The following is a 72,089-nucleotide window of genomic DNA, read 5'->3' as shown; positions in this document are numbered from 1 at the left end:
TTTATTGTCTTAAAAATTGAAACGGCAATTAATACAGAGACTAGACTGCCCGCTTGGAAGGAGGGAAAGAGAAAGAAGACGAAGAAGCAGCATTTCTGGCTAGCAATAATGGGCATTGGAATTTGGGTCGAGAATGGAGCAGGTGGCCAGCTATATATGTATTAAACATTTTGCGTAGACATCACTGTTGGAAAAGAATACCCTAGAAAACAGGTACAGATTTTGGTCAGAAATTATTTCAATTTTCTTTTAATTCCAAGGTTGAAAATTTGACATTGAAAACTCTCCATTAAATTCCAGCATGATCTTATGAATATCCATATCCATTGAGAATACTTCAAGCAGAACCTAGACCAGTTCGTGGTGGAGATCCTGTAAAGTAAATTGGATTTTAATCATAACTTGGTTATCCCTACCAAGAATTTAGTGTATTAAGCAAGCCGATGTACAAAGATGGTAGACACTAGTCTCATCTCTTAAGCATTGTTCTTATAGTTACTGAGACTCGAGCTCAGTATCTCTCTCTCATCAATCAAACCATGCATAGAGAGAGTGTGCTTATAGGCTAGAAAATATTAAACTCTTTTTTTTTTTAATCGAGGGTGATTTTTATAATTTGCCATCGTTTTACTTGTATATAAAAAGCTCGTCTTTTGCTGACTACAATCTTGGGCGTACTCCGACGCTTACAAAATGCCATACAGAGAATGACAAAGCTTACCCTATTTTACAACCAAACCTCTAAACCGACAACAATGCAACGTTGTTGTTGATCGAAAATGATAAACTTTCAACTATTTTATAACTCTTTTACTACTTCATATAAAATCAAGTCAAAAGATTATTATTGCAATTTGGGGTAAAGAATTCAAAGCTACTGATGAAACATAGCTGGCAGAAAAGATAGGTGGTCCAGGATGCAACTCATTTTTTTCTTTACATATCAGCAAAAAGTCCCATAAGGAGGGCTGAAATTCTTCAGATACAGAGAAGAGGCTGCATAATTCAACTTTGTCCAAGAAGTGACGACCAATCAGTGACTTTTAGACATCGAGAGCTCAAAAATATGTTTACATATACCCCTTCAAATAACATTAGTTTCTAAACTCAAGAGGTTTAACCAATGTGCAAACACCTCGTGAGGCCATTCTTCTGATGTGAACAAAATCAAAAGCCTCAGTCAGCTCCTCTGCTAGAGTGCACAAAAACAACCCCATTTCTAGATGATCATTACCTATTGTTATTAATGGGAAATAACAATTACCAATGTGTAACCTTAGATTTGGGTCAGCATTGCTGTGCTGTTGTGAGTAATGACAGAGACAGAGGATCAAAATTACCTATTGTTATTAATGGGAAATGACAATTACCAATGTGTAACCTTAGATTTGGGTCAGCATTGCTGTGCTGTTGTGAGTAATGACAGAGACAGAGGAACCAGCCACTTTGTAGTAACACCCTGAGCCAACCCCCTAGAGGGTTCTCTTCTCACAATTCTATAACACGGATTATTTACATTTCTCCATCCATTTTAGAAGTCAAGGTAGGCAATTGTAACGCAGATGGTTACAGAATAACGCATTTCCTATGCAGTGCCTTGCACAGGCTAATTATTATAAGCACAAGTGTCTAAAATGAATAGGAATGAAAACTGCAACCAATCATACAAGGCTGCAATTGATTGAATGTAAGAAGGCCTAACAATATAATTAAAGGGCTGCACAATCTAATTTCTTTCCTACATATTCTCATCAGATATAAATCATATCTTTATTCAATGAAAAAGGATTTGACAAAGAAACTAAGCTAGTAAACACCAGGAAACTCCCTAAAGATAAAGAATGCAAATGAGGTAGCACGATCAACCCTTCTGATCCATCCAATAATTCTATTCTTACCATTACCTCGGAGATTTAGTAGAGAGACACTTTCCACAGGATACAAGCTTCAGAAACGAATGCGGCTTTTGCGTCCTGATTTTCAAACGTGAAAGCTGCAGATGCCAACAAGAATAAGCATCATCCTCAAATCGATCACCAAAACATAGTCATTATTTAACTGCTATTCATACTGGAATTAGACATGAATAAGAGGGGAAAAAAAAACACTATTGGTCATGCTGTGTAATTTAACCAACTAAACCAATTTAATAGTTTAACTTGGGGAAATCTTGTAAAGACAACAATCAGAAGTTTTATTAAAATGACCTCAGTAATGACTGGCAGTAGGTCCAACCAATTACTGAAAAAGCTAAACATATAAGAACATTCTTTTGCATTAATGTGAGCTCTTGTCTAAGCTAATGCTTCTCTAAGAACAGTCAAATCCTAATATGGCGTCAAAGAAACATGAATCATAGCTCTAGAAAGAAAACAATACCTTCCGTTTAGAAAAAATTTGAATGAGGATGAAAAGAAGTGATAAGCATAGGCATATTTCTTTTTTATAGGTAATTAACATAGACATATTATTCATATAAGGATGTACTCTGTGTTGGTTGAAGTATTATCATAGGGCGATGGACTATGAACAAACCAATGAAGTGGGTTAAACAATAGTTTGCCCCCACTCAGGCTCATTTTATGAGTCTTGCCGTCTGAAATGATCCAAGGGGATGGCTTACAAAATATCAGCCTTTTGATAATTCACCTAGCCTGCCTGGTTGTAATTTATATGTACAGCAGAACACAAACTCTATGAGGTTCAGTATATCCATCATACAATAAATACCCAATTTGCCATTGATCAATCTACCTCTAGTGCTATTCTTCTTCAATCTATCCTGGTTTTTCCATTCTGTCGCTCTCAATCGAAACATTTAAAACCATTTATGCTCTATAAACAATCAAGCAAGATGAGCATTAGGTACTAGACAACAGGGTTAATAATGCAAGAGATAGTAAAGAACCCTTAGATGGGCCCCATCCATCCTGCATTAAGTAGCCCTTAACAATATAACTGAAAACAAGCACACCAAGGTTCTCCCTTTTACAACCCATGACAGACAGATCCATGGTGTGCCTCCCCATACCATTCAAGGAAAAGATTAGAGCATGCCTCTTCCAATACTGGAATTAACTTGTTGCAAGAAAACTGAACAAAGTTTATTGATAATATCTTCATGAATTCAATCAGGAATTACCTTCCGACGAGTAACTCTTGTTGCTTTCCAGCAAAGCAAGCTTCTTGATCTAGGTTCCAGTCTCCTGTAAGTTTAAGAATTTTTAGAACTAATTCAAACTCAGAAGGGAATATGCCTGTAAGCGTGCAAAATATTCTCAATACCAAGCTCCACACGAAATAGTTCTATTTTGGCTAAAGAAGAAAAAATGAATCCAGGTTATGGTTCTAGGAAACTTATACATTTTTTACACGGTATGTATAATAAAACTAAAATAAACACGAAAGGATCTTCTGTTATTACATTCCAGAAAATGAGGAATCTCAAGATATAGAAAACAGGATCCATTGTTTTTAAAATATTAAACTAGCAAGTAAATATCTTCACCAGTGCATTTTTCAAACAACTTTGAATTCAAGTAGACAACTCTTTTGTTCAAGCAATTTCTATCAATTCAAAGTAGACAACTCTTTTGTTCAAGCAATTTCTATCTCGACTTGCAAGCCAAAATTACTTTTCTTACTTCCTTGTACTCTATATTTTTAAATATCTTCTGAGACTTTAAAAACTTCCGGCCTTTTTTCAAAAAATATTAGATTTAACAATTGACCATTTCCTTTCTTTCAAACTACCCAATACAGTAATTTGCCAAGATTAGGCATTGGGCGAATAACATCTAGCCACAGGATGACGCAACTACTGAATTGAGGGGACATTATTGAGCTTTTACAATAATTTCACATAACCCACATTCATTTCTATTACACCAAGAGCTAAGGGTTTCATGTCTATAACAAGTCATGATCCATCTCATTATTATTGAGTGATGGATATAAGGTAGGTGGGGACAAAGGAGTTCACAGCCAATGTTCCTTCCAGACATGTAAAGGTATCAAAGTCTTGTAGTCTAATTTAGTAGTTCGATAAGTCATTTGGCCGCTCCTTAAGGTAAAATGAAATAATATCGATAAAGAATAATAGAATTGCATTACGTACAAATTCTCTTGTTCAAGCTTTTCAGCAATAGAAACCGCTTTGCGTTTGGACCATCCACTTCGCTGGCTACATCCTTCTGCCTGCTGAATTACATGGGCAAGAGATACCTTGCTTCTAACAAGGCTCTGGCTCTGACTTTGTTCCCCAAATTTCGTCCTTCCTGGGGCTGAAGCCATGGTTGCTTCTCCAACACATGAACCTCCCAAACCTCTATTATCAGATGCTACAAGATTATGTATGCGTTCATTACCCTTGGATCCCCGGGGAGAAGCAGCTACTTCTACAATTTCACTCCTTCCCATTTTAGAATTGTCAGATTGCAAGAGCTGAGCTTGAGTGCTGACCCTATTGATATCTCTAATTTGAGACGAGCTGACGTCAGAAGCTGGCAACATTAGAGGCACATGCACACCCGATGCTGAATCTTTCTTTGATTCACATCTTATTTCAATTGTCAATGGGGACCCAAGGACAGTCTCGAATGCTTCTAAGATATGCCCCCCAAGTTTCTCTGCCCTTGATTTTGTTTGGTAGGAACTGAACATCAACTGCACAGTAGGGGCTGAAAGAATTTTGTGATTTAGTTGGACAGATAGAAAATGTAGAAGAGCTACTGTATATCATTAGAGTTTCTAAAATAAGATGTATCCAATAGTGAAAATCTGCGATGCCCAATTTGAAAGAACGAACTTTAATATATACAGGAAAAATCAGATATTAAAGCAATTGAGATATAATGAACGTGGTCTGCCACCCACAGGATCCAAAAATGATAATTTTCTGAAAACTAGGAGCCAAAAGTTAATGATTAAACTCATGACCAATGCCAAATAAACACTATGTTTCGATAATTAGTTTGATTACAGATATAAATACAGCAGACAACATCTTATGATAAATTGACAATGAAAGGGTTCTTCACATGGTAATTTAAAACTCACAAAGGCATATAAACAAACTTGGAAAACATTAATAGCATGTAAAAGTAAACTAAAAAAAAAAGAGCTTCATGCAAGTACTAAATCTAGACTCCAGATCATGCAGATTTAAGATAAACGGGTCAAAGTGCTAAAGTCAGGATGACAAAGAGCAATTGGAATTGTACATTGGCGATAGAAGTGTATCAATTACTTTAATGGCTCTAAGATAAGCAAGGGACTGTTTGCAAAAGAAAAGAATACAGCTTAAACCTTCTGCTGGTACTAAAAGAATCTGTACAGTAGTTGAAAATATCTGAAGCTTTGATGCTATCAGTCTACCTTCCAAATCAAAATAAAGATAGTTAACTAGACTGGAAATGCATTTGGAATCAGCTCGACCTAATTCGAAAAATTTCCAAACTAATCCATGCTAACAAATCACGAGCACAAGTTTTAATATTTTTTGAGTGGCAATAAGAGGTAGGGTATCCCAACTGGAGAGTGGATATATTTTGCTAAGTACACATCAAAGCATTAAGATATTCAGTTGAGAGGCAAACAATGAGTCAAATCAAATGGTGTTTGTCAGCTACACAATGAGGATAGCCTTTCCCCAAGCAAATCGCTTCCTTCCCATGGATTGGACGAAAACCTCCTTTTATTTAAGAGGAAACACACTAGGCTACACCCACAAGCAAGAAGGAAATGTTGATCATCTTTCTTGTTTCATCAAATGGCAGCCAACACAATTTAGGGTGGTGTTCCTCTCCCAGATTCCTATCAAGAGTAATGCTGGGTACAAGCCCCAAATATACAAGCCTTTTGTAAAAATGTGGGCCCCATCAAGAAAAAGTGAGTTTTTCACACTTTTCCATGGTGGGGTCATCTTTTTTATAAAGGGCTTGTGCGAGGCTTATGCATTTGGGGCTTGTATTTATCATTTCGCATTTTGAATTATATGCAAAGTGGGGTTTACATCATCACTCCATCACATAGTATTCATGATTTTGATCTCAGAAACAAACTAAGCACTCGAAGATGAGATCATCAATGTACATATATGTACGATGACCAGAAGAAGCCTATCTCTCAAGCAATGCACTCCATCCCCTTCATTAGTAGGAAGCCAATCTCTCGCAGAAGCCAATCTATTGACAGAGAGATGCACTGGGCAAAGCCTATAGGAGCAATCCTACAATTGAAAGTTTAGGACATGATAGACACGAAGGTTAAGTCAAATGGGTGATTTACATGATTATAACATTTTAAAACACGAGTCAGAAAGAAAAAAATGGGATCAAATAAATTGAATGGTTCCCTATAAATCTTCTGTAATGTAAAGCCTCTTTTGCCCTTAAGTATTTCAAGGCAAGTCTGCTTTTCAAATCTTGAAAATGGATGTAAAGTTCTTGTGAATAAAATTGGGTGAAAGATCTGGCAACAGAAAGAAACCATGTGGAGTATATGCACACGTGAATGTAGAAAAGGTTAAGTTCCCACATAGGAAATATACTACATATGTGAGTGGTTAATATAGCATAATAGGCCTCAAACTCATAGGCATACTCTTTTGGCTTTCGTGGAGTTCCCAAATATTATATTATCTTTTAACTAGATAACTCCCCAAGGCGTTTATTTTCACAATAAACCAATTTTCTTGAATGCTATAAGAACTGAGAGAACTTCAACTAATTGGAGAGTTTGGCATATTTACAATCAGGGTTCACAAGCACCAAGAGTTTTCAGTTCTTTTTTTTTTTCAATTAATTAAATTTCATAAAAAAATGCAAAAGGCTCAACCCAAGTACACGACATATACAGTAGACACATATCTGGAATGAGAAAAAAAACACAAGAAAATCATGTAAAGAAGTGAAAACTATCTAGCAATGTGGATAAGTGTATAGAAGCTGTGATGGTGGTGCATCAATCATGGCACTTGTAAATGATTCTTAATGCATGTTGGAGTGTACCTGCACCAAAACTGACTGAGATCAGCTTCCCTTCTCGATACAAAAATTCCTTTAAGCCATTGATTTGAGTTTTCCCAAGCACCTCCAGCCAGATATCTTCAGTTCCTCTACGGCTTTTACCAGAAATCTGCCTGCCACTTACCCTAGACATGTCAGCAGCATATGCAGATGTCTGTTGATGAGCCACACCAGTGCCAACATGTCTTTTTCTCTCTAAACTAATACCCTTAGGCGTACCAGTTTCACAGATATCTGCAGAACTTCCAGCAAGGAGATTTTCTACTCTGACATCTGTTGACAAGCCTCTCCCCTTATTGGGCATCCTGGAATGTTCACCTATTCTCCTGGCTGAATCTCTTCCACCAGCATCATCTAGGGCCATGGGACTGTGATTAAAACTAGTGTCTGCAGAAGTAGGAAGCATGTACTGCTGATCAGGAGCAAGTTGAAGCAATGCTGCGGTTAGCCATGTTAACTTGCCATTTGACATCCTTAGTTGTTTTTCAGCCTCAGATAAAGTTTTCAAAGCTTGACGCAGTTTTTCCATATCTTCTTTGGATACTGCAACCAGTAAGAACAGATTGAGCATGAATCACAAGTGCCACAGATGAAAAGTTGGCATGCACAATTAATTACTAAAAAGGAAGGCTGAGGCTGATTACAAAACTGGGTTCAACAATCTTATAAATGAACAACACTTATTCGTTTGCTCACATTAACAGACCTGCAGAGGTCTAATACAAACCACATCACCATAACTTGTAGATAAATGGATGAATTAGTAAATTTTTAATAATGGTAAAATTTATACTCACGGGGTTGTCGTCGAAAGAACTTCCTTCTAAGCCTTTCTTTTTTGAAGTCATAACTACCAGCAAGAATATCAGTAATCACCGTAGCAAGCTGTGACATCAACGCTAATGGTTCCACACCAGTTTCCATTATTACTCTCAAATTCTTCACCGTGTTAATTGTGTCAGCAGATAGTGCTAAATCAAGAAGATCTACTAATTTCTCATCTGAGATAAGCCCAACCTGAAAAAGTGAAGGAAAAAAAAATAATTTTCTGTTGTAATGCAGGTAGAAATCCTGTATACCATGGATACAATAATTATAGAGAATATTCAATACTAATAAAATGTGAAGAAAGCAAGTGGGGTAAGAAAACAGATAGGACACAAAGTTGCCACAGTTGTGGGGATAACTGTCAGAATTATCCAAGCAAGGGTGAACTATACCAGCACAAGTACCAAAAAATGAGGACTTGAACTAAGCCTACAAACAGTGTTATTAGGAGTGCAGACAAAAGCGAGAGTAAATAGAGGATAGGACACTATGGTGGCAATATGTGACACAACCCGTGAACCCGACACTAAAATAAGCGGGTTTGGCGGGTAATTTTCTGTCCAGTTTTGTAGTGGGTAATGAGACAAGGAATAGTTTAAAGATTTCCCATTTGTTATTTGCTGATGATACCTTGCTTTTTAGTGAGCCTGATTCGGATAATATACGTGCTTTAAGAGCACTTCTGCTGTGTTTTGAAGCTGCTTCGGGGTTAAGAGTTAATTTATCGAAGTCTGAAATTGTTCCTGTGGGTGATGTTCAGAATTTATCAGATTTGGCAAACTTACTGGGGTGCAGAATCTCTTTATTGCCTTTGAGGTATCTTGGACTTCCTTTGGGGGCTTCTTTTAAAGCTGTAAACATATGGGTTGGGGTGATTGAAAAAATTGAAAGGAGGTTAGCTGGATGGAAGAGGATTTTCTTGTCTAAGGGGGGAAGACTGACTCTTATAAAAAGTACTTTGTCTAACTTGCCCACCTATTTCCTCTCTCTTTTTCCTCTTCCGGCAAGGGTTGAAAGGAGAATTGGGAGTTTATTTTGAAACTTCTTATGGGGAGGCATAGTGAGGAAAAGAAGTATCATTTGGTTAGTTGGAAGAAGGTTTGTCAACTGTTGGATCGCGGTGGTTTGGGGATTAAAGATTTAAGGGTTTTTAATAGAGCTTTACTTGGGAAATGGCTTTGGAGATATCAATTGGAGAGTAAAGCTCTACGGAAAAATGTGATAGATGTGAAATAGGGAAGTTTGTGGGGAGGTTGGTGTTCTAAAGCATCTAGTGGAGCTTACAGGGTTAGTTTGTGGAAATTTATTAGAAAAGGTTGGGATTCCTTCTCCAATAATTTCAGATTGAAGATGGGAGATGGAAAGAGGATACTCTTTTGGCATGATCTGTGGTGTGGGGATACTGCTCTTAAGCTGGAATTTCCTGCCCTTTTCAGAATTGCAAGGGATCAAAATGCAGCTGTTTGTGATTTGTATTGCAGTGGTAACAATAAGGTTGAATGGAATGTTATTTTTAAAAGGGATGTTAATGACTGGGAAGTGGATGAAGTTAAGGCTCTGCTGGTTAAAATTTACAGCTCAAAACGGGTGCAAGATAGAGAGGATTGCATGGTGTGGATTCCTGCTGGAAACGCTAAGTTACAGTTTCATCTTATTACAGAATTTTGTCAAGCCATAGTAGTTGTGTATTCCCTTGGAAAAGTATTTGGAAAGTGAAAGTTCCTTCTAAGGTTGCTTTTTTCTGTTGGGTGGCTACTTTGGGCAAAGTATTGACTACTGATAATCTTAGAATGAGAGGTTTGTTTATTGCTGATTGGTGTGTTTTGTGCAAAAGGGATGGAGAATCTGTAAATCACATTTTCCTTCACTGCGGAGTGACAAGATTCTTGTGTAACGAGATTTTGAGTTGGACAGGATTACATTGGGTAATGCCCAGGGAAGTGGTGGATTTATTGGTAGGGTGGAAGGGTGTGAAGGGCTGTAAGAAGGTGCGAGTGCTTGGAAAATGATTCCTCCTTGTCTTATGTGGTGCATTTGGCTCGAAAGAAATGGGAGATGCTTCGAAGATAGAGAACGTTCTTTGGGAGATCTTAGGGATTTTTTCTTGAGTACTATGAGTTCTTGGGCTAAAGCTTTTGTAATGGTGGGTAATTTTCTGCATCTGTTTTAGCTTTATGGTGTTAGTTTTCTTTTTGTTTCTGGAAGTTGTAGGTATTTTCTTTGTATACATCCTGTGTACTTGGGCTTATGCCTATTTCTTTGAATAAAATTATTACTTATCAAAAAAAAAAAAGGAAAAAAAAGGGGCAACAATAGCTTGTTTTATGTCGTGTTGGGTTTTGACACCCCTACGGACGCCATAGGGGGGTAAGAAAAGGAAGTCACACTTGCACATTTTAAAACAATAGCTGCAATCAAATGAAAGGTGTTTATCCATGCTAAAAGAAATTGGAAAACTGACCAGACCTTTGAAATCTAAGAAAAAAAATTATATGGGAGACCAACAAGCACGAGGTAAAGCAGATACACTAAACAACTAGAAGTAAAATATTTTATCCCCTAATGATATGTACAGCTAAAAGTAAATATAAATATAAGGCCTAATAAGTTAATTTTAGTTCTTGTACAATCCATCAAAGCTATACTCAATTATTTTGCCTACAACTTTTGTAGTGTGACAAACACCTATGACTATAAAACGATTTCATTCACACCATTGTACTACATCTATTAGGCCAAAAAAATGAATAGGGAAAATCACACATTACCCGCTTTGAACTTCCATTCTTTTTGCAATATGATCGTCAAACAACTAAAGTTTTCATTTAGCTTAATTTGAAACATAACTTGTAATTTACCCCCTTGTTAAGATCTAGCCATTGAGATGGACAAAAAGGTGGCTTGGCACAATTTTAACAGTTAGATCTAAGAAGGGGCCAAAGTGAAAAGGTACTGGTAGTTTGGAGCATCAAGTGATAATTTTGATAGCTTTGGTAGTCGCATTGCAAAAGAGCGTTAGTTTAAGGGCAATAAAGAGTAATTTTCAATAAATATGTATCAATGATCCCATAAATCAAAATTAAATTATAATGCCTATAAAAAATCTAAGCATTCTAGCCCCAAAACAACATTTTCTTATATTATATCCTCATGAGCATGTCATGATTTATAAAAAAACCAACATTCCATATATCTATGTCTCACCAATAGCTATTATCTGTTATCATTTTGCCTCACAATCCCTAGACATAAATCCAAAAACCCTTGATATAAATATATATATATATATATATATATCAGACAACAAATGTCTATCTTTTAGCCACAAAACCCTAGGGAACGGAAAAAAGCACCAAACACTTCCTCCAAAAGCTTGCATTAAAATATTGGAAAAGTCATCATATTTCTCTCTTTTGATAAGTTAAGTTTTATTGAAATAAAAAAGGATGTTATCCAGCTAACTAGAGTACAATATACCCACCTAAATAGAAAAAAATTAAACAGTAAAAAAATCCTAAAAAAAAAAAAAAGAACAGGTAGTGATCCAAGAGAAAGGGTTCTAGAGAAAACATCCTTCACTTTTGCCATTGCCACCATCTTCTCCTATTCCTCAAAATTCCTGTCATTCTTTTCCTTCCATATGCACCACATAACACAAGATCGAATCAGCTTCCAGAAAGTAACCGTCTTAGAGCTACAAAACCTGCCTCTTTAGAATTTTGGGGCTCAATTGGATTATGCCAAATAGACGGTCTGTCATCTCCCCACTCCTCATCCATGTACAACACAAATCCACCACAATCATGTGTGTCTTTCTAAGCTTGTAGCACGTGAGGATCTCTAGAGTTGCTGTCCAACAAAGAAAGTTACTCTCATCGGAAACTTATTCCTCCAAATTTGCTTCCATGGGAAAGAGAGGCTACCCAAAGGAAGTTACCTTGGGTAATGGTTTGACTGGGTTTATGGGGTTGACGAGTCCAAGAACTCTCCTGCCAACTTCCTTCTCAGATTTTGCAATCTGAAGTTCATTTGTTCAGATTTATTAATGGTTCTAATTCATCTGGTACCAAAGAGGGGGCTATTATTGCGTATAAGTCTGGAGTTCAGGGGTTGGCAGATTTTTAAAAGTTGATAGTGGCAAGTTTTGAAACTGGTATTGTTCAGGAGCTGTTGAAGGGTGCTACGATGTCATCATCTAACTTAAAGAAACCTGACAGCCACACTTTAATAATTAACTTTCTTAAGGGAAATCGGCACAGACGAGCACTACCAGATTTAGTGTTTCATGTTCTGCCACCATGGATATCTACAAGCATAGTTTTCAAGCTTATTTATATCTTTTGGTCCAAGATGAAGACATCATGTTAAGACATTGTGATTGAGGAAGTGAGCATGATAAAGAAGCCACCAGCTATAGGAACAAAGAGATCAAGATCCTCTGCTCTAGGATATATACTTTTTTTTAAAAGTGCTCTAGGATATAAAATTGCTCATTTGATATCAATAACATCCAACTTTCTTAGCAAGAAATGTTAGGTTGCAATTTTTTCGTATGTGATAAACATTAACAAGCATAAAGAGTATATATGAACAGCATAGCATTCAAATTCTGATGGTGAAATCAAAAGTGAAAAAGAACTTACCAGTTCCTGAACCAGATGAACAGAAATTCTCTGACCAAGCAAACTCAGTTGCTCAAGAGTCATCTCAGCATCCCTCAATGATCCATCTGATCTTGATGCAATGAGTTTTAGTGCATCCTTATCAATATCCAGATCTTCTTTGGTTGCAATCCACTGCAAAGCATATATAATATCTGCATCCTTCAGCTTTGGAAAAAAGAACTTCTGGCACCTGGATATGATTATATGAGGCAAAACATCAATACTTGAACTGACGAGGACAACAACCACGCGTCTGAGAGCTCGATCAATGACCTTTGATATGGCACTCCAGCAATCAGGGGACAAAGTATCACAGTCATCAAAGATAAACACCCTATACTGTGATGGCAGCTGGGAGACAATCGTATTGTCGAGTAACTCTGTAATGTTCTCGAAGTCAAAATTACTAACTGGGCCAACTTCCCTTATGTTCCTACTCTTACCCATGTCATGTGCAATGCATGAATTGCAAAAGCCACAAGGTTTAGGATGTTCCGAAGATTGGCAATTCAATGCTCTGGCAAATATGCGGGCACAAGAGCTTTTACCAGTGCCATGAGGTCCATAAAACACATATAGCAATCCAACCTTCCTTTTCATCACAGCATTTAAAAGAGCCTGTGCGACCAAATTCTGTCCCACAAGATCCCTGAAGGTTCTTGGCATGTACTTTTGTGTCAAACTTTGGTGTCTACTGTTGCGATAGCCATTCAACTTGCGTTGATCCCCAGATCTGGCTTCAGAGGCAAGGTCAGAATCAACATCGTGTGTGTACAAATTATCAGAGAAGATACCAAGCTCACCGGAATATTCATGGATCCAACCAGCATTTTCAGTGCTTCCCTGAGATCCAGATGCCTCAACTAGAAGAGGCATTGCCTCTGTATCGGATCCTGTAGATAGGGTCGAGTAGTCGGATGGCATTGGTGTGTCAGACATTTCTCTCCCATGGGTAGTTGAACCTCCTTTCTTTAACCTTGAGTCCGACAGACCACAAGACAAACTTCTTCCAGCCATGTCAAGAATAGTTTTACCTCTGTGATGAATTATTGACCAATTCCAAGGAATCCCACACCCATTTCTTGGAGCCCTTGGGACATTTGAATCAACATATTCTTCTTCTCCCTCCTCCATGGAATACTTAGGACGGCCTGAATCCTGAGCTAATGTATTAAATGCCACAGACAATCCCCGATCGAATTCATTCTGAGCAACAATATCTCTTGCACCTGTAGGAGCTTTAGTTCTTCTTGCACCTCGAAACTTGTGCCTTTTAACTCTACTTAACCCACTGCAGTACCCAGGAATGCTGGCTTCTGGTTCCCTGATAGTTTTCTCAGGTCGAGAATGTTTTCCATGAAGACGGATGATAGAAGATGCTACATCATCACTATCCATACGAACAGCATTCAACTGCTCAGAGAGACTCTTTAACTGGATATTTCCAATATGCTTCCCCCTTGGTTTACTTCTCCTATCTTTCAGGTCAGAGTTCTCCAAATCATGAGCCAAATCATTACCATCTTGATCAAGTGGAGACTCCTCATTGCCACCCAAAATATCAGTCTTACTAGTCTTCCGACTAGATTCCTCTCTCCTAACTCTTCTACCATTCCCAACTCCACTCTTGCTACTACATTCACTGATGGCCGCTATTCCATCATTACCCCCACCAACCTCACCAGGAGCAACTTTTGATGTGGCTAAATTTGCTAAGGGTGGCGAGCTTCCCAGCATTCTCCTAGCTTCTCTCTGGTGCTCAGTGGCTGTAGACCTTCTTGCCTCCCGAAGCATGGAATCATTTTCACCCTTCTTTGGGAGTAGATCAACAATTGAAGTTGAATGCCAAGAGGGAGGACTTGCAGAAGGGTCCCTGAGAGATCTTGACCTCTGAAGGGCGACAAGGTCCCTCACAATAGACCTATCGGCTGATATGGGGCTATGCTTGTGCATATGGTTCTTCAAATGAATACAATTTGTCAAATGGATGTGGTTGCGTAGATGATCATCGGTATCACCATTTGCATCCTTGAGAATCCTATCGCGGACAGCTCTGGTCATGATCAGACCATCAATGCACCCAATAACAGAAACAAATCAAAGTATATAGCTTTTATTATTGAATTAATGTCTCCAATCTTCGCAGTTATGGCGTTAAAGGAGCAACAAAATTCCTAAACAGTTAATACCCACCAAGTATATATCACTGATGGCACAGCAAAGCCCGCATTAATGCTGAAATTTAAGCCATTAGAGATCGCCCATCACTCGGTGAAAAATCCCTTAACCCCATTTCAACAATAACACCCAAACTTTAAAGGGGGGGAAAAACTACCCCCGAGTGCAACCAAGGTTTCAAATGGACCATTTCTCCCTCAAAGGCATGATATGGTACCCACCAACAAAACCAGAAAGTTAGCGCTGCAAGAACTTTGACCCACGAAGATGAATTCTAAAAGATCAAGCTTCAAGTAACCAATTCAAATGCCACTCCACAAGAAGCAGAACTTGCAACCACAAAACACCGCCTTAGGTCCAATGCGTGAGATTACAAAGCACAAACCAAACTCTCGGCTTTCAACATGTAAAACTCAGAACAGAGCAAACTAAAGGAAACCCATGTTTTTAAATCAGGGAAGTAATCAGAATCCGTAATCTCTACCCCCCTGCTCTAAAAACCTTAAAAGATTACGGATTTTGACAGAAGGGAGAGAATTAGATAAGGTGGTGAGATAGAAAAGGGACTAGATGTGACATCACATAAAGGGAACAAGAAAGAAGAGAAGGAACAAAAAAGCAAGAAGGGAAACGCTGCATTAATCACCGGAATAAAAAAAAGCAGAGGTAAGTCCCGGATCTTTCCCCAAGCTTCACATGCACTTCACGAGGCCTTAGTTCAAAGAAACGATAGTCTTCGATAGAGAGAGAGGGTTTTGTAAAAATAGTAACTTGAGAGAGACGGAGAGAGAGGTATGGGATGAGATCCGTTACACAGACAGACACTGAGAGGGCTCTGGGAAGAAGGGACAGTACAGTGGTAACAGTGCAAGCAAAGCGGTTTGTCCGTTTATTTAAAATTGAAGATTTTAATTTTTTTTTTTTAATTTTCTTTTCAATTCTTGGAAATAATTCGTCCACTTTTGTTCAAAACGAAAATCTAAAATTGTATATTTTCTTTTCTTTTCTTTTTTATTTTCCTCAAAAAAAAAAAAAGATTTTGAATTTGGTAGGGGGACCGGACGTGTTCGTTCCGTTGAATTTGCCGGCTTCTCGTTCGCAAGGCGTGGACTTCTTTTTTAGCACCTAGATCTAGATGTTAAGAGCAATAAAACGTGAAGGAAGATGTTAGTGGAGTAACTTAATTTATTGTTTAATTATATTATTTATGTATTTTAATTTTTTAATTAATTTATTTTTTATTTAATAGTTAAGTAAATAATTATTAATAAAATTTTGTATTTTTTTAATAATTAAGAATATTTAAAAAATAAGAAATATTATGCATCAGTAACTATTTATTTTTACATTCGACACTTATAATTTTTTTTCTTGAAATTTGAGAGTATTTTTCATAGAATGTGAGGTGTAGAGTAGTGAATAGTTATTAACGAAACCAAATTAGGATTTGAGAGTTAGTTTGTTATTTTTTTTTTTAATTTTTTTGAGGTAAGTTAATTTGTTATTGAGTTATTGTTGAATAAAACCAAATCAGGAATCAATGTCTACTGTGAGTCTGTGACATTAGGCATGGTCCCCATTGGATGATGCCACCATGCACCGACCTTTTTTATTTTTCACAAAAGAAAATGTTATCTCAGTCTTAGACCAACTATCAATGTCACACTCATGTGTACCACTCAACTCATGAATGATGATAACTTATGTGAAAACAAAGACGTTCCTAGCTAATTCTTACCATAAATGCTTTGTATTATAAATGAGAGGGTTGTATTCTTAAGAAGATTTTATAAAAATAAACTTGTAAATTGACATGATTTCATGTCACACGTTAGATTTATTCTGTAATAAAAGTAACTTTTCAATTTGACGTAATACATAAAATCAAGTCAGTTTGTGAATTTATTTTTATAAAAAAAATTTATAACTAAAAAATTTATCTTATATACTACCGAGCACCAAATTCGTACCCATATGATAATAATATCATAGGATTTCTTTATCAAAACAAGCAAGTTATTGTTGTAATCTATGTGTAGAATACATTCTTCAGAGTAGTGATCGACAAGATTTGATTTGCAAGAGAATTTAGTTTCTTATAGAGTCAAAACTAATATATTAACAAAGTTAATAATTAATTTCTTGATCATAGAATTTCTTTGACAAGGTTAATTTGTAAAAAGATAATTTATCTTACAAAGTGAATGATCTGTCATCGCCATGCATGCACATCAACTTATAAATATAATTTTTTTTATAAATAATATTTATTATATATAAAAATCATGATATCTCGATGTATACCAATAGATAGTGACAATTATTCCTTTCATTAATTATATTAGTTAACAGAGAATTATCATGTGAGAGAGAGAGAGAGAGCGTGCGTGTTCTATAGGATAGCATTAATCTCTACCTTAATAATCTTATCTGAAACACCCCATGATCTATTCCTGTTTTTTGCATGCACATCATTTGATCAAAGACATTCCAAACCACATGCATTGTTGGGCGCATGCGGAGGCATAGAACCAATCCAGTGATCGATCATGTACTTAGAAAAATTGTCTCCAGAGGGACCCAATTGCTTTTCAGTTTTTTGTTTCTAACTTTTGTTGGTAATATGTTAATAAGGTACTTGTACCATGGGTCGCTCTCATCATGAGGCAGCTCTCCTTTGTCGGATATGGTCCTCTCAATTTTTGAGGATCCTCATCAACAACTAATTATCAAAATTTGTAAAATTTTATATGAGATTATTTGAATTCTTCCGTAACTAGTAGTGTTTTGTAGGTCCCTTACTATGAACATTATTTATGAACCTTAAGAAAGATGAAAGCAATTGGCTCGTCACCTTCTTCTTTGAGCTGCTTAACCCAATTGATCTTGTGTTCCTTAAAAGGACATAAACATTATTCAATTTAAACTAAAACAAGAGAATTTTCTCTTCGAGAAAACATGTTCTTTAATTTACAATGACATATCATCAAGATGTTCTAGTATGTTTTCAAGGAGTGCTATCTTGTGAAGTTGATTTTTTAGATATTAATATATATATATAATTAAATATAACTTTATTGGGGAAGTGGCTATATATGGAGATATCAATAAAAAGAAGAGTCGCTTTGGAGGGAGGTCATTGATCGGAAGTAAGGAAGTGCTTGGGAGTTGGTGTTCTAATGAAGTTCGGGGGGTTTATGGTGTGAGTATTTGGAAGTTTATTAGAAAGGGTTGTGAGAGTTTTGTTAGTCCTGTTAGTTATGCTGTTGGAGAGGGATCTAAGATCTGTTTCTAATTAGACATTTGGTGTGGTGATCGAGCCCTCAATAGTGTGTTTTCGGCCATCTTTCAATTGGCTTCAGATTGGTGTGCTGCTGTATCTGATTTGGCCTATCATTCTAATGGCTCAATTCAGTAGGATATTTGCTTAACTAGAGCTATTCAGGATTGGGAGATTGACGACGTTGAAGCTTTCTTAAGCTTTTTATACTCTTTGAGGCTGTTGTGGAAGTCTGTAAAAAGTTCATTGTTTGTTTGTACTATAAGTTGTTGACTTTTTAGAATAATCTTCCGATCCTTTCCTTGAAAGTGTATCTGAAGGTCTCACGTGCCTTCCAAAACTGCTTTTTTCATTTAGGCTGTCTCTCTTGAAAAGATTTAGATGTTGGATAATTGAAGGAAATAGTGTATTATAGTTATGAATTTGTGTTTCATGTGTAAAAAAAAGGGGTAAACCATGGATCATCGACTCTTGCATTGTGAGGTGATAAGGACTTTGTGGGATGGTATTTTTTTATAGAATCGGCTTGGCTTGAGTGATGCTTTTGAAAGTGGTTGATCTTAATTCTTGCGTGTTGGAATCGGTTTCGTGGTTGTTCTCAAGTGGATGCAACTTGGAAGATAGTTTCTTTGTATCTTATGTGGTGCATTTGGATAGAAAAGATCAATGAGGATTGTTTTAATGATAAGGAGCGGACTTTGGAACAATTTTAGAATTTCTTTATACACACTCTTTGTTGTTTTGGTTTTCTACTTTAGTGATAGCTTCTATTCATAATTTTCTGGAATCGCTTTTTATTTCCTAAAATGTATTTAATTCCTACGTACATGGTCTTTGCCTATACATTCATTTCTAATAAAACTACTTCTTACTTATAAAAAAAGATATTAATAATTAAGTTCAACTTAATTAATTGGTTTAGATCTCACATTAACCCTATGAACGATTTATCACATTAATTCATTACTAAATCATGATGTGTTATATCATATGCAGGTAAGTTTTGATGAGTATATAACTGAAGTGTTTAAAATGTAAGGAACTCGATCGTCAAGATCGAATTCCGACGTACAACCCATGATTCGATATGTACCAATGTCATAAAACTGGTTAAATAAGTAGCTCATTTCTAGAAGTCGTTCCTTTAGGAAAAGGTCGTATATATGTATCTTCCACTTAATTAATATGGACCACCTACAAGTCTAGCTAATAAGGTCCATATATATTAAGTCTACAACCATAAGTTTTGTAGATCATTGAGCCGAAAATATTGAAATAGGATCATCATGATGTACGTGCATGAGATTAACAGCTCAATCCAATTGAGACTCAGAATTAATTAGGGCTAACATTCGATACACATTATGAAACAGCTAGATCAGCAAATCTCGACTCAAATAAATATATAGGTAGACCTTGCATTATAATTTCGAAACTTATTTGAAACAAAATTCGAACGGATGGATGTCAGTTGAGTTGAATGTTGAAAGTTGAATAAAATATTATTAGAATATAATTTTATAATATAATTTTTATTTTAAGATATGAAAAAGTTGAATTGTTTATTATATATATTTTATATGAAAGTTTGGAAAAATTTTAATGATCCACTATAACAAATATGCCCATTTGCCACCAGTTTTATTTCTAAGACTTGAGCTTCTTGAAATTACTCGTTGTCGGAAATAATCAGCGACGATTACATGCTCGTCAAAATTAATTATCATTACCCACAAATTCTGATTAACTGAAACTACAATTTCCCACGAATCTATATACTTTTTTTCCATGAACGCAACCGCCAGTAATAGAAATCTTTGCCGACAACAAGTTCAATTTGTTGTAGCATGATTAGATAAGATAAGAGATGAGATGAATTAAGATCAATTCATTATTCAAACAAGGCCTTAGTTTGGATGTTTCAAAGACTTGAGTTGATCTCTGACTATGTGTTTGGTCTGTATCAATTTTAGGATCGAAGTTAGGACCACACTAAAAAAGGGAGCAAGGGAACTTGCCATGAGTAGGTACGTACCTTATGTTCCTTTAAATCTGGAACCTAACGAAGGTTCACATCAGTGGATCAAGATGAGCCAAATTTTGGGGACCAAGATAGTTCACCCAATACCAAGTTTGGACCATATCCGTGCAGAAAAAGGACATGATCACATAGGTTTTGAGGTGGCTTCCCTCTTCTATGTTCTAAGGGCTGCGAGAAAATTAAAGGAGTACTAGCTCCTTCATAATGGATAGCTAGAGCTTAATAAATTCATTTAAAAAAGATGTATTATTTTCACATGTTGTCATGTGGTCCTTTTATGTTTGCCTGAATAATGGGTTTTGTTTGAAGTTTACGAATAATAATGTTGTTTTGATGAAATTTAAGATGAAAATTGGCTGATGTAGGGTAGGCTTGTGGGGTGGCTGCATGTTGGCATTAATGGTAGAAACTGAAGGAAATAATTAAATGTAGGGGAAATAAAGTATTGGTGAGTGAATCCTATATATCATATGCAGTCCTTACTTGAAAGCTGCTAGATAGGCAACCGGCCGGCCAACATGAAGCTCATGATGTCCTTTTGGAGCTTTTGGTTAGGTGATTTTAAGATCAACTGGAGGCTAGTTTCTGTAGAATTGGTTCAACTACCTGCCCGTGAATTTAGCTACCATTTCAACCAAAATCAAAAGCAAAGCAAAGCAAAGAAAAGAAAAGAAATGAAATTAAAGGGATCAAAATGATGAGATCGAATTAGATGTTGAGTGTAGCCATCAAGTAAAAGAAATCTTTAGGACTAGGCACATTATAGGTAAAACAAGCAAGTACTTTTGATATATGAAATTTTATAAGGATGATGATGATCATGGTATTTGATTTAAATGTGGTGTTTAGGCCAGACTTCTCTTCAATAAGTGAGCTTCAACATGTGAAATATTTAGTTAAATGAAAAAGAGTGTAAATTCATAATTTGAACTTAAGACTTCTGCTCTAAATAATGCATGTGAAGAGTGGATTTTATTACTTAATATTATAAAACTTCGCTATTGAGCTTATGTTCCATTTGAGTGATCACGTGACATTAATTTTAACAATTTTGACTGAAAAAGATTAATATATATATATTTCCTAATCTCTACAAGAAAATCAAGTAGTGTTTTCAAGGATAAAAAAAAATTAATGTTGAAAATAACTGGTCACAAATAATCAATTTTCTTGTAGTAAATATTTTTAAAATCCTTAAAACTAGTGGTGTTTGCAAAGATAAAAAAACAAAACATGAGTTGAGCAATGGAGCTCAATATAAATTGACTCTACAGTGGCCCTAGCAACCACAAAAAGTGCAAAAATAAAAAATAAAATTCCTCATTTATATAATCTAATGAATGATGTTCAATTATATATATAATCTAATGCAGCTAGCTGACCTTATTGAAGATTCCTCAATTTATATGTTGAACATTGGTGGAGATAATGATGTTAATTCATTGGAATAAGCTGCTTTTTTGTCTACTTCCTAAGGGACAATTTTATTGTTTTGTGTTCCAAACCCTAATCTTTTATACACTTTCTAAGCTCTAATCTTTGAGAAAGGCATATTGATTACTTAATCACGTGCCTTTGCGGCGGCGTGGCACCTCTAGTTTGCAATGCTACCATATATAGGGGCAATTAGGGGCTGCACAAGGAGGCAACTTTCAGCCCAAATGGCAAATAATGGAAATAAATTTTAAGTTTTGTTACGTACAAATAAGTTTGCGTACTAATCTACGTATTAATATTGTTGCTTTTATATTTTAAATTTAAATTAGCACTATTTTTAACTAATCATATTGAATGAATACACGTATTAATGCACAAAATCATTTTTTTTTAAATTTTAGACTCTAAGAGTGTCAAATCGTTTGTGCATTGATTTTCAAATAAAATCTCTCATCCCCCCCGCCCCGCCTCCCTCAAGTTTTAGATATGAGTGTTGTGGCTAAACTTTGGGCTAGGCCCATCAGATTCTTATAGGGACCCAGACCCAGTAGAACCCAACAAACTTTATTTCTGTCGGAAGTTCTAAAACATACGAACAATTGCATTCCTGAAAGGCTGAAGCTGGTAGCCTTGCGCAGCACTACCTTAAGCTTAGAGTGAAATACCTTAAAACTTGTAGCATGCTAAAATAGTAGTTCAAATTGGTTGCACAGCACATGGCATCGTGCTTCCAGTGAAATACATACATATATTATTATTATATGGACTACCATAATCAACACCTCATTGTCGAATAAGAGTGTAATAGGTTCGGTTCGATCCGGTCCGGTGGGTCTTGTAGCAATGGGTTCCAAACAAAGGTATGGTTTTTCTATTGAAGCTAACTCTCAACCTTCATGATCTCTAAAGAGCGTTGGCATTGTCAAGTTCAAAGTTTGACTAAAACTTGAGATTTTGGCTAAAACTAAAATTTTTGAAGAGGTTAATTTATATTAAACTAGCCATTCCAAAATCAAAATAATAATATAATATTATATATTTTAATAATTTTTTTATATTTTATAAATACACTTCATATATTAATTAATAAGTTAATTCTTATTCTCTAAACAAATTATTTAACATGAAGAAGAAAAGAAGAGAAAGGAAGAAGAAAGGAAAATAAATGAAATACTTTTTAATAAAATATTCTTTTGGTTGGTGAGTAGTAACTCATCAAATATGGCTTTTGTTTTCCATTTATTGTATCTCATAACTTGACTTGAAGTGATTTGGCTTGTCCATTGCAGTTGATTTTGAAAAAAATTAGTCAAAATTTAGACTTGACTGATATTTGGCTAGTCTAATATTAGTGCTCTAATCGTGACAATATCCGCTCCAACTTTAATTTTTGTGCAACTTCATTATCAGCAATGCCCCAATTAGCTTTGTAGTAATTAGATTCAGGCACACACCACTTGTTGTTTAAGGCTATATCAATTTGTTGCACTTGCTGTAACTTCAGTTGAGCTAATTCTTTGAAGAAAAATTCTATTTACAGTCTTTACTTGGAGATTATATATGCAGACCCTTTATTAAATGAGAAAAAACATCATTTTAGAAGGAATAATTTTGTAATTTTAAAAAAATTTAAAGATAAAATTGTCTAAGCTTGTATTGCAGTTTTCGGATGAAGACTGTATCTAACATTACTCAAACACTCGTAGGACTGTTTGATTGATAGTAGTAGAACTTGTTAAGGTGACAAGTCCTCCCCATGTACAACTACATTCCTCAACCATATAGATCTCGCCACATCTAATGCTAATTCAAACTCCTTGTGATCAAGGCTCTACAGTCTAATTGTTAATATTTCACAAATGACAGGGAAACAAAAACTGGCTAGAAAGAAGTCAGAGCTTCTCTATCTAGGAGGTGGATAATATTTCTACACTTATTGTTGCTTAGCTACTAATATTTCACACTTCCTTACACTCATCGATCTCTTCAACCTAAACGAGCATCTTGATGGACATGGAATCTCTAATCTCACAAATGGAAGCTCTCTCATGGAGTGATATGAGTCTTCAACCTGCTCCAGAAACTGCAAAAGCAAACTCAGACAAAATCCTGATAGGAAGGTTAGTAGCTGATCGGCCTCTGAATAAATTTGCAATCCATTCAAGTATAAAGACCTCATGGAACTTCATCAAAAGTTTTCTCATTGAGGATTTGGAGATAAACAAGTTTATTTTCACCTTTAGATCCACTCAAGATAAATTCAGAGTGCTAAATCAGGTCCCTTGGAACTTTAAAGGGCATTTACTTATACTGAAACCTTGGCCACTAGGTGCTACTCTTCAAGAAATCAGTTTAAATTATGCTATTTTCAATGTGCAAATACATGGGTTACTAGGGGTGTAAACTCAAACCGAAAAATCGGACCGGACAGGACCGAACCAGACCGGTTTTACCGGTTTTGAACCGGTCTGGTCCGGAACCGATTTTTAAAATGTAAAAACCGGCCGGTTCCGGTTCCGGGATTTTTTGGACCAGACCGGACCAGTTAATTAAAAAAAATAAAAAATAATATTTTTATATATAAGTTTTATACAAAATATTATATATATATATATATTAAATATTAATATATATAAGTTTTATATATAATGTATAATTATAAATTTTTATGTGAAATTTTATATATAACATATATATTCATATATGAAATAATTTCTTATTATAATTTATAAATTATTACATAAAATGTTAATACTAAATCACTAAAAATTTGTAACTAATACTAATATATAACTTATAACTATACAAATAGTCTAATATTAATACTATTATATAGTCTAATATATTAATAAAAGTATAAAACATTTTTTTTAAATCAATTTTTTTTTTTATAAATAAATTTTTAATGACAAATTGTGAAATTTACATTTTAAAAAAATCAGAAAACCGGACCGGACCGGTTACACCCCTATGGGTTACCACTAGATCATATAACTCTTGAAAATGCAATTGAAATTGGAAAAGCCCTCGGGTCATTGATCAAAGTGGAAGTAGATCCTCTTTATGGTTTAGCATTCAGAAAATATATTCGTATTAAAGTGGAGATAGACATAACTAAGCCTCTCAAGCAAGGATTCATGATGCCGAGAGCTGGGAATCATGAGGTATGGGTCGCGTTCAAGTATGAAAAATTATCAGACATTTGCTATGCGTGTGGAAGACTTGGACATTTTCAAATCTTTTGTGGATATCTAAGCTCACCTCCTACAAGACTTTCATACGGTCCTTGGCTTAGAGCTGAGTTTAACAACAACCCAGACAGTGTTCAACCAAACCAACAAACAGATAGTGGGCAACACGAAGCAACAGAATACTTTGAACAATTTATTCCTCCGGTTTCATCCGCAGATGGTTACAGCAAAGGAAAGCAAGTTATTCTCCCAAGGAAAAATTATGAGATAACTTTGGGTGGGCAGAGTAATCTTACCAGTGTTCAAGTTGAGAAAAATGCAGCAAAAATTCCGGATCTAGTGCAATTTCTCCCCTCTCCTTCAACTCTCCAAAACCCGAATGAACTTGTGAAGGGAACAACTCCACCAGCTTCTCAAACACTGTTTAGCTACAGTGATCAGTCTCAATTAATACTCTCACCTACAAGTGTAAATGTGATTACTGAAGCACCGACTGAGCAAGTATCAATTAATACTCTCTCCTGCAGCTTCAATTCAAGTCCCAGCAAAATATCCCTCTTAACTTCAAATACGGAAGCACTGACTGAGCAAGAAAACTTTATTCCACCAACCGAATCTCAGCTGGTCATCTCGTTCTTTAATGCGGCATCAGAGCAAATCTCTCCATGGAAGATGCAATGGAAGACTATCCACAATGCGATGCAGACTTATCATCATCAGCAAAAAATCGATGGGCTTGGATCAGAAATCGGGCTGGGCCTCCATCAAGCCCACTGTGTTGAACTTAATGATATTGAAACGAGACAGTTGTTCATGAGCGCCCAGCATCCCGAAGCCTCTAAAGTCGGCCCATATAAAACCCAACACTTTCAAAGGTTTGATATCCCAGTTCAGCCCGTAGCAGCTAGCGCCGAGCCCTATAAGACTTCAGTTCAGCCCTTTCTAAGGCTTGACATGCCAGTTAAGCCCGTAGCAAGACACAGCCCTTTTAATGTCAAAGTTTGCAACCCGTCTACTACGCATGACCCAGGCAAATCTGCATTGTCCGTAGAATCAAGCCAAGAACCCATGAGTATTGAAGACCAATCCGTCTCTCCAATGGATTTTCAGTTGATTACTCCATCTCTTAAAAGGCACCAGATGATTGAGCTTTCAGAAGCTCCTAAGAGGAAATCTCAAAGACTCATCAAAATAGAGAAAAAAAGACCCGAAAGACTACTCAATTCCAGATGAAACTTCAATGGCTCAAGCACTTTTAGATATGCATTCTAGAAATTTGGGAAAAGAGAAAAAGTTAAAAGGGAAAGCGAAATATAATCCCTACAGCAGACCATCATCCCAAGGAAAATCCAAAACAGCTTCTGAGGCAAGCTTAAAAATGCCTCCACAAGCCAAGTGAAGACATTAGCTTGGAATTGCAGGGGATTAGCCCGCCCTAAAGCAATCAGAAACCTTAGGGCCAATATTAGGATATATAACCCGGATGTAGTTTTTTTGTCGAAAACCTTGGTGGCAGATGATCACACCATATCTATTGTTCATAGTCTAGGTTTCCATCATTTTGTTTGTACTCCTGCTGCTTGTAAAAAAAGGGGCCTTCTTCTTTTGTGGCGTCCGGGTGTAGAGCTTGAGCCTGTAAATATTAATAGTAATGCAATTTCTGTTTTAGTTTACTCTGATTCCCCACACCAACCTTGGTTACTCACTTATGTTTATGCACCAGCCCAGTGGATTAACAAAGCTAATTTTTGGAGTCATTTAGATTCAATATCCCAAGCTTTTCCTGGGCCCTGGGTTTGTTTGGGTGATTTTAATGATATTACTAACCAGTCTGAAAAATATGGGGGTAGGCCTGTTCCTTTCAACCCAAATAGGGGTCTCAAAGCCCTTATGGACAGAAATGGCCTGATTGATATTGGTTATATGGGACCAAAATTCACTTGGACCAATAATAGATAAGGGAATGCACTTATAAGAGAACGATTAGACCGATCCATTGCTAATCAAGAATGGAGACTACTTTTCTCAGATGCAACATTACAACACTTGGCATCATCAGCATCGGATTATCATCCAATCTTATTGCAAACAACGACTAATATACGTCAAGTTCCATCATTCAAGTTTGAAGAATTCTGGACTCGTGAACCTTTGAGCCACCAAATAATCAGTGAAGCATGGAAGAAACCACACTTGGGCAACCCGTCTTATATCTTGTGCAAGAAGATCAAGTCTACAAAAGAAGCGCTCAAAATGTGAACAAAAGTAACTTCGGACGGATCAATCACAATATCCTTCAGATTGAAAATGAACTTCTCGAGATACAAGGCAATCTTATGACTCCTTCAAACTAAGAAAAAGAAAGATTCTTACAACATAGACTGCACAAGCAACGTGAATATGAAGAAATCTTATGGAAACAAAAATCCAAACTTACTTGGTTTACTTCAACGGATCTCAACACTAAATTTTATCACTTGACAACAACAATTCGTCGAAGAAGGAATGCAATTGAAACAATCAAACTGGGACCAGGTATTTGGTCTATAGACCCTCTTGAAATAGAATCTACTTTTATTAATAATTTCAGCTCCATATATTCCTCTTCAAATCCAATCTTTCCTGAACAATTGGATAATCTATTTGAAAAACAAATCTCGGACATAGAGAATGATTCTCAACTGCCATACCAGAGGAAAAGGAAATATTTGAAGCTCTAATACAGATTCCCAGTAACAAAGATCCAGGACAGGATGGAATGACAGCCCTCTTCTACAAACACTACTGGAACATTGTTAAAATAGAAGTCATACTAGCAGTGCAGAATTTCTTTAGTAGTGGTCAACTTCTAAAGCAGATTAATCATACCAACATTGCTCTTATCCCAAAGACTTCTTGTCCAAATAGTCCAACTCAATATCATCCTATTAGCCTTACGAATGTCAGCTACAAGATCATAACCAAAATTTTGGCAAACCGTCTCAAAGATCTACTCCCAAAAATCATCTCACCTCTCCAAACAGCATTTGTCCCTGGTAGAAACATCAAGGAAAATACTATCATAGCTCATGAGCTTTTCCATCATCTCAAAAGAAAATCAGGGAAAAAAGGTTTGATGGCTATTAAGCTGGACATGGAAAAAGCCTTTGATCAAGTGAAATGGGAATTTCTCTACGCAGTAATGAAGAATTTGGGATTCAGTCAAAAGTGGATAAATTTGATAAAGGCATGCATATCTACAGTTTCTTTTTCCATTCTCATTAATGGTTCACCAAGAGGTTTCTTCAAGTCATAAAGAGGTATAAGGCAAGGAGATTCAATGTCACCCTTTCTTTTTACTCTGGTCACAGAAGCACTATCAATAATCTTATTGAAGGCTGAAGCTCAACAGGAACTGGAAGGGGTTCAAATCAGTAGAAATAGTCTAGCTGTGTCACATTTACTCTTTGCAGATGATACTATTATCTTCACAAAGGCCACGGAAAAAAATGCAAAAAACCTATCAGAGTGTTTGACAAAATATCAACGTTGGTCAGGACAGAGGATAAACTTGAGTAAGTCTTCAATGTTCATCACCAGAAATACAAGCCAAGCAACAAAAACTTCTATTTCCCAATGGCTACCTTATAAATCTGCATCGGCTAGAATGAAATATCTGGAATTACCAACTTCGTTCAATAGAAACAAAAAAGAAAATTACAGTGATATGCTAGCCAAAGTGGGGGAATTGGAAGGATGGAAATCAAAGCTATTGGCTCAGGCAGGCAGAACAATGTTAATCAAGTCTGTTGTAAGCACGATAACAACATATCATATGACCTCTTTTCAACTACCAAAATTAGTCTGCAAATCGCTTGATCAATCTTTTAAGAACTTTTGGTGGGGATTCTCAAAGGACAAAATTCATCATATGACATTAAAGTCCTGGAAATCTATCTGCAGATTAATGGAAAGGATGAATCAAGCGATGCTTGCCAAAACAGGTTGGGAATTAAGCGGACCTTCAAATGGTTTGTGGCATTCAATTCTTTCAGCTAAATATCTAAAGAACACAACTTTCTGGAAGGCAACACAAAAAACAACTGACTCATGCATGTGGAAGGGAATACTTAAAACAAGAGAGTTGCTTAATAAAGGTCGACGTTTCCAAATCTATAGTGGAGAATCTATAAATATCTGGTTAGATCCATGGGTTCTTTCGCTGAATAACTTCAAGCCACAGCAAATACAAGGTATGACTCTTGATCACCTAACTCTTACAGTTTCAGATCTCATTATTAGTAATCCTAGGAGTTGGGATGTACCAAAATTGCGAAACATTTTTGATCAAGAAAGCATATCAGAAATTATAAAAATCCCTCTCTCGGTAAGATCGATTGAGCAAGACAAAGTTGTATGGGTACTCAGTCACAATGGAAAATACTCTGTCAAAACAACCTATCATGCATCTTTGCAGACTCAAGTTTTAGTTCAGCCTAGCTTCTTTATATCACTCTTCAAGCCTATGTGAAGTCTCAAAATTCATGATCGCCATAAATTGATGTTGTACTTCTTTGGAATATACTTCCAACCAAATCACGAATTGGTGAATTCATTACTCACCAATATTTAGAAGAATGTCCACTTTGCAACCAAGAGAAAGAGACTCTACTGCATCTTTTTATACAATGTCCTGTCATCAGAATCTTGTGGCAACAGAGCAGCTGGCCTTTAAATCTTGCAAGACTGCCTATAAATTCTATATCAGATTGGATTCGGATGATCATCTATCCAGATAAAGAATTGGGCCTTCTATCAGAAGAAAATCATCATTTCCAGCTATTTGCAGTCATAATGTTAGATTTTATCTGGAGAAAGAGGAATGACATAGTCCACAATCACACATCTTTATCATTCCTAGATGCACAAATCCAGCTTCAACACATCTTTGAAGATTATAAAGAAGCCTGGAAGATGAGAAAGAGTCAACACATCAAAGAAGAAGAGTGGAAATCTCCTCCGTATAATCATCAAAGCTTCTCTTTTGATGCAACAGTGTGTGATCATTTCTCAGTAGGCTCGGTAATACAAAGAAATCATAGAGGATATATTCTGGGAATAAAAACGGAAAAATTTCAAACCACTACTCCTCTAGTCGCAGAAGCCTTGGCAGTTTTGTTAGCTTCTAAGAAGGCTTCCAATCAGAATCTTGCAATAATAGAAGGGGATGCTCAGTCGATATTTACATCTATTGAAAATTCAGATTCGACTCCTTTCTGGAACATATCAACTATTATTGACGACATTCTTCACATCTCCCAACTTCACAAAGACTGAAAATTTACTAAGATACATCGATCTCAAAATCGATGTGCACACTCGGTGGCGCAATGGGCAGCTACAAATATTGTATTTGGAAGCATACTTTTAGATAATATTCCTAGTTGTTTTTTGTATATTGACAGTGGAAAAGATCCACCTTAAACTTTTGTACTTTTTTGTTTATAATATGCTTGATTAGAAAAAAAAAAAAGGCTCTACAGTCTACACCATCCACTCTTTTCATTTTATGCTCATCAAATGATTGACCCTTATAGTACTGAGTACACCTTCCTTGTTGAAAATGATATGCACTCCTAACTGCAAACTTGTCGGTAATTTGCTAGGTATAAGCAATTTTGTGTATCAAATTCCGTACTAACGTTGACATGATTTTTTTATTGAAAAAAAAATATAAAAAAAAAATTTTGAGTGAAAAAAAGATTCTCTGTCTCATAAAAATTATTTCCACACAAATAAAAAATTATTTTTTTAATATTTTTCTTTTCAATAAAAATAAATCATATCAGCATTAGTACACAATTTGATACACCAAATCGCTTCTACCTAGCAAATCTCGTCATATAATCCCTATACCACTTTGTAGCCATTTATTTTTCTATATATTGACACTCTTCTCCACGAGGAAAGTGCTTGGGCTTTAAAAATCATACAACAAGGGAATTTGATTCTCATTTCACCCATTTATACCTGATTTCTTATCTAGTATGTCCATCAAAATTTAAGACATCATATATTTTACCGTTAATTAACTGAGATATCAATCAATAATTAATTGAAAATGTAAAATTTAAAATAAAAAAAATATTTTAATCACAAGGAATTAGATAAAAATATTCTTATAAATTAACGTGACTTGATGTGATACGTTATATTGTAAAATTATTTTTATTCTACAGTAGATCTAACTCTGTTTAGATACAAAAAATATTTTATATTATCTCATCTCATCTGATCTTATTATTATAATTTTTTTAAATTTCTATATAAAATATAATATAAAATATAATTTTTTCAAATCTTAATAATAATAATAATAATATTAAAAAAAAATACTTTAAAAAAGTCGTACGAAGGCACGCCTAGTCTTGGATTTATTTTGTGTACTGAAGGCTTTATGTCTGTTCTCGTAAAATAACCGCGGTGTGTAACGTTCCTCCGTCGCGTTTCCGCTTACCACGTCATCTCTTCCCCTCGCTCGCACCTCTTTTACGAAAACCAAAACCCCCGCATTCAATTCCTCGGATTCCTTCTTCAACACCTTCGCTTCTTGTCGCTCGCCATAAATCTAGGGCACGAATCTTCGCCGCTTGGCCTCTGAAACCATGAACATTTTCAGGTTCGCCGGCGATATGATGCACTTGACCAGCATCCTGGTCCTGCTTCTCAAAATCTACGCAACCAAATCTTGCTCAGGTAAGTTAAATCTTCCCCTTACCTCTTACTTGTATGCATTTCTCTCTTCCCCATGTAGTTCCCGAGAAAACACCAGGATGTTAAATAAACTAAATGGACACAATTTAATTGTTTTTTCTTTTATTTGATAATTAACTTCTTTTTCATATCGAGTACTGAATCCATCTTCATTAAGCAACCCTTAAATTTTCTCAGTCCCGTAGGTTGACATATTCTGTGATTGGGCATCTTATTGAACTATTTATCTTAATCTATTCACCTTTTCAGTGAACGAAGGGAGCATTAGTTCCCTCCCCTCCCCCCGTTTTGTTGCGAATAATTAGCGTAAAAGGAAAGAAAATGAAAATTGAAGTACTACATTTTTGTAATTCAATTGTTTCCTCTAAAGAAGTAGTGAGACTTCTTCCGATAGCTAGTTGATGAGTTTCAGTGAAGTGATATTTCATACGGTTGACTTAGGGAAAACTTTTAAGAATCGAAGATTTCTATTTGTTATTGCACCTTTTGTTTTGTCTGGAAAAGAACGAAGAAATAGTCTAAGTGTGATCACGGTTATGATTGATTGAAGTAACTTGGTTACGCTGGTATTAGTTGATAATTTGGTATATCATATCAGGGATTTCGCTAAAGACTCAGGAACTTTATGCGCTGGTGTTTCTGGCACGGTACTTGGACCTGTTCACGGACTTTATCTCTGTCTATAACACCATTATGAAGCTTGTGTTTATAGTGAGCTCTACGGCCATTGTGTGGTGCATGAAGAGGGACCGGGTGGTGAGGCGTTCATATGATAAACAGCTTGACACATTTCGCCATTACTTTCTCCTTGCTGCAAGCTTTGCTTTGGCGCTTCTTGTGAATGAGAAGTTTACGTTTCAAGAGGTGGTTTGTTGTCAACTTTAATTAGTCATCCTGAGATATTTTATACTTGGTGGATAATGTCTGTGGTTTTTGAAGAGATAGGATAATGCCCATTCCAAATTCCTGGAATAATTTTCTTCTAGCTTAATGAATATTTTACTTTTACACAGAATGGTCTGATTATAATGGATGGCTATTTGGACCTGTTCTCTTCTAGGCTTTCTCTTGTATTACTTCCCCTGGGAATGAGTAGTGAGCTTTTGTGCTTTTAACAAGTACTTGTAAGAAAATAGAATGGATAGTACCCATCCAAGTTTTGTTAATATTTACTCAAACTTCTGTTGTGTTTCACAAGCCTTTCGATGTTCTCCAGGCAGTAGAGAGTAGGAAGTATATTAATATTAGGTTAACTGTTGAAAGAATTTTGCACATGAGAGTTTTGAAGTATCACATTCACAGTCACAAAGAGATCACACAAAATTTAATCCACAAATTGACATGCCTTTATATGATACGTTAGATCTACTTTATAATTTGACAATCTAACGTATCACATCAAGCCACATAAGTGTGGATTTATTTTTGTGGGATCTCTTTGTGGTTAAAGCATTTCTCATTATTAAAGTTTTTCTTCGCATTCAAGTACAGTGGATCTCACTTTTGGCTTTGGGAGATGCCTTTGCTCTGAGAACTCTACTCCATGGAGATGGAGACAAATTCTTTATATGAGAGAGTTCTTTTTCTTTTATTTTCTTAGCGTAAAGCTTTAACTTCTGGATTTAGGATTTTTTTTTTTTAAATGTGTTTACTACTACTACTTTCCACCTGACCTGTTTCCTTGTGTTTAGTTAAATAACTAGACTTTGCAAATTAAAAATTGGGAGTTGTTACCAGCTCAATTGTTTTGCTACCATATGGGTCTGGGTTCATTGGCCATTTCAAAGTAAATCCTATTTTTATTTTTATCTTTAAGATTGCATTCAAGGTGGTGGTCAAGGGCCATAATCTGTCGTGTGTCATTTTGATGCTTTCATTTATAGGGTTTTCTATAGTTTCGTACCTAATATTCAGCTTTGTCCTTAATATACTTTTGAGACTGTAAGTTTGCTTGATTGTGATTCTGATATTTCATATCACAGAATATGTTGTACTATTAACTTGCACAAAATCAATGTTGTATGGAATGCAGTCTATAAATATGCCAGACATTTACTCAATAGGCACTTTTCCATTTTATTTCCATTTTATTATAAGTAATAAAAAAAGTTATGGAAGAGCGCTAGTTGCAATTCCACAATATGATGAAACTGGTGCCAGTTGCAGTTTTGCCATTTGTATTAATATATGTTGAAATATTAACTTATTCAAAAATCTTGTGGAAAACCTTGTACAAATAATTAAAAACTCACACAAAAATCAATGATGTATGGAATACAGTCTATATTCACTCAATGTGACCAAAAATCACAAATAGTTGCACTTTTGCCTTTTTTTTTTCTAAGTCATTAAAAATATTATGGAAGAGCACCAATTGCAAAAAATGGCAAAAGTAACAAGATCTGTTACTAACATTGTTGTAACTTTTTACAGATCTTCTGGGCATTTTCAATATACTTGGAGGCAGTTGCGATTCTTCCCCAGTTAGTTTTGCTACAGCGAAGTGGAAATGTGGACAATTTGACGGGGCAATATGTTTTCTTTCTTGGGTATGTGTATTTCTTTACAAGTTTCCTCTCTGGAATTATCCATATTGTATGTTTATAAAATTTTTATTTCATTTTTCCGCCTATCATTTTGTGTTATTGAATTCCTTTCTCATTTAAGATTTTGCTTTCCACTTGTGGTGTGTCATGTAATATTTATACTGACTTATAAAAAAAATGTAATATTTATACTGTTTGTAAACTTACTCTAAATGAACATTGTGAGGATTTAGAACTGTGAAAATGAAAATATTTGGATGTAACGGGTTGGGGGATAAGATATAGAATTGCACTTTCAATGTTTCATTTGATATGTACATGCAAATATCATTTGATATGGTATTTTTGGTTGTATGTATTGACCTTATGGATTTGCACCTTAAATGCAACATGATGCGTCTCTGGTTTGTTCTGTGTAAATACTTTTATGTTGTTCTATAGTTTTCTGTAAACATCCTTCTTTACTGAAAGTAGGAAAGAGATAACTGTGAATGAATTTGCATGTAAATGTCTGTGTTTCTTTTCGTTTTTGTTTTATGTGTGCGAGTCCATGTGTTTTCGTGGGTGTTATATTGGTGGACAAGACAATTGGTAAACAAGTTACGAGATCTGTATTTTTAAAAGTACGTGTATACTTATTAAAAAAAAAAAAAATTACGAGATCTGTATTCTTCTTGAAAGTATAATGCAGAATTCTGAACCCCTTCAGAGAGGCATCACTTTGTGTGTGCGCGTGAGTGCGTGCTTGTGTAATACATTACACACACATGCACATATAAACACAACCTTAATTTGTTTCGGGTCCTTACCTTTCCTTTAAACTTTTTGATTTTCCTCCACGAATTGGGTGCCATAGATATCTGTGTACTCATGAATCATGAATCTAATCAGTATGATTTGGTGTCATCTATACCCTTCACCTCACTCTCCCAACCCATTTCTACATGGTGTGAGCTAAGCGTCTTTTGGATACTTCAATCCCGTGGAAAACCTTTGGAGTGGAACTCTTGAAACTTAGATACATACCCTAGTTTGTAAGATCAGAATAGCATGCAGCTTTGTGCAAGAGTATGACTTGTTATTACTGTTTTTGTTTCCCCTTAAAGCAATTAACAGTAACTGCCTGCCTTTTCTTTTTTATTTATTTATTTTTTTTAATATCTTATTTTCTATTGCAATTAACAGTCTTTGTGTCTGCATCATGGTTCATATAAGCAAGAAAAGCTATTGGTTACATGCATGTTAATTGAATTCATGGCAGGAGTACTGACAGTCCATATCTTCATTTTGCAGGGCATATCGTGCATTTTACATCCTTAACTGGATATACCGCTACTTCACAGAGACACACTTCAGTCGATGGATAGGTAAGCTATGCCTAAAATCAGGCAAACGAGATTTTGTCTTGGGTTCTGCTGCCTGTGAATATATATACTCAAAGATTCTTTCTAAATTTTGCAGCTTGCATCTCTGGTCTTGTTCAGACAGCTTTGTATGCAGACTTTTTTTACTATTACTATATTAGGTAATGAAATATGACACATTCTTGATGAGGATCCATTCCCACACTTTCTTATTCGGTGGATAACGGTTAAAATTGTTTGTTTTGCAGCTGGAAAAACAATACAAAACTTAAGTTGCCAGCTTGAGCCAAGAATGTATTTTTGAAATCTTGAAGCTACCAAATCATTCTTAGTTTTCACTCAGCGATCAGCACTCTTGGTAAAAAATGAGCCTTAGTATGATATTTGGACATGAAGGGGGTATAAAGGTTTCTTATTATAATTAAGATGACAAACCCATGCCGACGGGTGAAAATTTTATTTGGTTTTAGGTTGAATACCCTTGCAATTCGCAATTTTAGATTGGATTGAGCACTCCATGTTTTATTCTGGTGATATAGTTTGGAAGTGTTTTTCCCACTGCTTTTCGACTAGAAAAGATTTATTGGAATGAGACTATTGCAGAACTGGCAAATATGCTGTACATGGATGTTTGTTGCACATATGTTTTGACCAATTTACTCAATGTAATTGTATGTTTTTAGTCAGATACAGTTAATAAGTCGCTCTAGTGTTTTTAGTTTTGGTATGTGCTTACAAATTTACAATTGTTTCTGGGGGTAGTTGAAGTAACTCCAACTCCAAGGCAATTGTTTCCTTATGTTAAATGGATTCTATTTTATTTTTATATAAACTTTGGAAATTAAACTTAGAGATGTTTCGGTGCAGATCGGGGAGAACTTTCCACCCAAATTGTCAAATGGATTTGATAGAAAAATCTCTGTTAAATGCATCGTCCTCTGTTTTATTCTCTCCTCTATCTACAAGACCGGGGAAAATAAAACAAGATGAGAAAAACAAAAAAACATTGGAAACACGAAAGAACTCCAATAAACAAGAGACCGCGTTGGAAGTTTGTAGTGCCCGTACATTCAAGACTTAAGATATTCATCCTATGCTCAGAGGTCTTAAGCTGTCTCATTACAAATGCTGGACTTAAGAGGTGCTCTTTCTGGATTGCCAATTGCAAATGGAAGGATCCGAGTCACATTTATTGATCTTTGCTGATGATAGTTTACTATTAGAGAATGGCTATATATCAGCTTGTAGCCGTAGTACACCTCACATGATGTTTTTTTTTTTTAAACTCAGTACATTAAGTGTGCTGCAGCTACAGGCTGATGTAAATATTTTTTCTTACTATTATAAGTGAGTTGACTTCAATGAATTCTGGCAGTGTATGAGGAGGCATCTGGACAAAGATTGAACCTTCCCATCGTATGCGCAAATGAAAATAATATTTCAACCCACCCGAAAAAAAAAATATAAAATATAGACAACGCGCGAGTAGCCCTCCATTTTTGACTGGGTGGATCCTTATATGTAAAGCAAAAGAAAATGATAGTATGGTTTCTAAATATGCCTACTAATGTTGAAATTACAGGAAGAAAGCTCCACCAGACAAACGCGACATGCAGGATAATATAATTCTGTTTAGAAGCTCTACCAGACAAAACGTACCATGCACAAATAGGAGAATATAATTCTGTTAGGATTGTTATAGTGAGCTGTAAATGTAATTGTTTATTCATTCTTTTGTAGCTATAAATAGCAGTAGGTACTCGTACATATGGAATCAACATATACAAATATAATTTTCCTCTCCAATTTCAGAACTTTGTTACTTCATCTTCTTCCTTGCATCTGTGCCATTCTTAATATGATATCAGAGCTTTGACTCTGACCCAAAACTCCAAATCCAATATGTAACCCAATCTTGAGACCAACCCCCATCATCCCGCTAGCCCATACTTCATTCAACCCGGTGAAGGAGCATCCTCTCCACTGGTTCCCGACCTCTTAACAACATAGAATTATGTGACCTGGGCAAGGACAATGCGACGAGGCCTCAACATAAAAAACAAGCTTGGATTTATTGATGGTAAACTCACAAAACCAACCACTGCCTCTGACCCTCTTTTTGCAGCATGGGAACGTTGCAACGACATGATAATAGTTTGTATACAACACTCAGTTAGCTCGAAACATAGATCAAGCATTGCACATGCAGAAACGGCTGCCAGTGTTTGGAATGACCTTCACAAGAGATTTTCTATCCAGAATGCTCCTCGCATTTTCCAACTTACAAAGTCCATCTCCTCCTTAACACAAGACACCAATTCTGTCAGTCAATACTACAACACACTCAAAAGCTTCTGGGATGAGCTTGAAATCTATGAGCCCATGCCTCTATGCACTTGTGGCTCAGTCAAAACATTGATGGAATACACCCATCGCAGCAAAGTAATGCAGTTCTTATGGGACTTGACGATTCTTATGACGCCATTCGTGCGCAGATTCTACTCCATGACCCACTCCTACCTCTCAATCGAGCAATATCCTTAGTTCAATAGGAAGAAAGGCGTCGACAACTCCATTCTGTGCCTGCACCTCTTGCAATGGTCACTAGGGGACCAGATAATCGCAACCAAACAAACTCCCGCAAAGATCGTTTGTTCTGCTCACACTGCAACATACCTGGCCACTCTTTAGAGCGTTGCTTCAAAGCAAATCCCAACCTCCCTTTGTGCTCCCACTGTCGCATACCTGGCCACACCAAAGAAAAATGCTATAAACTCAATGGCTACGCTCCCGGACATAAGAACAACCTCAAGTTTAAATCCTCTGCTAACCAATCGTCTCTTGCGCAGGAAGAAATCAATCATGGTTCACCTATTACTTAGGAGTAGTACAACCAACTCCTTGCCTTGCTCAATCCCTCTCACGTTGACACCACTACTCCTACTGCCAACAATGTGCATGCTAGCTCCTCTCCTGTGTCTGGTTTTTCATCTTCTAATTCTACACACACACACAACAATGCCTCAAATACCACAACCTCATGGATTATCGACACAGGCGCTATAGATCACATGATTTGTAGCCCCAATTTCTTCACACACAATGTCACCTCTGTTTCTCATATCATCAAACTGCCTAATGGAACCACCACAATAGCCACACACGTTGGTGATGTCCATCTATCTAAACATTTAATTCTTCGAAACATGTTATGTGTCCCTGAATTTTCTTTCAATCTCCTTTCCGCAAAATCCTTGACAATTCACTCCATTTGTTGTCTAATTTTCTTTTCAAATTCATGTTATATCCAGGACCTTTCATCTTGGATGACTACTGGAGTGGGGAGGGTGCATAATGGCTTGTATCATCTTCAATTTACAAGACCCAAACCTGACTACTATGCAATCTTTCTTTCATACTTTATTACCTTCAATTTCTGTTAACAATATTATTGTTACCAAGTTTAATCAATTTACATTATGGCATTACAGACTTGGACATAGTTCCATGACTCAACATGTATTGCATGACATTAACAAAGCTAGTTTCAAACTCTTGGCTACTTCCAAAATTCCTTGTGATATCTGCCCTCTTGCCAAACAGCACAAACTACCTTTCCCTCAATTAGAATCCAAAGTTAATAAACCATTTGACATTGTTTCTGTTGACATTTAGGGTCCTAACCCAACTCAAGGGTACAATGGCTCTAAATACTTTCTTACTATTGTAGACCAATTTATGAAATGCACTTGGATTTATTTACTAAAGACCAAATCTGAAGCTAGAACTTCACTTCAAAATTTTTTTTCCATTGTTGAAAACCAATTCAACACTCAAATCAAAATTATTCAATCTGACAATGGAGCCGAATTTTAAATGCCACTTTACTATAACTCCAAGGGTGTTTTGCACCAATTAACATGCGTTGCAACACTGCAACAAAATGCTCTTGCCGAACGCAAGCACCAACACATTCTCAATGTGGCAAGGGCACTAAAAATTCTAGTCTGGACTACCCATGAAATACTGGACTGATTTTGTCACTACCGCAGTCTATTTGATCAATAGAACACCCACCCCAACCCTTAACTACAAAACCCCTTTTGAACTCCTATATCACACCAAACTCTCCTACTCACATTTAAAGGTATTTGGTTGCCTTTGTTTTGCATCTACTCTTTGCCATGCCCTAACCAAATTTGAGCCAGGAGCTCGAAAGTGCTTATTCCTTGGATACCCATCCCTTCAACCAACCTACAAACTCCACCAGACATTCCTCTCCATTACCTAACATATTTCCTCTCAACCCCACCAGTACCATTCCACCACCACCTTGTCACTTCAATCCATCATCTCTTGTAGACACTACTCTTCCATCTTCTGAATCTACTCACAATGACAACACAGACATACCAACCTCTCCATATCATGACCCCGTAGATACCACTCTTCCATCTTCTCACATTACTCACAATGGCAGCACATACATACCAACCTCTCCATATCATGACCCTTCACCTCAGCCTCTGCGCAAATCAATTTGCACAACAAGAGCTCCTGCATACCTCCGTGATTTCCATTGTCAACAAGCCACTGCACCTGACACCTACAAGTCGGCATCCAAGCAGCCATTTCTTGGTTCCTCTTCCACCACAGGTTCGAACATCTTGTTCCCTCTATCTTTTGTCTTCTCTGATACTTCACTCTCACCCAAATTTTGAGCATTCACCACCTCAATTTCACTCCATACTGAGCCCACATCATACACACATGCCATCAAACACCCAATTTAGCATAAGGAAATGGAGCAAGAACTTACTGCACTTGAGCTCAATAAGACCTGGACCAATGTTGATTTACCTCCTAGCAAGAAACCGATCGATTGCAAATGGATTTATAAGTACAAATTCAAAGCTGATGGGACAGTGGAACGAGCTAAGGCTCGCTTGGTTGCAAAGGGTTTTGCCCAACATGAAGGTATTGATTTTCATGACACTTTTTCACCAATTGCTAAATTAGTTTCTATTCGGTGTCTTCTAGCAGTAGCTACCATAAAAGGCTGGGACCTCCAGCAACTTGATGTTAATAACGCGTTCTTGTATGGTGATCTTGATGAAGAAATTTACATGAAGCCACCTCCTGGTCATTCCGTAGCAAAAACCAACCCAGTTTGCCATTTACAGAATAGTCTTTATGGCTTATGGCAAGCATCCCGACAGTGGAACACCAAGCTTGCTTCCTCGCTTGCCGAATTTGGCTTCATTCAATCCAAAGCGGATTATAGTCTCTTCACAAAATGCACATCCACCTCCTTCATCGCTCTACTCGTGTATGTCGATGATATAATCCTCATGAGTTTAGATGCCACTTCGAGTACTGCCGTGAAGTAATTTTTGGAGACAAAATTTAGAATTAAAAATCTCGGTTCACTCAAGTACTTCCTTGGCATGGAAGTGGGACGCTCACAAGCTGGAATTCAACTTTGCCATCGCAAGTATGCACTGGACATACTCTCTGAAACAGGCCTATTGGCATCCAAGCCTTTTCCCTTGCCGATGGAACCTAACATCAAACTCAAAAAGGATGAAGGTGAAGTCTTTCATGATCATGCACTCTACCATAAATTGGTTGGTAAGCTTCTTTATCTAACCAACACAAGGCCATATTTAAGTTATAGTGTTAATATATTTAGTCAATTCATGGAAAACCCACGAGTTCCTCATTATGATGCCATCGTTAAAGTTTTCAAGTATGTCAAAAGTAAACCAGGACAAGGAATTTTCTTCCCTACCAATTCAACGTTGGAGCTCGTCGCTTACTCAGATGCTAATTGGGCCAACTGCCCAGACACACAAAGATCGACCACTGGATTTTGTGTGTTTGTTGGCAACTCCCTTGTTTCATGGAAGTCCAAGAAGTAGAAAACTATCTCGAGGTCCTCTGTCGAGTCTGAATACAGAGCAATGGTTGCTATTGTATGCGAGCTCACCTGGCTTCGTTACCTGCTCAATGACCTACGTATCATCATCAAGATGCCTGCTACTCTATATTGTGACAACTTGGATGCCATGCACATTGCCGCGAACCCCATTTTTCACGAGCTCACGAAGCACATTGAGCTAGACTGCCATCTAGTTTGAGACAACATCTCCGCTGGGCAAAGTGATTACTGCACATGTCTTCTCTTCTGCTCAATTGGCTGATTTAGTTATGAAACCTCTCTATTCTCCCACGTTCAATAGACTCTTATCCAAGATGGGAGTCATCAACATTTACTCTCCATTTTGCAGGGGGATGTTGAAATAACACGAAGAAAGCTCCACCAGACAAACGCGACATGCAGGAGAATATAATTCTGTTTAAAAGCTCCACCGGACAAAACATACCATGCACAAATAGGAGAATATAATTCTGTTAGGATTGTTATAGTGAGCTATAAATGTAATTGTTTATTCATTCTTTTGTAGCTATAAATAGCAGTAGGTACTCGTACATATGGAATCAACATATACAAATATAAATTTCCTCTCCAATTTCAGAACTCTATTACTTGATCTCCTTCCTTGCGTCTGTGCCATTCTTAATAACTAAATATGTCTATTCATATATTTTAATTTTTAATTAATTAATTTATTATTAATGATTAAGAAAGTGACTATATATTAGTGAATTTGTACTATTTATTTTTTTTTCCCAATGATTAAGGATGCTTAAAAAAATTTTAAAAGAAAAAAGGAAAGGAAAAAGAAAAAGAAAAAGAAAAAACCATATGTGTTGGTGTGCATATTTGGGGTGGACATTTTTAATATTTACTATAAAATATAAAAGAAGTCTGGAATTTAGTTGCATGCTTGCCTTTTAGGGTTTCTATATATATATATATATGTTGGATTTGGAAACCACCAATTAAACAATAGACATAAAAAAAAGGAAAAGAGAATACCCCTCTCTTAAGGAGGAGATCACATCAAACTCCTTTGAACTGCCTTTCCCTCACAACAATTATAACAAGTTTCTTCCATTATAAAACTCCAATAATGTCTAAAACATACTAGAAGGGATATTTAAGGCCTTGAGGGAAATAAGCTCGTGTTGGAGGGCCTAACTTAGGCATCGTAGTACCCCCAAGCACCTAATGCCGCCATCTAATTTGTTGCAGGTCATCCGTGCAGTTGGTGGTGTGAAACACGTCCTTAACACATAAATAAACATTTTCTAGATCAGAATTAGGGTTGTGAAATGGAAGACCATTTTCTATTCTTCATCAAGGGACATAATTAGGTTATAATAATAATAAATGCATACATTTAAAATCATATATTAAACTATAACATTCTAACTGCGAGCTGGTGCAGGGATGTGAATTGATTTGTAAGATTATTTTAAAAATCTGAATATCACAAATTAAATTCTGTCGTGTTAGTGATACAAGGATATGTACTTTACACCTAAAACATCATTTATGTGAGAAACAAATAGAATTTATCAAGTTGGAGTTGGAATAAAATTCACAAGGATGAAACTTTTAAAGTTTACTTATGTCTTCATGTATATTGAGGGTGTGCATAATGCTTTGCAATCGCTCTAAAAGTAGGTCTACGGTTCTCCAACACCAATTAATTTTAGGTAGTAATTAGGTAGCCTAACGGCCCGATAAAGTCAATGCTCATCTTCTAGTATTCTTGACTTATATATATATATATATATATATATATATTTCGTACACACTCAATGACGAGCGATCACTATGTGTATCATAAAGCACATGAATTCACATACGAGCTAAGACTAGGAATTAAGTCCATGTTGTTGTAAATTAAAGCGAACAAGCTTGATGGAGGGATGACCAAGTCGAGAATGCTATTGTGGAACCAAGGAGATGGTGCTGGTTAGTGCAGAGGGATGGAATTATGATGGTGAGAAGGAGTATAAACCATTATTTGTGATCCCATGGAGTAGAGGTTTCCCTGACTTGCAATCCTTAACACAAAATGAATCAGAGAAAAATTCAAAAAAGATGTTATTATCAATGCAAAATTGGCGGACAAAGATAAGGTTTTTCTGGAAAGAAGGAACACAAAGCAATTTATTGAGAAGAAATATAAAGGTGGGAGATCAGGAGAGGGAGGCTGAACCAGAATGGGAGATGGGAATAGCAGTTCCATCACAAACACATAGTTGATCCTCTCCATGGTATTCGATAGCTTGCAAATTCAACTTGGCCAAATCATTTGTGATGTGATTAGTGGCAGTGGTGTTTGGGTACCAACTTGCATCCGAGGGGTATTTGGAGAAGTTTGTAGTTGCAGGTGGTGCAGCAGTATATGCTTGATTACTACGATAGAGGCAGGTAAGGGCCGAGTGACCTCAGCGATTGCAAACCTAAAAAATCAGTGGAGGGTCAGTATTAGATGAAGAACTAGGGCTATGATTACTTGAGAAACCACCATGACCACAATTAGGAGTGTGTCGGCCTCCACCACCACGTCCACGATAAGGATTGCGACAAATGGGCCTTGACTACATTGGGCAGAGGTGGATTTAGCTATGAAATTTGCAGAAACATTAGTAGGGAAGTGACTCGTTTATGAGTGATGAATCAGTTTAGCTTCATGAGCTAGCAAGTGGCTGAGTAATTCTTTAGGAGCAATAGGGTTAAGACGTCTTGCAACGGATGAGACAAGAGCATCATAGTCAGGTCCCAAATCCAGCAAGCAAATAAGGAAAAAACTCAGCAGTTGTAAGAGGTCGCCCAACTGCCGCCATGGTGTCTACTAAAGTTTTGGCATGGCAAAAATAGATGGAAATGGAATTAGCTCCTTTCTTTAATGAAGCAAGCTGGAGCTGAGTTTGAATTAATCGTGCTTGGGAAACAGAGGCATAGATGAATTCAAGAGAAATCCATACGGCACGAGCAGAGGTACAACCGACAACTTGGGCAATCAAAGGTTCCGAGAGAGAGGAAATTATCGCAGACTTTACGAGTTGGTCTTGTTGGATCTAGAGATCATATTCTGGATTTGGAGAAGAATCATCAAGAAGAGATTTAGGTGTTGGGCAAGAGCCATTTACATATTTGAAGAGTCGTTGGCCACGTAGATAGGGAACAAGCTGGACCATCCATAGGAGATAGTTCTCGGGTGTGAGTTTTATAGAGATGGTGTGGGAAAGATTTGGGATGGGTAGGGTGGGAGAAGAATGAGTTGGAGAAGAAGCTATGGACGCTAGACGCTAGTCCTGTGTGGGCTCTGATACCATGTTATAGAAAATGTTTCTATATTCTCATTGATTCCAAATGTATTACACAGAGGCCTTTTATGCTAAAACGAATTTACAAAGAATATTCTATGGACTAATGGTTTCTGGTTTGTTACAAATGCAGAGGTGTAGCTCATGCACGTAGCAGCTGGCAGCTTCTGGAAGAATAATTTGTTACAGGACTGTGCTTGGTTCACTTGGCTGTGAGGACTGTGATTGTGTAGCTGTTCTAGAAGGAATGTTTTTCTTAACATGTCAAAATAAAAAGAATTTTTGGACTTTAATAGTTAGAGAGGCGCTGGTTTGGATTGTGAGTTGAGATGATTTGTGAATAGTAGTGAAATATTTACGTTGAGATGAGATAAGTTAGAAATGGTTTGAGCTAAAATGTTTTATGGGGTTTGGGGAAATGAGAGATAAAAAGTTAAATAAAAATATTATAAATTTATAATATTATTAAAATATAATTTTTAATATAATTTTTTTTTGGTATTTGAAAAAACTAAATTATTTTTTGTGTTTTGTTTAGAAGTTTGAAAAAGTTGTAATAATTAGGTAATGATTAGCTGAAAAAGTTGGAGATTTGAAATTGAAAAATGTTTATATTTATGGTGTTTGGATATTGAGAGAATATGAGATTAGATGAGATGTGATAAGATTAAAACATCTCTCTATCCAAACCAGGCCCCTTATGAACTTTCTTTTATTTTCAATGATGATATGTACTTAGAATAGTTTCTTCACAATAATGCCCAAGCCACTCTTCGGGGAGGCTGACATTGTTTAGATTCATGTCATGCATGATGCATTGACGTTTTTTTTTTTTAATAAGAAGAATGTTCCCCAAAACTTTAGAGTAATTTATTGAGTGGATTAATTCTTTATGTAATCTCAACTATTGATTATTTTCAAATTCATTAGTAGGGAGTTTTCTCACATTAATTAGACTTTATCATTTATAAATTTAGTTTGAAATATTTATCATGTATAGTTTTTATTAAATTTAGCACATTGAACTTGAGTTAATTAGAAAGTGAGAAACACTAATATGGCATAAAAAAATGGTAGTTATTATGCATGTAGCATGTACTAGATTAATTAGGCTTCTTTATTCCATAAAAAAAAATGCACTTACGCAAACTCCTAAGCCACTTCTTGGGAAAACAAAGACTTTTATGCACTATCAAAAAAGAAACCCTCCCTCGAATACTACTACTTCTACTTCGAATGGTGGGAACAAGCAGGAGGAAGGTTGAGGCTGTTGATGGGAACAATTAAGTTGCATGATCATGATCGGTTGCTTAATTGGGAAAATAAGCTAGTTAATATATAATGTGACGCCCCTAGCCCATGCTTCTGATTTGGCAAAATCCGTGACATCGGGGTGTTGACCACATGGGTCATACACCCCTCGTGCAATGTCATAACAAGTGTGTGCATATATGCAAAAAGATGGTGTTGTTATAATTTGTAGCAAAAAAAGAAGAAGAGATAAAATCTAAATGGAAGTCGTCCATAACAGTTAAAATTTACATCACTATTAATTATTCATAAGTCACTTGTCTCAACCCATAAGAAACAGAATATTACAGTCATCTAGTCTAATTACAAAGAGTAATTCTCCACAACAACGCATAATTCTACAAAACAATCCCAACACTTTGTGAGGTTCTTGGCCACATTCACAATTACATAATTACCCCATCACTTCAGTATATAGTTCACAAATAACCATAACAACATATAGATCACAACGACTCACCACATCAATACACAGTCCTCAATTTGCAATTCCACTGCCAGTATTTTCAAGGTTAGTCTGAGAACCACGTATATGTTTAGGGAAAATTTCTGGATGATCGAGAAATCCCGAGCTTTGCTGCTTCCTGTTGATCCCGTCACCTGGAGGCGTGGTGGTTTCTCGGGTGGTTGTGGGTGTCTCGGGTAGAGAGATAAACGATGTGTGTGTTTTGTAGAGAGAGAGAGAGAGAGAGAGAGAGAGCATCTTATTTGAGAACGATGGGCTCATGGTGGAGATAAATGTGCTTTTGTTGAAGTCTCTACATTGGTATGAAAATGGCAGTAGCTCCACCTTCTTTTTCCCATCTTTTTAATAGAAACGATGCAACCACATAATGTTGAGGCCATGCCCAAGGCCATCCTTGGATAGGAGAAATGAGTTGTCCTGATGGAGGTGACTGGGGAGGTTGAAAAATTTGATATTAAAATGGTGCAAAGATATATAATTAGATTTGCTAGCCCAACTGGACTGTCCAGGACTGTTAGAAAAGCACCAAAAAGCTGTTTGCTTGGCACGATTGAATAGTTTAAAAAGTAGAAAAATTATGAATCGGTGTGTGTGTTGCCGGGCCGAGGGGGGGGGGAGGGGGTGAGACAGAGAGTGATTGTGAGGGACGAAGACAAAGGGGAGGGATAGAAAGTGAGGGACGACATGTGGAAAAGCTGGTCGGCGAGGCATGCAACGGTTCTTGGGGAAAAATGAACGTGGCTGGGGTTAGGTTTTTGAACCCTATTGTTTCTAGCCTTGGGACCAAGACCAAGAGAGAGGGAAGGATTGGTGACACTTATGAAGGCCTTAGATCGAACAGCAAATGGGGATGGTGATGCCAAAACAGAGGGAGAGGGGAGAAGGGAAGGGGAGTGCGACTAAGAGAGTGAACAAAGAGGGAGAGGCACAGAGATAGTCAAGGAGGCGTAGAGGGGGATGACACTAACCTCGTGCATGGTGCTGGCCTTAGGAAGTAAAGGCACATGGAGGCTACAAAACAAATGGTGAGATGAGAGGGAAGACTGAGATTAAAAGCTATTCGGGCATTAGCTAATCTGAAAGGCATCACTGTAAACTCATAATGACCATACCTAGTCCGAAAGACTGTCTTTGCTATGTCGCCTCCCTTAATCCTCAATTGCTGATTCCTCAACCTAAGATCAATCTTAGAAAACACTGCAACCTTTTGCAGCTGTTCAAATAAGTCATCTATCCTTGGCAACATGTATCTATTCTTTATGGTCACCTTATTCAATTCTTGGTAGTTGATGCACATCTTAAGGGACCCATCTCTCTCTTTTTCACAAATAGTATTGGTGCTCCCTAGGATGAGATTAAATCCTTTCGTCAACAACTCTTGTAATTGACTCTTCAACTCCTTGAACTTTGTTGGGGCCATCCTCTAAGGTGCCTTGTGTACTGAGACTACTCTTGGTTCCGTCTCAGTTGACAACTCAATTTCTCCAGAATGGGGTAACTGTGGCATTTCCCTAAAGACCTTCAGAAATTCCTTTACCACCGCTATGTTCTCGATTTCCTTAGGTTCCCTTACTTGAAGAACTAAGTGCACTAAGTAGGCCTTAGTCCCATTAGCCAAATCCTTCTTGGCCTGCAACGAGGTTATTACATCTGGCGTCAACCTTAACTTGTTTTCACAAAAGATCTTATCTTCCATTCTCGGTGTGTGGGATGTTACTGTCTTTGATCGGCAATCTATACTCGCAAAGTGCCTCAACAACTAGTCCATTCCTAAAATGATGTCAAATACCTACATGTCGAGACTATTAGATTCGCTTCCAAAGGGATCCCATCTATTTCCAAAGGACACTCTCTAACTACCTTACTGCAAAACACTATTCCTTCATTGGGTAGTGCTACTGAGACTCCTTGACACGTTGGTTTCGTCTGAAGACCAATTGTCCTGACAAACGTAGTAGACACAAAGGACTGAGATGCTCCCGAGTCAAATAGTATACTTGCATAGAAATGCAATATCCTAACTCATACTGTATGATCAACTTCGGCTTACTACTTATACTAAATGCCTATGAACATAGTCAGTTAATCGTAAGCTATGGTTCTGTACCAGTAATGACACATGCCGCCTGGGTCTCTGAGGCATCCTTGTTGACTTTTCCTAGAGTGAGGGTGTACACTCTAGCTTGCATGGCCTATCCATGGTCTCCACGTCCTCTGCCCTGTCCTGCTTGCTGCATTAGTGGCACCTAAGGGCAATCCTTGGCATAATGTTCCGTTTGTCTACAATGAAAACATGAGATCAGGATTTGTCGACAGTCCTCCTTGTGAGCTCTATGGCAACTATTGCAAGCTGGGATCCTTCCTCCCAAGCGTACTTTGGGAGTAGTTGGCTGAGGGACGTCGAGTTGCTTCCCTCACCAAAACACTTCTCCTCTTTAGGCCTATGGGCATGGCGAACAAATTGCGCTGCTAATGCTTGGAAATGGAGGTTACATGCATTAATTTATCGAATTCCTTAATCTCCAGACATGGTACTTTGGTCCTGATTCAGGTTTGCAATCCGTCCTAAAATGGCTCTGTCCTCAAACTCTCCTTAGAGATAAGATGAGGGGCAAGTCTTCCTAACTCCATAAACATAGCGGCGTATTGCTCTATCGTCATACTACACTAAACCAAGTTAGTGAAGTCCTTCCACTTTTGCTACGTTACTATAATTGGAAAGCATCGATCGTCAAATTCTCTCTTAAATCTCTCCCACAAGATCCTTTCCTCTGCTCTCAGCTCCATGGTAAGTAATTGCTTCTTAGTACGCCACCACAGTGCCACCTCTCCTTATAGCAAATAGCTTGCATACAATACCTTCCGACTCTTGGTGCACCCACACACCTTGAAAGTCTTATTGATTTCCGTTATCCACCTCTCTGCTTTCATCGGATCCTCATTACCAAAGAATCCAGGGTAGCGATAAGCCAATAATCACTCATACATACATCCTCTCTGCTCCTTTTTGGGGGATCCTAACTACTGAGCTTGCAAGTGACGAGAATATAGATCACGTTGCTACTCCAACACATCCGAAATATAGTTTAGCGCTATTTCCAGCTCTTCATCTCTCCTATCACCCAACTGTCCACCCTTGTGGCTACTTGGTGGTTGTTCTCCTCTCAAGGCTCTTAATCGCACCATACTCAAGTCTTACCACATAACCCAAACCTATCCATTTCTATCCCATTGCTCATTCCTAATGCAGATCAAACCTAGGGTACTTAAAATTTCAAGCTTATAATGCTAAGATCATCTCCTATGTTTTTTGTACTATCCTACTTAACACATATGTTTACCCAAAGTCGCATATAAGTGCACTCTAATTTCAAGCTATGGTGCCCTATTCCTTGGTATTGGACCCGATGAGGATTTGTAGTCCCAAGGGTGCCAGCCTATCTCTCAACACCCAAGTTTTGGTGTGCTGTGTCCAGATGGAAGTGCACGCATTAGGTTAAAGATGTAAAATAATAGCGAAAAAGATAGAGGTATAGTTGATAAACTAAGACCTTGTAGTACCAACAATCTAAATCACATATAGAAGTAATTACTATTATTCCTAATTAATCCCAAACTTAGAAATACACACAACCCAAATAATTCATTCATTGCCTAATGGGCGGCAGAATGAATACAAGTGGTCGCCCCTTTGAAAGGACTATGTACAACTGAAAATGATACAATGCTCCTACAACAGAGACTAACGTCGTTCTCAGGGTTTGGACAAGATCGACTCTTCTTCCTTGGGCATCACTCCTGGTCCTAACTCTGCATCAAAGTCTATAGTTTCAAAGATGAAACAATAGGTAGGTTAGGCAGATATGACGAAACTGCTAGTGAGAGATAATACTCCAGAAGATGCAATGAACAATTTCATTTAAATAGTGAAAGACACATATATGTATGCTTGGCGAGAAATCACCATCTCTAGCATAGATATATGGATCCATAAACATGGAAAGGAATCACGCTCTTTGTTAAACACACACACACACACACACACACACATATGTAAGTATGACGAGAAATCACCCTCCAAGGAGTTACCCTATACACAATGTATTTTAAAGCACAAATATTATTGAGGTGAGGAATCACCCTTTGCTCCAATACATAAAATTCAAAAAATCATATTGATTGCAAAGGCACAATCTTCATCACAACATAGACATAATGGTTTGACTAAAAACCATTGGGACAAGGCTAGAGAAGCCAAGGTGATTGGATCAGAAATCATCCAAAAGATGGCATAGTAGGTCAAACTCATACGCGGGAGGATGATAACGGCTTAGAGTAGGCAAAAGAGTTATGCTGAAAATAGGAGAAAATAGTTGATCTTTGAGGATGGTGACTGGGGTACCTCAAGGTATCACCTATGAAAGATGTTAAGAGATTTGTGTTGAAGGGAAAATAAATCCAAAGGTACATTGGACTATACCAAGTAATGGGAAAGGTTAGCCCAGTAGCATACCAAATGGCATTACCAGCGGATTATGAAGGGATTCAAAATGTATTCCACGTTTCTTCGTTAAGGAAAAATTTCAGGAACTAGAAGCTTCGAGCAATTGAACCAAATTTGGTTCCACTACCACTGAATCTCACTTAAGCGGAAAATCAGGTTTGAATTGTGGATTGGAAGAAGCAGAGATTGCCATATGAAGTCATACCATTGGTAAAGGTGCAGTGGGGAGATGCAGGAAATGAGGCATTTACTTGGAAAAGTGAACGGGTCATGTGGGAGCAGTTTTTGTGTTTATTCGAGCCACAATAATGAGCTGTAACGCATGATGTGAGGGTAATTTGGACAATTTTAAGGTGAAGGCACATCTATAAAAAAGCTTTCGACCTACCTTCTTCAAGCACATCACGAAGAACTCTCAGAAACATAGTCAGGGTGTGAGAGAAGAGAACTGCAAGGAGGGCAGCAATACCACCTGAAATAATGTGTCGATTCTTGGAAGAAGGTTGTGAGAGGAAGAGATTAGGGGCATAACGAAAAAGAGTAGAGGAGGAGTGCTGCCAAGACGAAGAAAGTTCTCGACGGATGGGAGCCCCAATATCAGAGATGTTGCACAACGATGGCACCATTGTGATGCAACGTGGTGAGAGCGACATAAGGAGTTATCTCATATCCTTATCATAGATGGTGAAGGTCAGTTTGCTGATCCAGATGAGGGCAAGTCCCATCTGAAGATAGAGGTATGAGAAGGCATCGATGGAAGTCTCATCTATGATTCCCTCCCTTGTAAGGACAGAGCAAGGGAGAATCCTCATTTTATTTTGTGGAGGAAATTCTTTGTACGGAGTGGAGGATGTGAGTGCCCCGTTAGCGCTAGGGGACCGAACATCAATGGAGTTGAGTGGAAAGAAAGATGAAGAACACTCATTTAGTTTGGTGAAGAAAATAGCTATTGGTGTTGCAGAGCGCAACTTGTCCAACATATGGGTGAGCAACGTAACAGCCTGTTAGAAATTTAATGGTGGAGTTTCTATAATCGCATAGGTTTTAATCAGTCACCACTCACTATGCTGCCAGAAGCATGATTTTATTTATTTGAGATATTTAGAAATTTTAGAATGCGTTATGGTCTGTGCCATTAGACTCAGTTGATTATTTAGGATTTTATGGTGTAATAATATCATTTTCAGTTTTCGCCTTTCGGAAGAAATGCGAAAATGCGTTTTATTTATTTCGAGGCAATTCGGGGTTGAATTTCGATAAATGAATTGCACAGTTAGTTTAGTGTATATGTTTAGGATTTTTCAGTGCAAAGTTTATTTTTCACTTTCCTAGAACGAAGGAAATTAAGGTGTGATATTATTGCCACCTAAGCAAAACCCTATTCCATCTAACCATCCAAATTGTGCAAAACCAAAAAGGGTTTCAACCCTAGTGAAATCTTAAATGGTTGGAATCCAATTGAAACCCCAAAAGCCTAGTTGAAACTGAAACCCTAAACGGTTTCCCCAAACCCTAAAGTTGGCCTCCAAACCTTATTTGATCCGATTTATAGTATTGTGTTTAATCGCTTGATTAAATCACTTTCACATGCTATTAATTCTTCAAACTCATGATATGAGATAATTATCCAACCCTTTTATACGTTGGAGATTTGATTGGGACAAAAAAAATTAGATTTGGGCTTCATAGCATCTCAAACCCTAACCAAACCATCTTTAAACCCCAAATGAAGCGCACTTGTTTAAGGTGCATTAAGGCCCATGAATTTTGGCCACCTTGGAAAATCTTCTTGAGGAAGTTTTGTCCCCACCCATGGTAGACCAACCTCTACCCATGGCAGCCCCCAAATAGTCCCTTGATGTGGGAGGAAAACTCACCTCACCACCTCCTTTCTACACGGCAACAACAACAGCCCATTCCCACTCACTATTTGCACCTTTTTAGGGCCTAATTACCATCCATCAAGGTGTCACTCAAGCCCATACTTCCCTTTTCAGAAGTGTATTAGGTGTGCAAGTCATCCTTTCACTCACTTCACCCCTTTTCATTTCACTTCACCCCTTTTCATTTATGTTCTTGGAGAGAACACTTAGAAGCTGTATCAGGCAGTTTTCTGAGCCTTTTCGGGTGCCATTTTTGGAACTCTTGTAAGAATTTCCTCACAATTAATCTTTCATGAAAGTTGTTCTTCTTTGAGTCTAGTTTCTGTGGGTAACTTTTTGTTTGATTTAATTGTCATTTGTTTAGTCAACCATTGTTTTAACAATGGAAATGTCAATTTGGGTGATAATCTGGATATTGTGTTGTATTTTGGAGTTTTTGACCAAACTAGTGGATAAGTCTTGGTCCAAAAGTTTTATGGAGTGTTGTCAATATATTTATATGAATGTTTGTTGGATATTGGTTGCATGATTAAAGCTTTTGATGAAATAATTTCTTAGATCTAAAGCTTTTATGGTCTATTCTTACCCCAGTGGGTTTGATAAATTTATTTGATAATCCTAACCCATTTATCTACATGTTAGGATGTTAGTTTGAATAGTTTTTTTTTATTTTTTTTTCAAAGATATGAATTTTTATGCAAGAGAATACTTGGTTAGGTCAAAAGTTTGATGATTTCGGCTGGATCCATGTTATGTTTTATTTTTAACCATATGATTTTAAGTTTAATACTTGGATCTACTTTAGGACACATTTTTAAACCATAGGATATTTTAGTTTGAAGATCTCATCATGGTATGCCTTTGATCAAGTGTTTGGTCAAAGCAAGTTGAGAACAAAATTATGTTTTTGACTAAGTGTATGAGCCGAGTACTTCAAGTGAGATTTTGTGATTTTTGGTCACTTTTATGTGTTGATTCAAAGCATTTTATTTCTTAGGAACGTGTTATGAACATGTTGGAAGAAAGTTTTGGATTTTACGGAGTTCTTGGAAATATTTTGAAATAGGTCAAAACCTTGAGATTCAAGAGTTTGTATTTTAGTTAAAAAGTTTTGTGTTTATGAGAAGTATTTTTGTTGGATTTTTTAAGCATGTTTTTAAATTTAGGATATGAGGATCTTTGTTGCAATATTTTGGTTTGACCATGAGTTTTGGAGTTGGAAGAAATTGCAACAAATATCAAGAGATATGGCCCTTGGAAGTTTCGGCCCTATGATGTTTTTCATAGTTGTGTTTAGTTTTAACTTTTTTTAAGTTGATATTTGAGTTTAGGACAAAATTTACATGATGAATATAAATTTTAGTATTTTTGGAGTTAGGATGTGAAATCCTTAAGTTGGGGGTAAAATGATCATTTTTCCACATGTAGAGGGTAAAATGGTAATTTTATTCTAAGTTAGTATTTTTATGTTTCTAATTGTCAGTGATAACGTTTCTAACTTTTAGAATCCCTACTTATAATTTCTCGTGTTTCATGCTTAATCCTCGTAACGTGACGATCGTTATAGGTTAGCTCTTAATTTACTATTAGATTACTGTGTATGTGTGATAGGTAAGAGAACTATAGTTTATGTATGTATGTTATCATTTACGCCATACTGTGCCATGTCACTGAATGATTATCTATTACATAATTTATTCTATCACGTATTGGTATCTGATACATGTATATCATATTATGTAAAGCTATCTGTTACATGTATGTCATGTCACGTAATATTTTCTATTACATTTTATGCCATGTTAAGAAATGTTATATGTTACATGTTATGCCACATTATGAAATGTTGTCTGTTACATGTTATGACATGTTATGAAATGTTGTCTGTTACATGTTATGTCATGTTACAAAATATTTTCTGTCTCATAGTACGCCATGTCTTTCATCTCACGTTCATGTTGTGTTACGTTACGTCAGGGCTTCTATCCTTTCTTTTCATGTCACGTTATGTCTCGAGTACAGTTTGTGTATCCTGGGAACTGCCTTTCAAGTCATGTCAAGTTTGTTTACGTCTATCAAGACTTTAAGTGCTAGGATGTGGTAATATTCTAGTGTAACTCCTTTATTCACACTGGAGTGTCTAAACTAGTGTGAAATTTCCTCAGTTGACAAGATAAAGATCACCGAGCTGCGAATGAGACCTAATTAACTGGTCACCAGAGCGCAACAGGTACTAACACTGATGGTGCCACCCACATGTCAATTTCATGTTATATGTACTCGTGTGGGTGCATATACCTGATATGGGATACGTACAATACGTGTGTCCACATTAGGTGCAGATACCTGTAAACTTGCATGTATGTCAACGCACTTACAGTTAATCCAGATACCTGTGTTGTGATGCGATAATCGGTAGGGACACACGGCTCAAGGGGACCAGTGTAGCACCCATATGGTCACGTTTATTTATCAAGCTTATTGAACAAGATTCCAAGTTCATGCTATGTTCAAGGTCACATTCATGCTATGTTCAAGTTCACGCTCACGTTCAATCATGTTTCAAGTTCATGTTCAGTCATGTTTCAAGTTCACAATCTGTCCATGTTTCAGTTCAAGTTCATGTTATTCAGATGAAGTTCACGTCATGTCAAGTTTTAAGTTCAGTTCACGTTTCAGTTCAAGTCATGTTAGTTTATGACATGTTACACATTAAGTTATTTTATGCTTGCTTATGACTTTGACTATGCATTCAAGCCTTTATTGCCATGCATGCATCATTAACCTATGTGGAAGTTCTTTGTTAACTTGTTGAGTTTTGTATTTAAATTTCATAGTGGAAATCTCAACGACCATTACCCCCTGAATGGTAGGAGATGTGTCAAGTTGAGGAGAGGGACCGAAGCTTGGCCAATTGGAGGAGGTTGATTAGGAGGGGCTTGTGGTCTTCTTAGTTAGATTTTTGGACAGTATTATGGCATTGTTGGTCAAGTTATGCAAGTTGCTCGGTGAACTAGTCCAATAATTATATTTTTGGTAATGTAATTATGGAGTTCGGTCTCCCATGCTTTTGAGATTAGACTCTTCTGAGACCCATACTGTAATCATGGATGTTTATCCTTTTTGTATATATGGTCATGTTTTAAGTATTTGAGATTTATTTAGTTGGTGCATAGTGTTGCTCAAAGAAAACAAAATTAACTACTGCGAATATTGCATATTACTAGATACATGTTAAGAACATTACATCTTTATCTGTCATTAACGGGGACGTGTAACATTGTGTTGCATGTCCCGATGCTTCAGATGTCCATCCAATCCCAAGTAGAATCTGGGGTGGTCACAAGTAAGCACCTTGTAAAAGCCTGGTAGACAAATCCCAGTGTGAGGTGGAGATGAGAGTCTCACCTTTTGGTAGGCAAGCTAGAAAAGTCATTTATTGTGAGGGCGAGAACAAGGAGCTGAAGAGGGTGGTGGCTTTGATTAGACAAGAGTTACCCGCCCAAGGCAAGGCGAGCAACAATCGAGGATAGATTAGAGCATATATGGGAGCTTTCTAGAATAACACGGTAATACTAAGAAAAGTGGCAGTGTCGTATGTAGAGGCATACACTCCATCTGAAGGGTCACATCTGGACTGGGTCTGGAGGATGGGTTATGACTCAACAAGTCATATCATCTGAACCTAGAGGTATTGTCCAACGCCACGTGAAACATCCTCATTCAAGGAAGGACCGAGGAGTTGGCAGGCCGTAAGGATGTGCATACAATACCCTGGCCATCTGTCTCTGTTATTCTGCAGTATGACGGTTTTCATATTTTGAAAGCTGATTTAAACCGAACCGGACCAGTATATATATTTATAATTTTTTTATATTATATTATATATATTATATACTAAATTGCTAAATAATATAACATGAAATTCTAATCTAATTATTCAAGTCTATTAATCTAATAACATAAAATTAATATAACATGTGATTTAACATAAAATTAATATTATAATTTTTAATATAACATTTGATATTATATATAAATCTTAATCTTAAAAGATAAAGTTAATATAACAAAATTTTATTCTTAAACATAAAAATTAATATTAAGTTATTAATATAAACTTACTTTTGATATATATCAATGATAAATACATTTTTAACACAGCAAATTATAATATATATACTCTTTTTGTAAATATATTTTTACACATTTGATCATATATACTCATATAAAAAGTTTATAACTTATATAGACTATAGTTAAATTCAATACTATACTGGTATGTGTTAATTATTATAAAATAATGTATTTATACTATAATATAAATAGAAAAATATTTTTTTTAAATAGAAAAATAGTTTAGTATATGTAAACATCATATTATTATTAACATTGATAATCCGTAAAATGGAAAAAACTGAAAGTTTCGATTTTGGTAGTGAATCGGTGCATACCAGCTCGGTTATAAAAAATGTACAAAATCAGACCGGACCAGATCGGTAACAACCCTAGTTGGGATGCAGAATCTCTCGACGCATCACGTGTTCCTCGAGTTGGTTGGGAGGGTAGACATTTCCCGAGTGCAACATGTTATCTTTGTGTGATGACCATGGTATCAATGTGATAAAAATCTGATTGACAATGAATGTTCCTTTAGAATCAATATGATTTTATGAATTTTATGTACTGGAGCGAGGGTGATTCCTCGCCTAAATAATATTTATGCTTTAAAATACATTGCATAGAGGGTAACTCCTTAGAGGGTAATTCCTCTTCATGCTTATATATGTGTGTGTGTGTGTGTGTGTGTCGCAAGGAGGATGATTCCTCTCCATATTTACAGATGAGGGTTGCTACAGACACAATGGGATCCCACACACTGATGTGCCACGTCTACCCACTTATTTTTTCTTCTTTCTTTTTCCCCCCTTCTCGTGCATCTCCCCCTTCCCGTGTGTCTTTGCCCTTTTCGTGGCAGCCACAGTGGTCGGGGACCACCTTAGGGCCGGTAGAAGCTGCCGTCGTCTCCCCTTCCCTCACGGCAGCACCTTTTCCGTGCATCTCCCCTCCCCTCCTCCCTGTGCGTCTCCCCCTTTCACTCTCAGCCTCAGCCTCCTTGTGGCCACCATGGTGGTCGGGGGCCACCTCAGGGCCAGTAGAAGCTGTCGGCGGTCCAAGCGGTACCATTCAGCGGGGGAATGGGAGCTCCCGTGCACTGCAGCTCGTGAGCAGGACCATCGGAGGCTTCTGTCGGCCCTGAGGTGGTCCGCAACCACCATGGCGGCCATGAGGAGGTGAGGCAGAGAGGGAAAGGGGGAGACACACGGGGAGGAGGGGAGGGGAGACACATGAAGGGGGAAAAAAAAAGAAGGGGAAAAAAAAGAAGACGTGGCACACTCAGAGTGTGCCTCATCAGTGTGTGGGATCCCTTTATGGGATACCTTTGTGTCTATAGTGTTTTCCTTTACAAATTCAGGTATTTATGCATTGAGGCTGATTCCTCTCCAAGCATACTGATGAGTCCCATTGTTTATATGAAGCTGTTCATTGGATCTTCAGGAGTATTATTTGTCATTAGCATTTTTGTCATAGTTGCCTTACCTACCTATGGTTTCATCCTCAGAGCCATAGACTGTGATGTAGAGTTTAGATCATGAATGAGACCCAAGAAAGAAGAACAAATCCTACCTAAACCCTAAGGACCAAGGTTGTCTCTGTTACCAAGAGCCATATGTCATTTTAGTTGTACATAATCCTTTCAAAGGAGCGACCACTTGTATTCGGTCTACTACTCATTAGGCAATGAACGAACTATTTGGGTTGTATGTATTTCTGGGTTTAGAATTCTTGAGGAATGACAATAGTTATTTTTATGATGTGATTTAGACTTCTTGTACTACAAGGTCTAAGGCGTCGTTTGGTTTTACAAATGGTCTCAACCCATTTTGGATAGTATTATGGCATTGTTGGTCAGTTATTTTTATTTTTCAAATTCTAAAATAAAAATAATATTAAAAAAATATATTATAATAATATTTTATTCAACTTTTAACTTTTATCTCAACCCATCTCATCTCATCTCAAAAAACAAACAAGGCCTAGAGTTGGTTTTTCCATAACTGATTTGGGCAAACTTCATTTTTTCTTGGGTGTCGAAGCTGCGTACAACTCAAAAGGCCTGTTGCTCACACAACAAAAATACATCCTTGACTTGCTGCATAAAACCAATATGCTACTTGCAAAACCAGTCAAATCCCCCATGGCTACTACCGAGAAGCTGAGTGCATTTTTTGGAAATTTTTTGGAAGACCCCACTCTATACCAAAGCATAATAGGCTCTCTTCAATACCTCTCATTCACTCGACCAGACCTGGCTTTTGTAGTTGGCAAAGTATGCCAATTTATGCATGCACCTCGAGTGCCTCATTGTCAAGCCGTCAAACGGATCCTGCGCTATCTCAAGCACACCTCTCATGTTGGCCTTCAAATTTCACCATATGCTATAACTAATCTGGTTGCTTTTTTTGACGCTGATTGGGCTGGATGCCCCGATGATAGAGTTCAACCAATGTCTACTGTGTCTTCCTTGGATGTAATCTGATCTCGGGGTCCTCAAAGAAACAACACTCCATATCTAGCTCATCCACTGAATCTGAATTTAAAGCTATAGTTAATGCCACTGCTCATATTATTTGGTTGCAACACCTTTGCTAAGACCTGAACAAAGTTCTTACCACTGCACCTCTACTCCATTGTGATAACTTAGGTGCAACTTATTTATCCTCTAACCTGGTCTTTCATGCTCGAACAGAGAATGTAGAGATAGACTTTCATTTTGTACGTGAAAGAGTCCTCAATAAATCTCTCAATGTGGCCTTCATTTCTGGTAAAGATCAGCTTGTGGACATCCTCACAAAACCACTTTCGGCTGCTCGTTTCACTAGCTTGTGTACAAGTCTTTGCCTTCAATCGTTGCCGCTCGACTTGAGGGGGGATGTTAAGGATAAAATCCCATCTAGCACATCTGCAACATCTCAGTCATCTCAGCCAAAAGATTTAAGTGGAATCACGTAGCAAGATGCCTGATGCTTGCCTACTGTGACATGCATGTATTGTGCGACGTGCCTCTGTTGCACCACTATGCAACTCTGTTGCACTACTCTGTAACAACCATAAAGTTGTAGACACTAGAATATTCTTTTATACCTTTTCACTCTATAAAAGGACCCCAGTGCAATACATTAGAACTATGAATGAAAATACAGAATACATTTTATTCAACATAGGGTTAGGTGTTGGGGTAGGCCCGGTTGGGGTAGGACAACTACCATTAAAATCTGAGGGAGTAGAGGAAGGCATTTTCGAAAACAAGCAACAAATATGAAATTGAAACAAAAATATGCTACTAACATCAACAATCAACACATAGGGATCAACAATCAAAACATGCCACTGACTTCTTCATTATTATAATATATTTTATAAAATAAGCATGCACAATTAAAATAGACATCATATAAATGCATAGAGCCTTCAAAATAACACACATAATTTCAAAGACTTTTTGCTTATTTTTCTTAATTTTCAGGTGCAAAGACTTTTTGCTTGCAATCTTTATATCAAGTTACTTTTAAGATATTTCTTGTTGTCATGATGGTATGATTCTTTAACATCATTTGATCCATGATAATGTAGTGCGTAACATTCTGGTTTCCGTCTCTGGTCCTCATCTAGTCCCTTTTGTCTATTATACTCAGTATATCCCTCTAACTTTGACTAAGAATTCTACAGGTCTGGGTGTTTCCATCATCGGTGATTTTCATTATTGATTTATTTGTTTTTTCATCCAACACAATGGCAGTAAAAGGTCAGTTTTAGTTACAATTGTCAGAAGTTGTTGGTACCAATATGAATTGTTCTTTCATGCCTTATTATTATTATGCATAGGTGAGGCTCTTGTGTATTTCTAGTGTACTTGGGCTATTGCCCATCCTTATTATCAATAGAATTTTGTTTACTGATAGGAAAAAATGTCATCACTAACAAGTGATTAGTTTGGCTGAGAATAATACCTGAGTTATAATCTTGGTTCAAAATTATGATCTCACTGTATTTGAATATTGAACTGAGTTGAGTTGAGATGATAAAATATTGTTAGAATATTATTTTTTAATATTATTATTATTTTAAGATTTGAAAAAGTTGAATTATTTATTATATTTTATATTAGAATTTAAAAAAATTGTAATGATGAGTTGAGATGAGTTGAGATGGGTTTAAGAACCAAATGAATGTATCATTTCAGTATAAGTGTCATCAACTCCCTTTCAACTCTGCCTGTAATGTACAGTAAAAGTTTAATTTATATCTGCACTCAAGCAAAACAGAACTGTGGACCAATCGCAGATTTTGGGTCCGAATATTTGTTCTTGATTCAATATGTTTTGAACGTTCTGACACAGTACACATCCTTCGCCTTTATTTGAGGGTGCTAAAAAATATATTCATATGTGAATTAGGAAGTGCCCAGTAATCCCTTGTATGTATTCTAAAATATTTAAAGCGTATCAATCTAGCAAACACTTGCATACATGGAATATGATTGAATCATTATATCAAAATTCATGAAGCCGCCCTATTTTCTTGAGAAAACACGTAGTTAAGGTGCGAAGCAAATTTGAAATAATATCTTAATAATCATTTTAAATCCAAATGTTCTTAAATCCTGAATGATTCGACAAATTCCATTCTTGCAAAAAGAGTTTTACTTAAAATCTAAGGGTAAATAACAAAAGAGCTCCCCAAACGTTTTTTTGATGACAAGGGACATCGGAGACCATGTAAGAATGCCATTTTTCTACTAGGGTTTCGGATTGGAATCCTACATTCACTACATTTCTTTTGCCACTACATTCACCGCTTCATCCTCAGCACTTTCTTGATTCTTACTATTTTTCTTGGTGTGGCTCGGCTTGCCACAACTCCAGCATGTGATCAGCTACCCAGATCTCGTCTCGCTCTTCCTCTGCTCTTGGAGCTTGACCTGTCATATCCTCTGCCCCGATTGTCAACATTCAGGGCCCATCCTAAACTCGAGAACTCACCCGAGTCTCTTCTACGTACCTCTTCAGTAAAGACCATGTCACGTATGTCATCGTAGTTCAGTTTCATCTTGCCGGTTGAACTACTCACAACCATCCTCATGGCCTCCAAACTATTTGGCAATGATGCCAATAGAATCAACGTTCTGATCTCATCATTAAACTCAATCTCTACAGAAGACAGTTGATTTGTGATCGTATTGAATTCATTCAAGTGTTAGGTTACAGACATACCTTCTGACATTTTCAGATTGAACAATTTCTTCATCAAGTGCACTTTATTGTTCGCCAACGGCTTTTCATACATACCTGACAAAGTCGCCATGAGATTCATCGTGGCCTCTCCTTACTGACATTGTGTGCCACTGTTCTAGACAAGGTTAGCCGAACAATCCCAAGAACCTCTCGATCTAACAAGGTCCACTCAGCAACATCCATGCTCTCCGTCTTTTTTCCCAACAATGGAAGACGGAGCCTCTTCGCATAGAGATAATCCTCGATCTGCATATTCCAGTACCCAAAATCAGTGTCGTCAAACCTCTCTCGGGATGCTTTCACTTGATCTCCAGCCATCATTCTCCTTGAAATCCGACCTTGGCTCTTGATACCAGTTGTTGTGTAATGTTATGCAAAACACACACACCAGCGATAACAAATAAAGTAAAAGCAATCACGATCAAGCACACGACGCACAATATACGTGATTCGGCAAATTGCCTACGTTCACAGAGCTACAAAAATCTTATTAACAGAGGAGATTACAATCACTCAATCTCACCTCACACTCTCGAGGGCTTTTTGCTCTCTCACATAATATGCACTTACTTGATAATTATTTTCTCTTAAGATATGCTAAAAGTTGTACAAAACAAGTCAAATAGGACATATATATATATATATATCAAACAGTGTTGGAAACTCTAATCTAGCAAAATTTACATTCTTCGCTCGAGCAGCGTGTCGAGCGCGCATCTAGTAAATGACCAAAACAAAATTGGCTCAAGCGGGGTGTCGAGTGGTACTCAAGTGAATACTAGGGTTTGTGTCTCGCTCGATCTCACTGTCGTGCGGGACTTGAGCGAACACATGGGTTGAGCTTTGCTCGAGTCCACTTTCGAGCGTACGTCGAGCGAGCTCATGGGTTAAGCTTCACTCGAGCTCACGTTGAGCGCACGTCGAGCAAACCTCTATTTCTCGATTTAGCTCCAAAACCAGTCTCCACACACACCCCAACACATCTTCATGTGCAATGTCTCTCATTAACAGTCTTGTCATAACCATTTAACCTACCTATGGTTTTGTTTATCAAAACCGTACATTTTGATGCAAAGTTAATCCCAAGAGAGGGACCCAACAAGGAAGGACCAAGCCCACCCGAGGAATAGCAATGGAGGCATGTCTTTATTAATAGCATTTGTACTACTTTAGAAATGTATCGTTTAGCAAGGCGACAAAGCATGTATTGCTTTTCGTACCTGGATGTAGGAAACTAACGGATGGTATTGTATAACATTATTTGGGAAATGAAGTGGCATACATATATTTGTGAAGTTAATGAATGAACCTATTTGTGGTTTAGTCCTCTAGTATGACCAATATTTAGTCTCTGACTATACCCTTACTTATTCCGCTCCGATTTAGATGTCTTTTTACTTATACATGCACTTCCATTTGAAGATTTCATGCCTATTCCCAATTTAAACACAAGCATCCCTGGCACTACGGATCCTTGCCAGGTCTTTTACCAAGGAATGGTGTACCACAGCTTGGTATCAGAACATCTACATGGCTCTGGGTAAATCCATTTTAGGAATAGTACTAGAGAAGTAGGATCTGATCTTTAGTATCATAAGCTTGAGTTTTAGAATTATATAGGCTTGTTCTACGTATGATAGGAAAGGGTTAAGCTAGAAAGTCATAGGTTTGGGTTATATGGCTAATGTTTCCATAGAGTTGTCTAACGGAGAGACGATATTCTACACCAAAATGGTTGCAAAATGTCCTTTGGAGATAGGCTGAGTTATCTTGGAAGCGGGTCTGTTAGTATTCGAGTTATTGGGTTTGGATGTTATCCTAGGCATGTATTGGTTATTTAAGCATTTTGATAGATTATCAATAAAGGACAGTAACATTCTGTGTGCCTATAATAGAGGATTGTGTATTCCGAGGAAGTAGGTTACGATCAATATAAGGAATAATTAATTCACTACAAGCCAAGAAGGAGTTGGTGAGTAGTTCCAAGGCCTATTTGTGCTTAAGGAGAATGAGCCTAAAGAGGTACAAGGTATACCAGTAGTAAGCGAGTTCCCATTAGTGTTTGGAGTATTGCCAGGTTTACCACCTCCTAGGGAAGTCAAATTTTTTATCGAGTTGGAACCTGGGATTGTTCCTATAGATAAGGCACTAGTGCTATTTGTTAGAAAGAAATATAGAACCCTTAGGATGTGCATCGATTATCGAGAGCTGGATAAGGTAACTATCAAGAATAGATACCCTTTACCAATGATAGATGACTTGTTTGACTAGTTGCGAAGAGATGTCCTATTTTCTAAAATTGATCTTAGGTCTGGTTATCGCCAATTGAGGATTAGGGAAGGTGAAATACCAAAAATAGTGTTTGCAATGAGATATGGCCATTTTGAGTTTACGGTGATGCCATTTGGGTTAGCTAATGCTCCAACAGAATTTATGGATATTATGAAAAGGGTGTTTAGGCCATTCTTGGATATGTTTGTGCTGGTGTTTATAGATGATATTCTAGTATATTCCATGAATGTCGAGGATCATGAAAGTCAGCTAAGGATGGTATAAGGGAAACTTAAGGAACATTAGTTGTTCGCCAAACCCAACAAGTATGAGTTTTGGCTGGAGGGAGTTAAATTTCTTGGTCACATGATATCCAGGGAAATATCCAGGGAAGGTGTCATAGTGGACCCAAGTAAGATCTAAGCAGTCTTGGAATGCCTACATCCTACCATGGTACGCGAGGTTAGGAGTTTCTTGGGACTAGTTGGTTACTATAGGAGATTCGTGAAAGGATTCTCAAAATTATCAAGTCCTCTCATAGCCTTAACTAGGAAGAACGCCGAGTTCATTTGGATCTAAAAGTGTGAATAGAGCTTTGAGGAATTGAAGAGGACGTTAACTACTGTGTTAGCATTTCTAGTGCCTCACAAGCCTTTTGTGGCTTATAATGGCGCAATGAAGTATGGACTAGGATATGTCTTAATGCAAGAAGGAGGGTAGTGGCTTATGCATCTAGGCAATTAAAGGACCACGTGATGAACTACTGCACTCATGACAAGGAGCTCCTAGTAGTAGTGTTTGCCTTGAAGATTTGGCGACATTACCTATATGGTGAATCGTGTGAGGTATATACGGATCATAAGAGTTTGAGACACCTCCTTACTCAAAGATCTCAATTTGAGACAATGAAGATGGTTGGAGACCATAAGTGACTATTGGTGCGAGATCAAGTACCAACTGGGAAAGGCTAAATGCGTTGAGTTTTAAGTCTAACTCTAAGGATGTAGGAGGTTCCACAAAGGTGGATTCACTTCTTGAAGAAATGAGGCAACTGTTGGTGAAGGACTCACTGTAGGAAGAAATTCTCACCCCTATGTAGGAATAAGGGTGGGTGACTTCGACGAGTTGAAGTACGATCAAAGGAAGGATCCAAAGCTACTAGAGATCCATTGAAAAGTCCGAAGGGGTAAAGGACCTTTGCATTTTAGTTTGAGCAAGAATGAAACCTTGTTATTTAGAGGAAGAAGAGTAGTTGTAGCTAATTCAAATATTTTGGAAAGAATACTCCGAAGTCCGTTCCTCGCCATACTTAGTACATCTGATGTATTGAGATCTCAAGAAAGGTTTCTGGTGGGAAGGAATGAAATGGGATCTCGCCCATTTCATTGAGAAACAAACAATAAGTAGGAGATTAAAGGCTGAGCATCAGAGACCCACTGGTAATTTACAACCCTTACCCATTCGTGAGTGGAAGTGGGAAAACATAACTATGGATATTGTTTGCAGATTACCTTGAGCCCCTGTTGGTAAAGATTTTATTTAGGTAATCATAGATAGATTGACTAAGAGTGCCCACTTTTTACTGGTCACTGCCACAGATACACCGAGTAAGCTCACTCAATTCTACATAAGAGGGATAGCTAGGCTACGCATAGTACCCAAGATCATAGTGACAGATCGAGATTCTAGATTCACGTCTCACTTTTGGAAAAGTAAGCGGTGATGGGCACTAAGTTAATATTTAGCTATGCATACCATCTATTGAGCAATGGGTAGTCGAAAATGAAGATCTAGATGTTGGAAGATATGCTGAGAGCTTGCGTGTTGGACATTAAAGGTAGATGGGAAAGCAACCTCCCAATCATCAAATTTTTCTATAACAATAGTTACTAGGCCACCATTCAAAGGACCTTTTACGAGGCTTTACACAAGATGAAGTGTAGGTTGCCGTTATGTTGGGATGAAGTGGGGGAGGCCAAAGTGATTGGACTAGAGATCATCCAAGAGATGAGGGAGCAAGTCAAACTCATACAGGAAAGGATGGCCATGGCCTAGAGTAGGCAAAAGTGCTACGCCGGTTTAAGGAGAAGGGAGTTGACCTTTGAGGAGGGTGACTTGGTGTATCTCAAGGTATCACCAGTAAAATGAGCAAAGAGATTTGGGTTGAGAGGAAAACTAAGCCCATGATACATAGAACCTTACCAAGTAGTGGAGAATGTAGGCCCAGTGGTGTATACAGCGACATTACCAGTGAAATAAGAAGGGATACATAACATGTTCCATCTTTCCTCATTAATAAGAGGTTTCGGGAACCAACAAGCCTAAATGATTAACCCAAATATATTTCTACTACAACTGATTATGTGCAACTAGTGAGATGCGGCAAACAAGAAGTCTACATTGGAAAGTCAGCAGATCACGTAGGAGCATATCCCATTTTTATTGTGAGCCACAATAAGTGCGCTATAACGCATGAAGGAAAGGTAATTAGGACAATATGAAGGCAGAAACATGTCTGTAAATAAGCCTTTGATTTACCATTTCAGGCCACAACACTTGGAGCTCTCGAAACCATAACCATGGTGTGAGAGAAAAAGACAGCACGAAGGGAAGTTATACCAACACAAATAATTCATCGATTCATGGAAGAATGACGTGAAGTAGAATGCCAGCAAGTAGAGGAGGAATGCCGTTGAGGCGAGGATGGCTAGACGATGGGTGAAATACAAACCTAAGGCGAGCAACAATCAATGACAAGATCCACATGGACGTAAGCGCTTTTCGGGACAACATGGAAATGCCTTCTTAAGGGCTTTTCGGGACAACATGGAAATGCCAAAAGGGGAAATGCCAAAAGGTAGTAGTGTCATACACAGAGACCCATACTCCACCAGAAATGTCACGTACAGGTAGAAAGAGTGTCTCTTGATGATTAGGGTGAAACACTTTCGTATTGGCCTCATTTGATAGACGGGTCGAGAGATTCCCCAGATGTATGGTGTGTGGTGTCTTTGAGTTAGTTGGCTCGGTAGAATATGCCCCCGGTACAATATGTACACTTCGGTGTGTATATTGGATGATTTGAAACAGGCGAATCAGCTTGCACGTTGGTTGGGTGGGTGTGATTCCCTGAGCCGAATAGTGAAGTGAATTCCCTTGCTTAGCATTTTATGGGATGAGACTTTATGTGATGAGAATTTATACGATGTGATATGATGAGTCTTACATGCTTCAAAAGATGATGATTCCTCGCTTCGGTGATATATATACTTGAGTTTTGCACGAAGGGTAATTCCTTAGAGGACGATTCCACGTCATGCTTATATACTTGTGCTTTACTCAAAGGGTGATTCTTCGCCATTAATATGAATGCATGTGTTTTGCTTAGAGGGTGATTCATCGGCACTGCACACAAATACACATGCTCACAAATCTTTTACATGAAATTGTACATTATATCTTTACGTGCATTGTCTTGTCATAACTATTTAACCTATCTATGCTTTTGTTTATTAGAACCGTAGACTTTGATGTTGAGTTAGTCCCAAGGGAGCTACTCAACGAAGAAGGACCAAGCCCATCCAAGGAAAGCAAATGTCTCTGTTAATTGCATTTATACTACTTTGGAAATGTATCGTTTAGGCAAACAACAAATCACGTATGCATTAGACTATCTTGAGAAGGTGAATCTACAAAAATATGGCAAGAAAAGCTTCATCTTGCTTGGATTTAGGCATATCTGTTATTTTTTCCCCAAATCGTTTATTTACGTTCATTTTTGCATTCTTAGGAAATATTTCATTCCAAGTTTTTGAAGTTTTGTTTATTTATGTATTTAATCTTCATGCAATAATTTGGATTTTTTTTTTTGGGAAAATTCTCATAATCTTGAATTTTGAAGCTATTTAAGCTTGACTTGTCGGTTTCATAACATAATTTCAAATTCTATCCTTAATCAATATTTTCTGAATTTTCTCTTTGTTTTACATCTTTTCACAATTGCAATCCTTAATTTCTATTGATTAACTAGCCGTCAGGATAATTCCAATTTTATCCTGCGTCAAATTTCAAGCTTTATCTTGTGGTAGCTGGAATATTAAAATTTTCATGGAACAAAACTATTTAATTACGAAATCTTTGTTTTTTTCTTGTGTAGGCAATTGAGTATATTTGTTTTTGGAAGTCTATGGTAGCTTCTAGTACAATTCCTGGCATATGAACCTTCCCGTCGGGTTTAAATATGCGCATATGATATTAACATTTCAACCACCGACAAAATAATATAAAGTATAGGCAACGAGTAGCCCTCCATTTTTTACTGTGTGGACCATTTATATATAAAGCAAAACGTCGTTTTTTAATATTTACTATAAAATATAAAAGATGTCAGAGATAAATGGACTCGAAAAAAGTTAACGTATTGCCTTCATGTGCAGGTGATCTCCTAGTGTCCATAAGTTTCTTAGAACTCCAATTTAAACATACATAAGCGCTTTCTAGATTAGAATTATTGGGGGGCCAGGAGTGGGGCCAGGAGACTGACGTCGGGAGGGAGTTTTTGGGGGAGCCCGGCTCTCTATTTCTCTCGTCTCTCCTGAACCCGGATCTGGTCTTTCCGGCGACAATAGATCAGCACGCGCCTCTCCATGGTGTTGCCCAGCCGCCGATCTTCAAGTCTACCGAAGGCGATGCCATCCGGAGTGGCGAGTTGCTCGCACGCGCGGCCAAAAAACTCGTAGGCGTTCGGCGAGTGGCCTTCTCGCGACGCCGAGAGGCCCTCTACCGTCGCGACGCGGGCGCCGCTGGGGTCTGTGAGCCCGGAACTTCCAAGATCGGTCGACGGTTTTCTCCCAGGGTGGCGCGTGTTCTGCAAGCGCCTCCACAGCCGTTCGGAGCTTTTTTTCTGCTGTTGGTTTTAGTTGTGTTCCAATGTATTTTCTTGTGTTCTGTTTTATATAAAAAAATAAAAATAAAAAATTTAGTCCCCGCGGACCGTGGTCCGAACTGGTGGTATGTCCCCATCTCCGCTTTGGCGGTGTATGGGATTGGTGTACCCTACCTCGCGTAGTCGGGGTATGGGGTTTGTTTACTCTGTCGGGGACAGAGATGTGTACGACGAATCTCTTAGACTTCGGTCTTTAGAGTTCTGTCGTCTGGGCTAGACCATGTCAGCCACGAAAGTGTGCTGAGGTGCTATTAACGTTTGTAACTGACTTTTTAAGTCAAAGTTGTATGTCCTTTTTTATAAATGGAATGTGATCCTTTATTATCAAAAAAAAAAAAAAAAAAAAAAGGAGACTGACGTCGTTGTTTATGTTCATAATTTCATGCATGATGCATTGCCGTTTTTGTTTTGTGGAAGAATGTTCCACATATATGCATGGCATAAAACCAATAGTAGTTAGGAGGTTTAAATAATATAACTTTCCTTAAAAATATGTTTTGACTAATGATACAGACAAACTTGGGTCCATAGGCCGGCTGAACCTGTCCACCAGTCATGGGCTTATAACTGAGGGACCTAAAAAATCCCTCCAGTTAACCCACTAATTTCCTATATGCTGGCACAAAAGGAATTAATTTATTTCATATCTTTTTAATTCTCGTGAAGGCACCTTACCCCGCTGGCTCATGTTAGGTAGGCAGCCCGTTAGACTTCATTTCCTTTTACCCCACTAAGGATCCACATTAACTAAGGTGTGGTCTAAACATGTCGTCGTACCCCAAAAATCATAACTGTTTGCGCGCTTTTATTCTTTCCGATTGAAAAGAATGGTAATCGTTGGTGTTGTCGTCCGTTTGGCTTCCCAAGAACCTCCTAAACACTACCCTTTCTTACTTTTCTTGATTCAATTCATTCCCCCCCCCATCCGTGCCGTATCTCTTCTTGCCTTTTCGTATTCTCTCTCATTTTCCTGCTCACAATCTCTCTCATTTTCCTTCTTACAACCTTTCTCATGGCTAACCGGGCTCCTCATGTACCCCTAACCAACCTTCGACCTAGACTCTGGCGAGGGCCTCTTCCCATGCCACCGCGTAGTCTTCCGACAGCTGTGCCCCTTCATTCTTCGAAGGATTCACTTGGCATTCCACTCTGACTAGATGGGACCTACCGAAGTTGAGGTCCACCTATCGCATCCCCCATTCTGTAGAGCTCTCTATTCTAGAGGGAGGATGCGCTATTAAGGAAGGGTACGCGGGATCTGTTTCCCTCCAAGTTTATGCCTTAGCGCACAAGTTGCGATTCCCCTTCATTCACCCAATCCGCGATGTCTTAGACATTTTGAGGTTGGCACCTGCTCAACTTCACTCGCATGCATAGCGTGTTTTGTTGTGCTCATGCATAGTCTTCCGCATGACCTTCGAGCCCTTAGAGACATACCCAAACTTGACCACCAAGGAATTCCTATCCTTTTATTCTGTCAAGGGATTGCCAAGTAACATCTGTAGTTTTCGTTTCCGTTCACAACTTTTGGTGGCGTTTGAGCCCCGCCACTCTAATGCTAAACAATGGCAAAGAAAACTTTTCTTTCTTTCTAGTGGAGGTTGGAAATTTCCCGCTTCTGAAAGGCACATTCAAGATTTCCCTGTTCGTGCGAATTGGGGTAAAGTCCCTGAAGACCAAAACCTCTTGTTAGAGCTGATTGATAAAGAACGCTCTCACGTTGATATAGTCAATTGGGCTAAAGATAATGATGGTGGTCTAGGGACTGAGCAACTCCTGACACCTTTGGCAAAGAGGCGTGCTCCTTCGTCTGCTGAGTGTCCCAAAAAACACCCTCGTCGTAGTAAAGGCGGCCAGGGTTAAACTACAGAGCCCACCATAGAGGTGGAAGTGGAACCAGAAGGGGCCGCGGCTTTTGGTTCCAATGTTGTTGTTGGGAGTGAGGCGCCCAAAGCCTTTCATGTGAGGGTGTCGCCGCCATATCACTGGGTATTGATGACTTCAATGGGCTCATGGGGCAAGCCCTTGTTGACTTGGCGATGACCTTCGATTTTGACTTGCCTTCGAAAGAGTTTGGTTTAGTGGGTACTCCCCCTTTTGAGTTCCTTTCCTTCTCTCGTCGACTTCAATTTCGAGTGTCAGCAAGATTTTTGTAGATATTTACGACACATTTTCCATGGGTGTGTCTAGGGTGGCCACTCCTGAAGCTGTTGCCCCTCAAGTTGGGGTCGCCCAGACTAATGTCGAAGGTGATGGTGGCGTTGAAGCTTGTGGTGGAAAAGATTCCATGCCCAGTTCCCTACCCACAATCATCTCGGGGGGTGAGACCCCACCCACAGATCAAGAAAGGGTCTCTATTCCCAGCCCTTCCCCTTCTTGTTTTGGTCGTGATGGGGACTCCTCAACTGCGTAGGATGGGGGTGGCTCATCATTGGAAGAGGAGAAAAGAGGGAGAGATGGGGCCGGTCCAGTTAGAGTTGGTGGCGGGAGCCCTGACGACCATGGTGACAGGGACCAAGGTGAAGGTCAGGGTGAGTTTGTGTTTGAGCCAGAAGTTCCCGTTGCCCCTCTTGTGCCTTTAGTGTACTCTTTCTTAGGGGGAACTCAGGCAGCGACTGAAGCAAATGGGGTCTAGGGGGAGGAGCCCAAATGTCCCCCTCCTTCCTCCGAGCCCGTGGCGGAGATGTCTCGATGCTTGAAGGGTTTCTTGTCCCTGGTATCGTCTTGCTTTGTACCTGTTCTTCTTCTTTGGTTGTTGGATGTTCTTGCTTGTCTACCTTGTTTGGCCTTTGTA

General features: G+C 37.7%; 3 protein-coding genes across 4 annotated transcripts; 2 read left to right on the top strand and 1 right to left on the bottom strand.

The window, feature by feature from the left end:
* Positions 1 to 1,276: 1,276 nt before the first annotated feature.
* Positions 1,277 to 15,538, bottom strand: LOC108979605 (protein STICHEL-like 3). Of its 2 annotated transcripts, XM_018950307.2 has the most exons (6): positions 12,500 to 15,538; positions 7,826 to 8,045; positions 7,011 to 7,571; positions 4,118 to 4,679; positions 3,143 to 3,206; positions 1,277 to 1,993 (listed from the first exon to the last, which is right to left on the bottom strand). In XM_018950307.2, the coding sequence occupies exons 1-6, from the start codon at positions 14,579 to 14,581 to the stop codon at positions 1,901 to 1,903; spliced, it is 3,582 nt and encodes a 1,193-aa protein (XP_018805852.1). In that variant the 5' UTR covers positions 14,582 to 15,538; the 3' UTR covers positions 1,277 to 1,900. The 2 variants fall into 2 exon arrangements, with proteins under 2 accessions (XP_018805852.1, XP_035545662.1); XM_035689769.1 differs by lacking the exons at positions 1,277 to 1,993; positions 3,143 to 3,206; positions 4,118 to 4,679 and adding an exon at positions 5,814 to 6,229.
* Positions 15,539 to 31,094: 15,556 nt separating this feature from the next.
* On the top strand, positions 31,095 to 36,010 carry LOC108979597 (ER lumen protein-retaining receptor A-like). Its single transcript, XM_018950301.2, has 6 exons — positions 31,095 to 31,382; positions 31,999 to 32,264; positions 33,834 to 33,949; positions 35,240 to 35,313; positions 35,408 to 35,471; positions 35,559 to 36,010. Exons 1-6 carry the CDS (start codon positions 31,292 to 31,294, stop codon positions 35,593 to 35,595), a joined length of 648 nt encoding a protein of 215 aa, XP_018805846.1. The 5' UTR covers positions 31,095 to 31,291; the 3' UTR covers positions 35,596 to 36,010.
* A 4,747-nt stretch (positions 36,011 to 40,757) lies between these two features.
* LOC108981162 (uncharacterized mitochondrial protein AtMg00240-like) lies at positions 40,758 to 41,231 on the top strand. Its single transcript, XM_018952248.1, has one exon. It carries the CDS (start codon positions 40,758 to 40,760, stop codon positions 41,229 to 41,231), a length of 474 nt encoding a protein of 157 aa, XP_018807793.1.
* Positions 41,232 to 72,089: the final 30,858 nt, after the last annotated feature.

This window comes from Juglans regia, chromosome 4 (genome assembly GCF_001411555.2).
Source record: "Juglans regia cultivar Chandler chromosome 4, Walnut 2.0, whole genome shotgun sequence".
In the NCBI taxonomy this organism is placed as follows: domain Eukaryota; kingdom Viridiplantae; phylum Streptophyta; class Magnoliopsida; order Fagales; family Juglandaceae; genus Juglans; species Juglans regia.
This window is presented reverse-complemented; position numbering and strand designations above follow the sequence as displayed.

Coding starts and splice junctions, on each gene's coding strand:
- LOC108979605 (XM_018950307.2), bottom strand. CDS start 14,581: ATGACCAGAGCTGTCCGCGATAGGATTCTCAAGGATGCAAATGGTGAT. Junction 4,680..7,010: donor CTCAGTCAGTTTTGGTGCAG/GTACACTCCAAC, acceptor AAATTCTTTCAG/CCCCTACTGTGCAGTTGATG. Junction 3,207..4,117: donor AAGCTTGAACAAGAGAATTT/GTACGTAATGCA, acceptor TTAAACTTACAG/GAGACTGGAACCTAGATCAA.
- LOC108979597 (XM_018950301.2), top strand. CDS start 31,292: ATGAACATTTTCAGGTTCGCCGGCGATATGATGCACTTGACCAGCATC. Junction 33,950..35,239: donor CAATATGTTTTCTTTCTTGG/GTATGTGTATTT, acceptor TTCATTTTGCAG/GGCATATCGTGCATTTTACA. Junction 35,472..35,558: donor TTTTACTATTACTATATTAG/GTAATGAAATAT, acceptor TTTGTTTTGCAG/CTGGAAAAACAATACAAAAC.
- LOC108981162 (XM_018952248.1), top strand. CDS start 40,758: ATGGAAGTGGGACGCTCACAAGCTGGAATTCAACTTTGCCATCGCAAG.